The following is a 69,704-nucleotide window of genomic DNA, read 5'->3' as shown; positions in this document are numbered from 1 at the left end:
AGGGAAAGCATCAAGGAGTCCGGTGGCACCTTAAAGACTAACAGATTTATTTGGGCATAAGCTTTCGTGGGTAAAAAACCTACTTCTTCAGATGCATGGAGTGAAAGTTACAGATGCAGGCATTATATATTATAACAGGGAAAGCATGTGTGTGTGTGGGGATGGGAGACACTGAATCAAGATTTGGTTTATCACTGCTAAAAGAAAGTGTGGGAAGAAATTCCTGACTGGAGTAGGCCCCAGAAGGTCAGACTCTCTCATTAGCAATGTCACGCACGCACCTGCACCCACGCACGCACCAAGCTGGCGTGTGGTAAATAACCAGACCTGCAAAGCCCGGAGTTGGCTTGGATCCCAGCACAAAGAGCAGACGACCAGCTTCCCCTTTCCTCAATCAGCCCTGGGCGTCTGCTCCGAGTATTAATGAAACCAGCAGGAGCAATGTCGGTTCTTGGGCCACAAGGGTTTGACTTGAACTGGCTTCCTCAAGGAAGCACCAGCGGAACCCGACGTTTCCGGACAGCTCTGTCACAAGAGCGGCAGCGGCTCCTTTGTTGTTCCTGGCGGGCGGCTCAGTTGACCCTCTGCTGCTTCTAGCCTGACTCCGGTACCAGTCTATGGCTTGGGCCAAATTGTTCTACCTGCTTCTGCTCCTGGTGGGTGCCCTACCTGTCTCCACAGCCCCTCCAGCCCTCTTTGCCAGCACTGCGAGAAAGGGGCCAACTAGTTCCAGTGGGTTTTTTGTGGGCTGTTCCTGTCCTAGTAGGAAATCAGCTGAGACCCGTCAATTCATTCCACCAAACATTCCCCACTGCTGAGCCAGGCAGGAGAGGAAGCCGTCCCCGAGCGGTGAGAGGCCCCACATCCCAACCCCCGCTCCAGCCTGCCCGTGCCATGCCCCCTCTGCTTAGCAACTGACCTTCTTGCTGGGCGTGCGATGCGGCAGCCGGCTCATCATGGCGTCCAGCTCCTTGAACTTCTGCAGCGCCGCATGGACCTCGTGGTAGAGCTCCTTGTACTCCGCGTACTGGTCGTTGAAGACGGCCTTGTACTTCTCTCTCTCCTCGGGGCAGCAGATCCCCGGGTACTTCCTACCCAGCCCCAAGAGATTCACAGGGGGGGAAAAGGACTCTGAGATAGGTGGCAAGGGATGGATCCGCGAATGGTGGGAAAATGTTAACCCGTGAGGCGGCAGGAAACCAGGGACTTATTAGGAAGGAAAATACCTGCAGAGCTGGGTGGGTGCTCAGATATTATGTGTATTATAGTCGTCTCTAGAGGCTCAGGGCCCCACTGCGTCAGGTGCTGCCAGGAGAGACCCTGCCCCAAAGAGCTCAGAGTCTATGTAGACACAGGAAGGCCATTCTCCCACTGGGGAATTGAGGCCCAGAGAGATGCAGTGACTTGCTCAAGGTCACCTGGAGAGCCTGGGACAGAGGCAGGCATTGAACCCAGGTCACCTGGATCCCAGCCTTAGCTGCCGGGATGGAGAGTGCTGCATAAAGCCAGTGGAGGCTTTTCAGCCCCCCACCCTCCTGCTAATGACCCACCAGCACACAGCCCTGAGCCAGCCTTCGCCCGCTCCCGCAGCCGGGGACATGGACGGGGTGGGGACGGGTTGTTACTTACACAACATAGTCGGGGACGATGTGTGGCTTTGGGGTGTGCCCCGTTGGGATGGAGCAACTCAAGGCCCCCGACGCCTCGCCCTTCTCGGAGAACCCCAGCTGTTTGGTGACCTTCCCTGGGAGGCTCCCGGATGGCATCACCTCGTCCTGGAAGAAGATCCGCTTGGGTCTGGCTTGCAGGAGGATGGGATTGTGCTTAAAGAGACAGAGGGGCGTGAGGCTCAGCAGCAAAGCGACAACCCACATGGGCCTCGAAGAGTGAGCTCTGAGAGCCTGGGTTAACACCCCACCTCCTCGAGAGCAGCCTCCAATCTCTAGGCATGGCCTAGCCACTGGAGGGAGACACTGCCTCAGGGAGGGTTAGGCAAGCCCCAACCCCCCAGCCCCATGCAAAGGGAGAGGGCACACTGGGGGTGTGATTGTAGCACCTGTAGATACAGAGATCAGCGCTAGCTGGGTAACCATAGCAGCACGCCCAGGACCTTGGGTAGGTACCTGAGCTAGTACGTCTGCAGGAGCGGCAGTCACACGTCCTGACGGCTGGGCAGAAATACCCCGAGAGAGGGAGGTTACTGCCGCCCAGAGCCAGCGAGCTGTCAGCCGCACAGTCTGAGTGATGGCTGTCTCTGACGCAGCCCGGGCTGGAGACAGGCGGCTGGGCTGGATGGATGCTCCAGAAGGATGATTTGTGCATCTCTGGAAGGCTTCGGTTCGTGGGTCCCCACTGGGATCCCACTGCATGGAACCATTTCCTGTTCCTACGGAGTTAATCCCGGAGCCAATATAACCGCCTCTGTCTCCAGCTCGGGGTTTGCCCCAACCTTTGTAGGACTCTCCGCCACAGCCTCACCCCACACAATGCAACCGCGCATGGGGCTAGGGGCATAAGGCCAGGTTACTCCCTTTGATACCAGATAGCCAGGCATGAACCCCCCGGGGGAGCTCCCCAGCACAACGAACTCCCTGGCAGGCCTGGGTGGAGGGGGGAGCAGTGGGGAGGCTGCAGGAGGGAGGGGGCGTGTCAAAAGTAGGAGGGGGTGTGGCTTAGGTGGGCCTGCATTCTGCCTCCCGGCAATGCCCCATAAGAGCCTTTGACGCATGAGTGCAACCCGGCCCTGTAGCCCTGGAACTGAGGAGGTACCTGCATGGGGCAAATCCTTCCCAGAGCCAAGAGAAGGCGCTGGGCCTTGGGGACAGGGAAGGGGGCAGAAGCGCTAGGAAGCTGCCTCCTCCTGCTCTGGGGCACGCATCCCGGGGGAGGACTCACTAGCACTTCAAAGGCCTCCCGCTGTTTCCTCGCCATCTCGTGCCTCCACATCTTCAGACACACCAGCGCCCCGGCCAGGTAGAGCAGGGTGGTGATGAAGAGGAAGGCGAGAGCCGCCACCTGGCCCCCTTCCACTCGGCAGAAGGCGGCTACGAGTGGGTTGCTGGCGAACAGGGAGTAGCAGAGGCCGCCGCGGTTCACGTCGTTGACGTAGGCGATGGCCGCCCCCATGTAGAGGAGGAACATGATGATGTTGAGGGCAAACTCCGTCAGGGGCCACCAGTGGGAGTCTAGGAGGATGGTCCTATAGTACATGGTGACCCCCAGCCCCAAGAGGATCACCGTGACCAGCCACGCCAGGCTGGCCACCACCAGCACAAAGGGGGTCATGGGGCCGTAATAATTGTACCCATAGCCTCCCCCCAAAAGGCCGTCTGACAGCAGGTTCCCGCCGTACAGGTTGTACCACTGGTAGTCCTTCTGGATGTAGGCACAGACACAGGCAAAGACCATGCCGCCAAGGAGCAGCTCCAGCCCGGCCATCAGCCTGAGCAGGCCTGGCCAGGACTTCATGTAGGAGTACTTGAGGTTGTAGGCCTCCAGCTTCTCCTCGTAGCTCGGCAAGGCGGGTTGGCCCTGCTGGCTCTTGGGGGGAGACATCTCTGTCTCCTGGTGACACTCAGAGGGGCTGGACCAGGAGGGTTCCTGGAAACCGCTGCTGGAGCTGCCCTCGCGGGCTGGCCCGTGGCGATCTAACAACGGACTTACGGGTGGGGAGCACTGGGCGGCGGCATAGGCCAGCGGCAGGAACGGCTCGGGCTCTCGCCTCCATCTTTGGAAAAAGTTCTTCCACGACCGCGGGATAAAACGCCTGACGGGCTTCAAGGGAGAGGCCTCTTGGTTCTCCGAGCTGCGGGGAACGTCCCCGACGGGCGGCTGGGCAGGCAGGGGAGGCTCACGGGCGGAGGAATCGAAAGAATCAGACAAGTCGCTCTTGCTGGGGTAGGACCTGCCAGATGCCCTGGTCCAGGCTTGTGAGGACCACATTTGCCAGGAGGAGTTTAGCGGGTCTCCGTCCGACTCCACGATGGGCCGCCTCTTCTCCCTAGAGGAGGTAGAATTTGCCATGTGTCCAAGGAGTCACAGCATTTCAGTCTCTAGTCTCATCAGCACCACTGGGACTGGGGGGAGCTCTCCTCTCTGCGGTCTGGCCAGGCTCCTGTTGGAGCGGGAGGGAAGAAACAGGGACAGGTGAACGCTGAGGTTCATGGGCTCTTTGCTACAAGCCCATTCGTTTATTCATTACATCGGCAAATAAAATTCCCTTGGTGAGAGTTGGCATCCTGCTCTCTCGTCCCACTCTCCATTCCTGAGCAGCTGCAGTGGCCTCCTGGCCCTATGACGGGCAGTGTGGTCTAGTGACTAATGGCCAGGAGACCTGCGTTCATGTCCCAGCCCTGCCCATGGACCTTGGGTAAGTCACTGCCCATCTGTGTGCTTCGCTAGCCGCCTCGTCTGGTTAGACTGAGCCCTTCAAGGCAGGGACTGTCTCACGCTGGGTATGTACAACGCAATGGGGCTGTGGTCTTGGTGTGCACCTTAGAGGGGTTCCAGAGCAGGGCTTTGAACCCAGCAACGCCCACGCTCAGACCACGAATTCCTCTCCTATAGCGTTGCCTTGGGCCTGCGGCTCGTCCCCCATCGGTCACTGCTGATTGATAAATGTTCAGCACCAAGGGAACAATCTGAACATAAAGAATGTAAGAACGGCCACGCTGGGTCAGACTAATGGTCCATCTAGCCCAGTATCCTGTCTTCCGACAGAGGCCAGTGCCAGGTGCCCCAGAGGGAATGAACAGAACAGGGAATCACCAAGTGATCCATCCTCTGTCGCCCATTCCCAGCTTCTGGCAAACAGATACTAGAGACACCATCCCTGCCTATCCTGGCCAATAGCCACTGATGGATCTATCCTCCATGAACTTATCTAGTGCTTTTTTGATTGGCTTATGGTGACGTCACCACCACTCTTACACTCCAATTCTTCCCCATCCGTAGGAATCAGCACTGGTAACCAGCCCCTTCGGCTCGGGTGCCCCGGGCACCCACCCCATTAATGCCACTCGAGGCTGGGCTATAACGGGGCTGCCTGTCAGGCCTTATCGTTGACTAGAGAGAGAATTGCTTGGCTGTTTGGGATTGTTCTCAGCTCATCGCCCAAGCCTCAAGAGCCACACAATCTCTGTTGGACGTGAAAAGCAATTAGAGGAGTTCTGGGCTGGCACAGCCAGCTTTCTCCTGGGCCTTCTTCCCATGCAAACAGCCACGCCGACCAGCGGCTTTCACTGGCCATTTCGCTGCTCACCTGACACCGCCGAGCGCATCCGGTTCAGAAATAACAGCGGCAGCTAACAAAAGAAAGGCCGCCACGTCTAAGGAGAGTCCTCTCCCCTTCTCCAGACTGCTCGGGCTTTTTCATTTCTCACCCACCGTGAGCACCTGGCTCCGTAGCCCCTCCATAAAACCTGGGTTCTACTCAGGGGCATCCCCGGCTGGTTCTGGGGTGGGGATGTGGCTTTTCCCTTTGTACCAGAACAGCCACCCAGGCAAGGTGGGGTCCACAGAACCATGTTTACTAAGGACACACAACATGCAAGGACTGATTACATCACACTGCCGGCCCGGCTGCCTTCTAAAACATGGTGAGCACCACTAGGTGGCTCACGAATGAGTTAAAGGGATATAACTTAGAGAATTTTTTCACTTCAAGGTCCCAGAAACAAAGGCAAGGTTTTCATCTCGAGGCCAAAAGACCAAAAACATCAAGACACTTGATCACGGCCTTGGATAGACCAAGAGACTACCTACACTTGACCTGCTCAAGGTGCTTCTAATATCCTTCTGCACTCACCTGACTAATGCCACCTGCAGTGCAGGGCTAACATCACGGGGGGCCCGATCAGCACCCCATGGAAAAAGACGCTAACAAGTCACGTTCAATTGAAGTTAGTGTGTGTGTGTGTGTGAAATCTGGAGGGAACAACGCCTTTGGCTGGGTTGGGGGATTGACTTGGGAGAACTAACAGCGTGAGCAGCTGCTTGTTGAGCTGAAGGACGGGTCCATCTGCCCAGGGAGACTTTGTTCATCCGGAGGGCACAGCGAGACGGACCCCAGAAGAAGTTTGGAGCTCCTGTTTTCTATCTCTAGAGGGCCTGGGGGCGTTCACACTAGGGCTGGCTGGAAAACAAGTATTCTTGGGTTTTGTTCCAGATTGGAAAACCCCCCGCAAGAGCTTTGGAAATTTTTCATCCACCCCCCCCCAACCACCCCCACATACATGAGAGTGAGTGAGACAACCTCCCTCCACCCCCAGAATAGCCCAGTGGCCCAGGCCCTCACACGGGTGAGCCAGGTTCAAGTCCCCACTGTGCCTGATTTGGAGCAAGGACTTGAGCGTTCCCCTCTGTCATCCCAGGTGAGCCCCGGCCCCTTGGCTGTCCCAGACCTGAGACACCTTCCTGATGAACGGGCCGTCCGAGCCAACGCCTTCCCACCAGACGTTTCTGTTTTGATGAATTGGCATTTTTAAGTGGAAAAAAACATTTCATTGAAAAATTCCCACCCGGCCCTAACGAGCGGGGATCTCGTCAGTTTCTCTAGGCAAAGCCAGCCACAGCGAGGCCGCCGCCTAGGGTGACCAGACAGCAAATGTGAAAAATCAGGACAGGGGGTAGGGGGTAATAGGAGCCTATACAAGAAAAAGACCCAAAAATCAGGACTGTCCCTATAAAATCGGGACATCTGGTCACCCTACCGCCGCCCTGCCTTACCCTGGAGCACACAAAGTCCAGCAGAGAGCCGCACACCCCCTCCGGCCTGGGGCTCAGCTGCCCTGGGGATTCTCGCACTGGTGTGGCTGCGCTGTACCAGCGGAGAGCAGGGCTGGCGCCCGCGGGACCTACCCCGGCCGCACCACTGCAGGCCCCGTGTTACACTTCCAGCTCGAATCAGCAGCGGTGGCGCTGCAGTCAGCGGAGTCGGACCGGGGGAGACGGTTGGGAGCCAGGGCAGGACCGGTTTGTAGGATCTGCACCCAGCGGCAGGGTATCTTCAGCCACTCCAGCCTTCCCAGCCTGGCCACTAACTGCGCCTACGCTCAAGAGGGGAAATGCCCCAGGATTTCCATCAGAAAACGGCGTGAGCCATTACCTGCCCTTCCCTTGTGGGGACACGGGCTGCGGGGTACATAGGTTCATAGCTGATCCTCACCCTCCTGCTGTCATCCCGGCAAAGTCAGGGTGTTGTGAAGGCGTCCAGCCCAGCTGCTCCCCTTGGTGCATTATTAGCCTCCAATGTAAAACAACGAGTTAAACATTAACTGTGCCCAGCCGCCAGGCAGCCCCGTGTGCAGAGCCGGGGGCCCTTGTGTGGCCGGATGATAAGCTCCACCTCTGGGGGGGAGTTCCAATGGAGCCCCCCCCCCCTTCCCCGAAGGCGGGTGGCACTCTGCCCCCGGCTTTCCTGCCTATCAGCCAAGCCTTCCTGGTGGCAGGGACAGGGCTACTACCAGCAAAAATAAAATCTGTGAGAGCTCTGTGCCTGCCAACAGACACCGTGGATTCCTACTGACCCCCCGACGGTTGGGTTGCCAACAGGATTCGAGCCTTTGAGCTTCAGCAGCTCAGTACAGATCCCTCTTCCACTGGATCTAAAGGAGTAACTCCATGAACTGGCAGCAGCAGTAGGCTAGCACTGGGGAGGCCAATAGTATGGTTATGAACAGCATGAGGGTGATCACTGCCCCCTACTGGCTGGACTCAGCTGTGTACCATAGGCACTATATTGCTAGCAGATAATGAAGATTTTCCTTTAAATCAAATGGCTGAGACTGGGCCACTGGGCCAGAAGGATCGGCGTCCACACGGCCTGAGGCCCAGCTCTGTCTCAGCACACCCTGCTGCACTATGGCTGAAGTGTTTCTCCAATCAATTAGGAGGGGCAGGATCATTCACCTTCCTGGGGCTGCGGCACGACCAGCCCCCCCGCAGCTAATCAGATTTGGGCTGGGCCAACATAGAAAAACATTTCCCGTTTGCTGGGTTGTTTTAAGCATTACACGTAGCACCTTTCTGGCTCTTTATCCCCCCCCGAACTAATCAGGCACGCCTAACCCCTTCCTTGCCACTGCTCTATCCGCCCACCCCTTTGTTGCACTGAGTCTATAAACTTCTCTCTAGCCTGGGCGGGGTCCTAGCCTGGGGCTCACAGACAGATTTCAGGAGGCCATGACCACGCCCCGTTTCTTTAGATGAGGCAGAGGGGTGGGGTGCAGGACCCACTTTTTTTCTGTTGTAATAGGAGGTCACAGCCAGCTGACAGCTACTTAACTTACGACACTTCATGTACCCTAGGCTATCACCGTGTGGGTCTTTGTCCCCCTCTGTTGGCTGCTCCACATACAGTCAGGGGCTGGGGGGAGACCCATGAGTCCTTCTGGCTGAACTGGGCCGATGGGATTCTGGCCAAGCCCAGAAGCCACGGCAAAGCCACTCCGTGCCAGGGAGAGGGGTGCGTTAGCAAGAGAGACAGAGCAGCTTTCATCAGAGACACTGCAGGCACTGTGTCGGCATGAACCATTCACCCCCAGCCCCTTCTCTCGGGTCGGGTCAATTTTCCTCATTCCCCAGATAGGGAAACTGAAGCACAGAGCAGGGCTGTGACTTGATCGAGGTCCCAGCAGGAGGCAGTGGCAGAGCTGGGCCTGGAACGTAGGGGTCCTGACTCCAAGTCCTCCGGGTTCTAACCACTAGACCCACCCACCCCCACACTACGACACCACAAAGGACGATGGCAGAGGGTTTGCCGTACCCCGAAGCGGCCAACACAACAGCTAGAGACCAAATTAAGAGGACTGGTTGGGGAGGAGGGTGGGAAACTGAATTTTAAGAAGTCCGAGTCCTATTAAACATGGCGCATCCCAGGACAAGTAGCTCTGATGAGCCACAGCAGCTGATGGCTCTGGTCAAAGGGCATCTCTTTGCAGCAGCAGGCAGCAGGGGGCGCCCTCCCCCTACAGTTCACACTGGTCCCAAGTTATTTGTGAAGCAGAATAAAGGGGCGTCTTTGTCCATACAGCACCCCCTGCCAGCCTCAGCTGGTGCCTGCAGAGAGCAGGTCAGACCCAGGTAGGGCTGGGTCCGTCTTCCTCTCACAGGGCGGTGACACCGTCCACCCCCCCTCCACGGTGCTCCCAGCCTTGCTGGCCAGGTGAGCTCCGGACGAGTGGCGTTTTGTTTCCCGGTGCAGTTAGAGGTCAGGGGCTAAACGAGAAGACCGGGCGTGCCGCAGCCACCCAGCACCCGTCGTCCCTTGTTCCTAGCCCTGGCGCTTCAGGTCTGGATGGTCCAGAGATCGCAGCTCCCGGGTAGGGCCGGGTTTCAGGCTTATCATTATTACTGAGTCATTGTATTGCAATATCCCCGGGGCGCCCCAGTCACGGAGCAGCCCCCCAGTGCCCTAGGCGCTGAACAGACACGCCACAAAGAGACCGTCTCTGCCCCAAAGCACTTCCAGTCTAAACCGGATTAGCTCAACAGTGCTCCGCCCCCAGTGCTCCCATTCTGACGTCCCTCAGACCCACCCTTGCTCAGGAACAAGGCTCAGGCAGTGTGAGAGGAAGATGGGTGGGGGGTCCGACAAGAGCAGCAGGGAGCGTCTTGTAGACACCCCGATAAATCCCTGGTGGGGTGCAGGGCCCTGCACGTTCTTGTAGGGCTGCTCTTAGCCAGGCCGCCAATAAGTGCCCAGGAAACCCAGGTGCAGGTGGGGGGCGTTTGTGGGGTCCCCCAGTGGGGTTTGCACTAATTTCACAGCCCCCCCGTGGTTTGGCTCCTACAACCCCCAAATCTCAAAGCAGAAACCGTCATTGTGGCTGTGAGCCACCTGCTCTTGGGCAACAGAAAACCGAGCGAGCCGCACGCCGTTTCCATCCAGAAATCACAGTGCAGCCCCCCACTGCCTTGCACATCTGGACCCCAGGGCGGGAGGTGGTGTTCTCCCAACTTTACCAGTGGGGAAACCGAGGCACGGAGAGGGGGAAGGGAGTTGTTCAAGGTCACAAAGCGAATCTTGACTCCCAGTCCCTGCTCCTGGCTTCCCTGCTCTAACCACTAGGCTCCCCCTTTGTCTTCTGAGAGCCCAGACTAGAACCCCGGAGTCCTGATCCCCATCTGTCCCTGCTCTAGCCACCGGCCTAGACAGCCTCCCTGTTTCATTGCAAAGGTTCCAGGTCCCCATTAGTGGTGCCCTACCACAGCATTCCTGGGTCACCCTCTCCCCCAGTCCCTCCCACACAGACACCCCGGAGCTCTGCTATGCATTTCTGCTAATGAAAATACGCCCGACCCCCGCACGAATCCAGCTGCTTGTGTCCAGCCGGCCTGGCATGTTTCACTGCACTCCAGGGGCAGGCGGGCTCCGGCAGCGGCTGGCCTGTGGCTGGCTCTGGGCTCTCGCTGGCCTGCTCCCAGCAGGGGCCTCGGTGTCTCTGGCTGGCAGGCAATGACCTGCCCAGCTCGCTTCTCATGCAGAGGCCTCCCCTCTCCGGCTGGTAGAAGCGCTAAGCACTCGATCCGCTCCAAAGCTGCCCTGGGTGGCTTGGGGGACACTGGGAGCTAGAGAGCCCCAAAGGACCACAGGGTCTGTCTGCGTCCAGCAGCCTCCCCAGAGAATCCCCCTTTACCATCACTTCACCCGCCCAGCTGAGCCAGAGGGGTCGGTTCACAGCCTCTCCAGCGAAACCAGCTGTGCCCTGCCTCAGACAGCGCCCCCCGGGATAGGCTGAGCTGGTGAGGCTGGGGAGCCCCGTGGGTCAGAGTCGAGGAGACTGATCCAACTCCCTACCCCCACTTGGCGTCTGGGCTGATTGACACCAGCCGGGGATCTGGCCCGCTGACGCCAGTGTTAAATGCTGGGCCCGCCAGGGAACGCACGAGGTGCCAGTAGCTGACACTGACCCAAACCCAGCTGAGGGGGGGAGCCCTGTTCTGGGCTTGGCTCACTCAGATCATAAACACAGCCACGGCCTTGGACTCTCCCCCGCTCCCCCGCTGGTGCCCCCCAAGCCTGATCCACAGCCTGTCGCTATTCCAGCCCTGGGCTCCCCTCATACACACAGCTCCGCTGGTGCCCCTCAATCCCAACTTGCAGCCCCCCGTCTCTGTAGTCGGTTCACACTGGACTGTATTTCGTCAGGCGGAGGCGGGGAACCAGCTTGGCACGTACAGACGGGACCTGTGCAGCGCAGTGGAGACGATTCCTTCCCCGGCGCCGGCTCTCAGCGAAGCCGAGGTGGCAGGTTGATGGATGAGGCCGGGGCAGCTCGCAGGCTGGATCCATAATGGGAAGGGGAAGCGCTGCGGCTTATTGATGCGTTCCTGGCCAAGCGGCAGAGAGTGATGGACGGGCCGGGCTGGGCGTCCGTGGGCGAGGGGGATAGTTACCGAACAGCTGCCATTCCAGCCCTCAATTAGCAGCTGAAGTTCATTTCACGCCTCACAAGGCGCTTGGCAGGAGGATTTTTCAAAAATAAAATCAAATAAAACCAGCCACAATGAACATCTCTCCCCCCTGGCTCGCTGGGCACGGGGCAGGCATGGCCCTGGCTTAAAGGGGAAGGGTCGGAGCCTGAACTGCCTCTTGGCCTCCAGCCTCAGTCACCTGCTCTAGCATTAACCCCCCCGCCCCGCCCCGAGCCCTGTGCATGGTGCAGCAGCTGGCTCTGTGGGGAGGGGGCTATTCCGGGGGGTTTGGTAGCTGAGCTGCCACTGGGATTTTAGGGTATTTTGCCTTATCGTCTCTATGCAAAGGACAAGATCGGGGAGAGGAAGGTGAGTCTCATACAAGTCAGAGGGCTGGTTCAGATGGGAGTAGCCAACAGCTCAGGGGCAGATTCAGGGAGAGAACCCAAGGGTCCTGACTCCCTGCCCTCCCTACTCCAACCATGAGACCCCCTCAGCTTCACAGAGCTGAGGACAAAACCCAGGAGTCCTGGCTTTCAGCCACCCACAGCACTCAGCACTCCCCTCAAGCCCCTGGCTTGCTGGGTGTGAATCTAGTACCCCGGAAAGAGTCCATACTGATTCCCCTCGAACCAGACACGGCCAAGGGCAGATATTTGGGGCAAGGCTCTGGCTTGTTCTGCCCCCCCCCCCCCCCCCGGACTCTATGCCTGATGCTAATGGCCCAGATGCACCGGCCTGGCTCACAGCTCACCCTGCAGTGGTGCCAGGTCCCCTCCATACTCGTTGGTTGCCGAGTTCTGCGGAGGGCACGGCTACTTGCTGTGTGGTCCGATGTGATCCAGTCTCAGATCTCTGTGCTCCTTCCCCGCACTGCCCGGCGGGGCTCGGATTGCGGGGAGAGTCAGGCTGACACATGATCCCTTCCCAGCTCCGTTAGAGTCACTCACTCTGCATCAAAGCCCTTCGCTGGTTGTGATCCCACAGCCCTAAGGAATGCCAGCGAGAGGGGGCGAGCTCCTGCCTTTGCCAGCTGGAGCCGAGGGCACAATCTGCATCGCCATCCTCTGCCCGGTTGCAAAGTAAATGAGTTAATTAATCCATAAAGCCCCCTCAGGGAGGCAGGTGAGGCTTATCCCCGTGTTAGGGAGGGGGGAACTGGCACAGACAGGTGAAGTGACTTGCCCAGATTACAACAAGGAGAATGGAACCCAGGAGTCCTGATCCCTGCTCTACCTACTAGAGAATACTCCCTTCTAGAGCTGGGACCAGGAGTACAGATTCCCAGTCCCCCCCCTGCTCTAACCACTAGACCCCACTCCTCTCCCAGAGCCAGGGATAGAACCCAGGGGTCCTGGCTCCCCATTCCCCAGGGTGTTATGAACCAATCCTTCATCTCAGAGCCAGGACCAAGCCTGGCTGCTGCAGAATGCGATTGGACCAGTTGGAATTTGGCCGGGAGGCCAGAGGTCATGCCCCGACTCATTGTTAAAGTGCCAGGGGGTCTCTGGTGACTGCAAGAGCTCAGGAACTTGGTTTGGTGCCCCCAGCAGTGCTGGGGCCTGTGCTGGTCGGAGCTAACACAAGGGAAGAGCGCCCCTTACTGTATCACCAACACCATCCCAGACAAATATTTCCTCCGGCCCTGCTCAGCTCAAGGGTGAGCATCCCCTCCAGTGGAGCTGCTGGTACTGGCAGCTGGCCACTCAGCACGCTAAAGGAGAGCGACAGGCAGCAAGTCACCCCCACGGGACCTCAGCAGCTCCCGTGCTCCACAGAGCAGCAGGCCCTGGCCATGGAACCAGCCCAAGGACGCTGCCAATGCACTCAAGGCTGCTTGACTCCTCCGTGACCCAGGTCTGACGCTGGGCTCTTGGATCAACTCCAGCCCTGCTGCAGTCAGTCCCCAGAGATGTCTGCAGCTAAAGCAATTTGCACCAAGCTACAATCCAGCCCTGAGGTCTTCATGTGCCCCGTCCCTGCAGGTCACGGGACGATCAGTTTCCAAACCAAGGCCAAGACCCATGTGGGCGGCAGCCCCTAAATGCTGCTCCTACCAAAATCAACGGTAAAGCTCCTACTGGCTTCCACAGGATGTGTGATCTGGCCCAGCCACTGCTATCAAGCCTGCGGAATGAGCTGTAGGACCCTGACAACCGCAATCCCAGGGGATTGAGCTGGGCAGCTCCAGAGCTCAAAGCACAAGGCAGTTCACCAAGAGCCAAGGTGCCCCAGCTGGGGCTGCCCAGACTCCGCGCTGTAGCTCGGGCCCAGAACGACAGCTGGGTGACGTTGTTCCACCGAAACTTTTTGTAGCCAAAAATGCAGGTTCGGCAACACCAAAACCTCCCGTGAATTTGTGTCGCTTTCGCCGAACTGGCTCAGTCGGGAAAAACCCGCGACAAAAATCAAATCAAAACATTTTGTTGGACAGTTTCCATTTTTTAGCTCACTGTGTTTTCAAAAAAAGTACAAACTGCAGAAACGCTCAAACCGGAAACGAACCGTTTCCTTTGACCTGACACACATTTTTTCCCCCCAACTTGGATTTGCCCCACATTTCAAGAACGTTTGTTTTCGGTTCGACCCGGAACAATTTTTTCCCTCCGGAATTGACAGTGAACCGAAAAATCCGTTATTGCCCCAGCTCTCCCTTCTAGACACACTCACCGGTGAGTTACACACTAGCCAACCTTCTGGCTTTCCTTCAGCTCCGTAGCTGGCTCCCTCTGCACGTCGTCTTCTAATCCAGGAACCCCCAACCAAGACTTCCCCAGAGCCCCAGAGATAACATGAGTATCTCAGGACAAGCTGACATCGCAGGAGGAGAAAGAAGTAAACCGCTCTTCCAGTAAATATTACAGATCTCGCCACGCCGCATCCTGCGACAGTGCATACAAAACACTGGCCATACGCTGGACTCTTTCTTTCTTTATTTTTCCCTTAAAAAAAAAATTTCGATATTCCTAAGGAAAAGTCACAAAGGACCAGACCCCTCGCCCCCCGTCCCCCCGCCGCTCCTGCCAGGATCTGAAGTTTGGCTTCAAAGGAAAAGGGTTGATTTGAAAGTTCCCTGGATTCTGCCATCAGAACCCACATACTGGAGTGAAGCTGGAGGCCAGGGGACCGAGGCCCTGCACCACTGTGCAACCATTTGCACCAGTGCAAAGCGGGAGTGAAACGCTGCTACTCTGACTCGATAGCGTTTGACTTTGCACTGGTGTAAATGATGGTGCAAGGCGTGGAAATCTCTCCTTGCCAAACATTTAAAATTCCATTTACAATGGGGACCAGCCATGCCCCTCCCTTGGTAAATCACAATGGAACGGTCTGTTGCGCCAGGCACCCGCCTCAAAGAACGTTCAGTCACAGGCGGCCTGTGATTGGCTGAGCATCCCCTGTGTGTCTTAGGGTATTCAGTCAGCGCTGGGTTGAGACCATTCACAAAACCCAGGGAGGGGGTTGAGCAGCAGGATTGGGAGAACGGGGCCGTTGGTGTCACCCCATGATATTCCCTTGTGTCAATGACCCTCCCATACTAGAATTCGGATTAAAAACTCCACACCGTGCGCCTGATCTCTGGGAAGTCTGGCCTAGAGGATGAACTTGTCCACTGGGACAGAACCAGAACCCTGGCTTGGGCCTGTCCCTGCTCCCAGGCGGGTTCCTCCACCTGGGTTTTGATCCCCGTGACGGCGCCGTGTCCCCAGACCATGTCTCCCCTAAGGGACCAGGACAGGCACAGCTGGGAGCCTCCGGCTCAGCACCGAGAATGCCCCTGGTCCAGTCTCTCCTGGGCCCCAGCCTCCCTGCGCTTTGTGGATCGCGCTGAGTACGCTTGAGACGCAACCGTTACCCATCAGCCTGCAGCCTGTCCCCCAGGGGCAGGGACCTCGGGCATTCGTGGTGGGGCCACGGCTCAGCCTGGGGATCATAGAATCAGAGAATAGCAGGGTTGGAAGGGACCTCAGGAGGTATCTAGTCCCACCCCCTGCTCAAAGCAGGACCAACCCCAACTAAATCATCCCAGCCAAGGCTCTGTCAAGCCCTGGGATGTTTCACGGACACCTCCCCCCTTTCAGCACCCACCTCCCCTCCCCTTCCCCATCGCCCGGCACCCACCTCCATCCTCCTTCCCTGTCGCCCGGCACCCACCTCCATCCTCTTCCCTGTCACCCGGCACCCACCTCCCCTCCCTTCCCCGTCGCCCGGCACCCACCTCCCCTCCCTTCCCTTCCCTGTCGCCCGGCACCCACCTCCCCTCCCCTTCCCCATCACCCACCTCCCCTCCCTTCCCCTTCACCCACCTCCATCCTCCTTCCCCGTCGCCCGGCACCCACCTCCCCTCCCTTCCCCGTTGCCCGGCACCCACCTCCCCTCCCCTTCCCCATCACCCACCTCCCCTCCCCTTCCCCATCACCCGGCACCCACCTCCCCTCCCTTCCCCGTCTCCCCTCCCCTTCCCCGTCGCCCGGCACCCACCTCCCCTCCCTTCCCCGTCGCGTGGCACCCACCTCCATCCTCCTTCCCCGTCGCCCGGCACCCACCTCCCCTCCCTTCCCCGTCGCCCGGCACCCACCTCCCCTCCCCTTCCCCATCACCCGGCACCCACCTCCCCTCCCTTCCCCGTCTCCCCTCCCCTTCCCCGTCGCCCGGCACCCACCTCCCCTCCCTTCCCCGTCGCGTGGCACCCACCTCCATCCTCCTTCCCCATCGCCCGGCACCCACCTCCATCCTCCTTCCCTGTCGCCCGGCACCCACCTCCATCCTCTTCCCTGTCACCTGGCACCCACCTCCCCTCCCTTCCCCGTCGCCCGGCACCCACCTCCCCTCCCTTCCCTTCCCTGTCGCCCGGCACCCACCTCCCCTCCCCTTCCCCATCACCCACCTCCCCTCCCTTCCCCTTCACCCACCTCCATCCTCCTTCCCCGTTGCCCGGCACCCACCTCCCCTGCCTTCCCCGTCGCCCGGCACCCACCTCCCCTCCCCTTCCCCATCATCCGGCACCCACCTCCCCTCCCTTCCCCGTCGCCCACCTCCATCCTCCTTCCCCATCGCCCGGCACCCACCTCCCCTCCCCTTCCCCGTCTCCCCTCCCCTTCCCCGTCGCCTGGCACCCACCTCCCCTCCCTTCCCCGTCGCGTGGCACCCACCTCCATCCTCCTTCCCCGTCGCCCGGCACCCACCTCCATCCTCCTTCCCCGTCGCCTGGTACCTACCTCCATCCTCCTTCCCCATCGCTCGGCACCCACCTCCCCTCCCCTTCCCCATCACCCACCTCCCCTCCCTTCCCCTTCGCCCGGCAGCCACTCCCTTGCCATTTGTGATGATAGAAAATCTCGGTGGCTCACCTGGAAGATTGTAGTTCATATAACGTTTAGCTTTTAACATCATTCAAGGGGGGGAGCCAGCCCCGTGCCCATCCCTCCCTCCCCAGGGCAGAGCTCTAAGGGCTCATGGGGCAGGCAGCTCCGAGTGAAATCCGCACTCTGCTCACTTCCCCCCTCCCTGGAATGCCGGGGCATTGCTCTGCCCCCCCCCCCGGTGTTCGCTACACAGAGTTCCTTCCACAATCCGCAGCCGGATCCAGACCCATCCTGGGTCCCGGCTGCCGTGTGGCGCTGTGGTCAGGAGCCATCGTCAGCCAAGCTCTTCGGGCCAGGCGGGATCGGCTGCGCCTGCCCTGTTCACAGTCTGTATTGGCTTAATATTGCAGCCAGGAATCTCACAGCGCTTTACAATGGTCAGTATCGTTATCCCCCATTTTACAGATGGGGAAACTGAGGCACAGAGTGGTGAAGTGACTAAGCTGAGGTCACCTAGTGGAAGAGCCAGGCACAGAACCCCAAAGTCCTGATTCCTAGTCCCTGCCCTGCTCTAACCGTGAGACAGCACTCCCCTTCCTAGACCTGGGGAGAGAAGCTGGGAGTCCTGGCTCCTTGCCCCTCCAGCTCTAACCACTAGATCGCCACTGCTTTCCCAGAGCCAGCACTAGCCGCCAGGATTCCTGGCTCCCAACAGAACCCAGATCCCCTTCCTGTCACCACTCGACCCCTCCCCCACAGCCTCCTAAAGAACCCAGGGGTCCTGCCTCCCAGCCCTGTGCCCTAACCACTAAACCACGCTGCTTCTGTATGGCCCATTGTCATGACGACCTAGAGCGGTGCCCTGGCTCCACCCAACCTGTGCCCGTTCCGAGGGCGGCCAGGTTCCCTTGCCATGAGCCCTGGGGCACCTGCCCCCCGCCTCTATCCGCCCTGCCCCTCCTCCCCTGACTCCCCCCTGGGCCCATGCGGCAGCTCTAGCTTCACTCCAGCACGAGGAACTCCAGGAGTTTAACTGTACAGGGCTTTACAGAACAAAGCAAACAGGATCAGCCACACAATGGCCAGACATAAACGGGCCCGAGCGCCGGGCCCGCCCCCTGGTGTCACCCGCTCTCCGACGAGGTGTGGGGAGCGGTGGAAGGAGACTTCCGCCGGCGCGTGGGCGTCCACGAGGACCTCTCGGAGCTGTTGGAGATGGGGCAGAACCTGGGGGCGCAGCGCTTGGCCAGCTCTCGCTGCTGCTGGCTTATGGCTTGGCTGATGAGTCCGGGCAGGGCGTGCAGGCTGAGGCCCAGCGAGTCGATCTTGCTCTCCAGGGTGTTGATGCGTTTCTCCAGGTCCTCGTTGCGCTCTTGGAGCTCGGAGATCATGTCGTACATGACGTTCTGGGTCTGCCAGAGAGAAGGGGCGAGGCCAGGCGCTCAGACCCGACGCCATCTCAGCAGGCAGCCGCAGGGCTCCTGGCCTCGCAGCTCCCAAGGCCCTAGCCATTAAGGGCTCCTGATACCCATCCCCAAGGGCTAGGGCTCAGAGCCAGGGGACAGTGACATACTAAAGTGATTATTCCACCAAGGCTACACAGCGAGAGCCAGTGGAGAACTGGGAATAGCACCCAGGAGCCCTGACTCCCAGTCCCCTGCTCTAACCACTAGACTCCACTTCCCTCCCATAGCCAGGGATAGAACCCAGGAGCCCTGACTCCCAGCCCACCCCCATCCACTCTAATACAGCAGAGCCCACTTCCCTCCCATAGCCGGGATAGAACCCAGCAATCCTGATTCCCAGTCCCCTGCTCTAACCACTAGACCCTTTCCCTCTCCCATAACCCAGACCTCACTCCCCTCCCGGAGCTGGGAATAGAACCCAGGATTCCTGCCTACCAGCCCCCGGCTTGAACCACTAGCTCCTGCTCCCCTCCCAGAGCCAGGAACAGAACCCAAGAGTCCTGGCTCCCAGCCCCCTGCTCTAACCACTAGAGGAGGAGTGGGCAAACTACGACCCGGGGGCCACATCCGGCCCTTCATACATTTTAATCCAGCCCTTGAGCTCCTGCCGGGGAGCGGGGTCGGGGGCTTGCCCTGCTCCACACGTGCTGTGGCTCTGTGTGGCTCCCGGAAGCTGTGGCATGTCCCCCCTCTGGCTCCTATGCGCAGGGGCAGCCAAGGAGCTCCGCACGCTGCCCCGCCCCAAGTGCCACCCTGGCAGCTCCTATCGGCCAGGAACCACGGCCAACGGGAGCTGCAGGGGCAGCGCCTGCAGACGGGACAAGGTGCAGAGCCGCCTGGCCACGCCTCCGTGTAGGAGCTGGAGGGGGGACATGCCGCTGCTTCCGGGAGCTGCTTGAGGTAAGCGCCACCCGGAGCCTGCCTCGCGACCCCCTTCTGTGCCCCAATCACCTGCCCCAGCCCTGATCCCCCTCCTGCCCTCCAAACCCCTCAGTCGCAGCCTGGAGCACCCTCCTGCACCTCCAACCCCTCATCCCCAGCCCCACCCCAGAGCCCGCACCCCCAGCCGGAGCCCTCACCCCCCCCCCGCACCCCAACCCCCAATTTCGTGAGCATTCAGGGCCTGCCATGAATTTCCATACCCAGATGTGGCCCTCGGGCCAAAAAGTTTGCCCAGCCCTGCACTAGAGCCCAGCCCAGGTGCAGCACCCTGTGCTGAGGCCGGCCGTCTCCCGGTAGCTCACCTTTGCCAAATCCACCAGGGTGTTTGCCTGGTCATTCAGTTTCCGTTGCTCCATTTTCACACTCCTCAATCTAGAGCGAAAGAAGCGACACTGGGTCAGTGGCCCCCGTCCGGCAGCCGGAGACCGGGGCCTGGGGCGGCCCTTCCCGAGGACATGCACAGCGTTCCAGAGCCCGGCTGGCTGGCTCCAACGCACAGACATGCAGCTGTCGAATGAGGCGGCCCCTGTGGAATCGCAGGGCAGGGGGCCGATCCCCTTGCTCCTGGCACGCTTTTCGAGCCCTGAGCCGCCACGCCCTGCCGGAGAACAAATCTCTCCCTGAGACGGCAACGCCCCAGCTCCCTCCAGGAGCCGGTGCCAGGTCGGCAATCCGCCTTTGCGGGCACTTGGGAGCAAGGAGGCACCTTGGTGTCTGAGGCCCCGTGGGGCTCGGGTGAGTAAAGGGGGCTCCGGCCTCACTGGAGAGCACCCACACAACAACCAGACGGTGGCGCTATAGAGAACCACTACCATGCAGAGAGGCCTGGAAATGGGACTGAGATGCCCTGCAGACAGTGAATTTGGATGCAGAGGAGATGGGGCCGACTGGGGGATGCAACAAACGTCCCTTTGGGGCGGGGGCGGGGCCTGGGCTGGGCGGTTGAAAAGTGACCTCGGGGTGGCGCTGGGCTGATGCGGAGTGGGGAAGCCTTCGTATGAATGAGAGTCACCGGAGATGTCACAGCTTAGAAGGGCTTTCTCCACAGGCACTGTCCCCCCCTCCCCCCCGCTGCAGTCACTCCTGGCCTGGCTGCTGCCCAGACCCCCCCCCACACACCCTGTTCTGCAATTAACTCCCAGGGCAGCCCTCCCTCCCCTGCTCCTGGGCTGGGAAGCCTTGCATTCAACCCCTTGGGAAGGCACAGACGCAAAAGGATGGAGGCATCTCTGCCCCACTCTCTCTGCTGCCCCCATCAGCAGCTCCCTCCCTGTGCCCTAAATTGGCCTCCGCTCAGCCGCCCTGGGCAGTTCCCATCTCACTGCCTCAATCCCTCCTCTGCCGTGCCCTGAAATGCCATCCAAGGCTACGAGGGGGGAATTCGGGAGCCCTGCGAGTTCTAAGAGGTTCTAGATCATGTGTTCCAAGCCTGCCCCCTAGATCCAGCTGCCCCGGGCTATAGGATCCAGCCCTGCCTTTTCTAGCGTCAGGGTGGCAAAGAGCGACGGGGACACACGGAGCTCCGTTCACAACGAGCCCCTTGCTGGGATGCTGAGGCTAACGTGGGTGTCACTCCCCTGCCAGCTTGCCCGAGAGCAGGATCTGGCCCGCGCTCGCTCTGGGGACGTCTCCGCTGCCATCAGAGGGGTGATTGCAGCTCAGCCGAGCAGCCCCGCGCTAGTTTGAATGTGGCTAAAAATAGCCGTGAAGATGAGGCCACGCAGCCCCTGGGACGGGCTGGCTCTGTGAGGACAGACCCGGAGTCCCAGGCAGGCTGCCCGGCCCATGCTGCTGTGGCCTCACGGCTATTTTTCGCCGGGCGTAGATTGAAGCTAGTGCGGGTCTCCCTACCTGAGCGGCCGTCAGCCTCTGGCTGCAGCGGAGACACACCAAGTGACTCAAGCCCCCGGCAGGGAGAGAAGCCCTGGTAAGCTGCTACATGGCTGCTAGCCATGGTGTTCAGGCTGCTGAATGGATCAATGAGGGGGAGTCAGTTCGGCCGATGCCCCCCACCCCTGGGCAATGGACAGAACGTGGATTCACAGGGTAGATTTGGGGGTGTTTGAATGGCCAAAATGTTCCGTTTCAACAAAACCATGCACAACACAAGGCCACATTCGAGAGACTGGCAGCTCCACGGAGGCGACTTACTTCTGAGCTCTGGAGGGATCGGGCAAAACAAAGACAAAACACAGCACGTTTTAATAACCCGACAGACAACACGCACGGTCACGCCAGCCGGTGCCCTCCCCTGCCCCGCCCTGCTCCCCCCCAGAGCCCCGCGCCCCTTCACACACAAAGGCCCAGCCTGCTTGCACAGATCTGGAAACTGACAAAGCCAATTGCATTTAGCGCCTTGTCCCACTGGGGGGAAAAGTCTCCCCAGGTTCCTCTGCCCATTTCCCCAGGGCTTCGATCCCGGACTGTGGTGACTGCCCTTTAAAATTCCTCCTGTGCTGTGGGCTGAGGTCCGGGCTCCACCGCTGAGGTCACGGTGCTAGAGATTTCGAGAGGACAGAGCTGTATTTCTGGGGGGCGGGTGGAGAGTGAAACCCAGAACGTGTTGGTGAAATGAACCCGGGGGCAGGGAAAGGAACTCAGGAAAAGAACGGACGCTGATCAGCCAGGGGACTGGCGAGGAAGGACCCAGGCACCAGGAGTGGAAATGCTGCAACACTCACAAAATCTCCAGCTTCGCTCTTTCCCAGCCGAAGAGGCTTAGCAGGGGGCCAGGCGACTCCAGGCCTCCTGGGGTTCGTCCAGCCACATGGTTGCTTTGGGGTGACTCTCTGGAAAGGCAATCGGGTCACCCCCACTTTCTAGTGCTCTGGGGCCTTGTGGGAATAGCTCGCCAGGCCAGGGGTCTCAGGATTTCTGATGCCAAAGGGTGAGTCACTGGAACAGGACGGGGAGCGCTCGGAGCTCAAACCAGCCCGCCTGCCATGGCTATCTGTGGGAAAGACCATCTGCCAGCTGCCTTTGTGCCGGGACATCTGGTGCCAGTATCCAGCGTTATAGGGTGGAGACAGGGCACTCACCGCTGCCGTTACTATAAGGGGCTCTCTAGGTGCTTTATGCACAGTAACTGTTTAAACATGAGGCTTAGACAAGACTCACCCCTGTGTACAGCTGGGGAAAGAGAAGCACAGAGGGGGAAGGGACATGCCCAAGGCCACCCAGAGAATCTTTGGCAGAGCTGGGAAGAGAACCCAGGAGTCCTGCCACGTGGGGGGTGCCCCCAGCAAAATTTGAAGTGGTACGCACCATCAGTCTCCGTGGCTCCCTCCCCGGGGCAGGCCCCTGTGCCTCGCCCACGCCGACGGGCAGGGTCACTCCCAAGCCCTGAGAAGGGGGACAGGCTGCTGGTAGCAGGGTGGCCCAGGCAGGCCCCCAGCGGGGAGCCCTGGTGCATTCGGGTTTGGCCCCACTGCCCCACGACAGAGGGCTGGCGGGGCCAAACCTAAGTGGGCAGCGTGGCCGTCAGCGCTGCTGCTCCTCCCCCTGCCAAGGGAACGCCCCGGGCACAGCAGCCTAAACGCTCGGCTTGGCCAGAGACACCGTGAGCACAGCTGGGCTGCTGGCGGGGGGGGGGGGGGGGGGGAGGGGGGCCGTGCAGACACCAGCGATGGGTGGGGAGGGGAAAACTTCCTGGAGCAACAACTGCGGGCCAGACCTGCAGCTACTGGGGACTGCTGGTTGCAGTCGATTTATACCAGCTGAGTCTCCAGCTTTGGGGTCGCGCCTCGGGTGAAGGGGCGGGGGGGGAGGGGGGGGTTTGCTCCATCCACCCAAGTGCAGAGTGGCTGGGAAGTGCCGAAGAGTCTGCCAATCTCTCTCTTACACACACACACACACACACACACACACACACACACACACACACACACACACACAGAATAGCAGGGTTGGAAGGGACCTCAGGAGGTCATCTAGTCCAACCCCCTGCTCAAAGCAGGACCAATCCCCAGACAGATTTTTGCCCCAGATCCCTTCCCTCCCCTCCCCTCAAGTCCATGTGGGGTGGGTAAAACCCCAGGCCCCTCTTCCCTGAAATAGCTCCCTCTTGGTGCCTGGGCTTTGGTCCATCCATGCATCCCCATACACATCCCTCCCTCCCTCCCTCCATCCACATATACACCCATCCGTCCCTATACGCACCCATCCATCCGTCCCTCCACCCACCCAGCTCTTCCCAACGGTTTCCCTTTCGTTCAGTGTCGTGTTCCAGGTACATCCCGAATTCCCCCTCCCCCATCTCTGTGCAGCACGGGGGCCTTTGTGGGTGTGTTGCGGGGGAGGGGGACACGCGAGGTGCGTCACGATGGGGAAACAATGAAAAAAAGCCAAGCCAGTCTGCAGACCCAGCGACGTGCCCGACGTCGGGGTTTCATTCCCCCTCGCCCCTGCCAAAGAGAACAGACAGACCAACCGACCGACCCTGAGCGAGGGTTGAAGGGGTTTGTTTTTCAGAGCCGGAGTTTCAAAACTGGCCACCCAGGCGGGGGCGGGGGGCAAATCCCGTGCAAGCGTGTGCCCAGCCCATGGGCACCCAGACCCATGGGGACCCGCTCACATGGGGCACCTGGGCTCATGGGACCCGCTCTGAGTTCCTGCAGGCTGGATTTCCACCTACTGCCCTTCGAACGCCCTGTTTGCTCCCCATGCTCAGGTGGGTGAGAACTGAGCGTGGGCCCACAGTGCCCTGGGAGATGGAGCCCTCTATCCACACAGCAGGGACGCCAGGGGCAGCCACAGGCGCGCTGCCTCTGTCTTACGCTGCTCGGTTCTCTCAGCCCCGATGGAGACGATAGAGCCAGGGATGACACCGCGGCACTCCCTGGCTGCACCGCGCTGGCCCTAGCACTGCGCTCCTATGCTGGGGCTGGGGCTGGGGCTGGGGCTGGGGCTGGTTATTTAAAGGGCCCCTGCAGCCTGCATGCCCGATTCAGTAGGCCGGGCATGTTCTCCTGGAGCACTGGGCCTGGCACCCGGACTCTCCAGGCATTCCTGGGCACTAAAGGCTGCCTGGGTCCAGTGGGAACTTTGCACCCAACCGCAGGGGAACAAGCAGCACTAGCCAACGATAACACAGAGCCCCTGGCAACACCAGGGCAGAGCCCTGCCCAGGAGGATGGAAGCCGGTGGGCGCCAAGGGGCTGCTGGCAGGTTGGGGCTGCAATAGCAAGACAAGGCAAAGAGGGACCCTTTTGCCCGGCACCACGCCGGTGTCCTTGCTGCCGTCAGTCCGCGGAGCCCCTCCAGCTCCGGGAAAGCGAGTCGGCGCCTGTTCTGCTCTCTGCGTCGCTGGCGGAGTTCTGACGGCGGCCCGTCACGATGGCGCCGGGGCAGGGAGAGCACAGATGGCTCCTCTTACCGTGTCGGGGCCCCGTGACAGCAAAGCGTATAAGCACATGCTGCAGTGACTTGATGAATAGGGGCCTGGATGTGGGCACCACTGAAAGCTCGATTCAATGCACTGCTCGGGAGTCCACAGGCCCAGAGAGGATAAATCTGGTACCCTGTGGGGTAGTTTGCAGAGCGTCATCTTGGCTGTCATTGGGCTTTGAAGTGCTTTAGCGCTCCACAGCACGAAGGGGCAATCTGGACTCATCCGTGAGATTTCTAGAGGACCCAAAGGCTCGCAAATGAGTCCTGGGGGAACTATTCTAAGCTGAATTCCCCTTGAGTCAGGAGGGAGCGAGAGATTTTTATGGTGAAAAACTGAGATCCTAAGTTTGGCGATTGGAGTCGTTTTAAATGGAGCTGACGGAAAACCAAAAAAAAAAAAAATTGGTGGACAATGTTTAGAAATTGTTTTCTCCCTTTTTTGGGTCAAAAATCTCAAAATTTGAAAAGTTTCAGCCAGTCGGTTGGAAAAACAGGAGGGAAAAAAGGCAATTTGTAGGAATCTGTCAAAATTGCTGAAAATTTGACAAAATTGAAATGTTAACCATATTTGCCCCCATTTTTTCCTCAAAATTGAGATTAAATTTTCCATCAAAATTCAAAAGCTGGACAAGATTTTTTTGCTGAAATTTGAAAATTTCAACTTCCTGCAAAGTTGGTTGAAAAATGGAAATAAAGCAATTGGCAAACATTGTACTGTGTTTTCTTTTGGGTCAAAAATGTTGACCAAATTGCATGGGAAAGTTTTGGAATTTTGACATGAAATTTTGTCATGTCAAATTTTGACATAATTTTTTGGGGGGCAAAATTTGAAATTTTGATTAAATTTGATGTTAAAATTTGAAACCACAAGAAATTATTTTTCTCATTTTCTCAACACGATTTAAAAAAAAACCCTCAAAATTTCAACCTTTTTCATCCACATTTTGGAATGTTAAAAATGTGAATTGGCTTGTTTTCACTCCTGCCTCCCATCCCCTTCACTCCCCCAACCTCACGGCCTGGAAACTCCAGCGGGTACCAAATATGAAGCAGGTAAAGGTGTTGGACTTACTGATGGATGGCTTGGAGGAACTTACGCTGGTGTTTCCGAACTTTGGCATGATCGATCTTCTTCACCAGCTTGGTGTGTTTGTAGATGAGCCAAGTTTCCCTGAGTACGTTGGCAGCAGCATTTTTCACCTGGGGGAAACAGGAATAAATACGGTAGTCAACGGGCTGAGTAGATTGGGCATTGAGCATGTTTTGAGCCAACTTGCAGGGGGAAATTCACCCTGGGCGGGGCGGCTAACACAAAGCCTACATGCCACATAAAACTCCCTTCAGCCCCACCCCTGGGAATCCCAGAATCCTGTGTTTTCCAGGGCTGAATTTCACACACACCCCCGCCCCCCGAACGCGATGGCTGGGATTTGCGGGGCGGAAGGAGATCGGGGCAATGGGGGAAGGAACAGGCTTGGGGAGCGGGAGAGATTTCTTACCCGCTTCGTTAACTGTGTGTCCATCATAAAATTGTGCACGTGTTTTTCAGCTTTGGTGAGTTCCAGCTTCCGGGCCACCACAGCGACAACCAGGGCCGTACACCCAGCGCCCTGGGACCGAAATAAGAAGGGGCGCGGGTAAGGGAAAGCAGAACTTGGGCTACCAGGAGAGAGGCTGATAGGACCAGTGGGAGGCCAGACGTGTGCCTGCAAGGGAGCTGGAGAAGAGATGCCAGCACCCAGCTAGATTTTTCATAGGCGCACCGGGTGGTGATCACACTGAAACCCAAAACGTTTGCAGGGACCCTGGGAACACGCCATGGGAGCCTGCACTGTTCATGGCAGCAGGGAGTGAGCAATGGGGTATTTCACCCTCACTAGGAGACCATCTCTGTCTCTGTCTAGTGGCTCGTCTTTCTAAGAGGATAAGAGCCTACTACAGCTGCCAGCTAAGGGAGTCACCTGTTTAGCTCAAGCCATAGAGGTATATGCTTTTTTTGTGCTGTAGGTTGCAGGTTCAAACTCCAAGCAGGGGTGGTTAGAAAAGCAGAAATATGGCCTCTATGTCTGCAGAGCTGGTTTTCGGCTCAGCTCTCTCTATGCAGCCGGGATGCCCCCTTGGGCTTACCATGATTCCAGTGAGCAGGCACACCCCCTTCCCGCAATAGGTGTGCGGCACCATGTCGCCATAGCCGATGGAGAGAAACGTGATTGAAATTAACCACATCGCTCCCAGGAAATTGCTGGTCACTTCCTGTTTGTCGTGATACCTGCCGAGGGGCAATGAAACACAGGTCAAGGGTTATCCGGCCCCTCCGGCCCCCGGCACCAGTGCCAACGCACACCCCGACACGAGCATTTCAGAGTCGCTCATCAGATCTTAATCCAACACGGGCCACAGCTTGGGGCTGTCACAGGGCTCTTCATCGGGCCAAGAGGGCTTCTGTCTGATTGCAAAAGACCAGGACAGAATCTCTGCTCCACGACAACCCTACAACTCCGTATTTGGACTGGCAGCTCCCTCAGGGCAGGGGCTGGCCACTGCTTTGGGTCTGTGCAGCGCCTAGCGTAACAGGGCTCCTCCTCCTGGCTGGGCCTTAGGCACGACCGTAACACACACGGTTTATAAGAATAAAGCCAGTGGTGTAAAAGTAGTGCACAAGGGAGCGGAGCCCGGCTCATAATCCCCACCCTGCTGAGATTTATAGTTCTTGCGCTGCCTAGGCTCTGCTCCTGGCCGCCCGGACGCCAGGCTGTCTGGGGTTTCCCCGTGGAGCTGAGGAGGGGTGCGTCCGTCAAGCTGCGATCTGAGCTAGGGACCCCCTGGCACGCCCTCTCTGTGCGCGGCTGCTTCGCCGCTGTCGGGTTCCCTCTACTGTCTCTGCAGGCAATGGGGTGATGACACTCCGCCCTTATTGCTGCGATTGTCCAGGGAGCCAAAGGAGCGAGGGCTCTGATCCCACGGGCAGTCCATGACGCCTTTACATAGCCCAGCCTACAGCCTTTGCCAAAGTGTTTCACAAACACAAATGAATCCGTCCTCCCCAACCCTGGGGGACAGGAGTGTGTCAGGAGCCCCGCGTTGGACAAGGAAACTGAGGCACGGAGAGGTAATTTACCCCTGGGCAGAGGGACAGCACGGTGACTCTTCTGGTGGTGATTCCTCCTGCGCTGGCCCCTCTGCCCAGAGGTTCATTTCACTCTCATTGACTTGTCCAGAGGACACTGGCGACAGAACACCGGCCTCCTGGCTCCCAGCCCAATGCCTTGGCCACTAGGCCTTGCCTCTCTTTCCACGCAGTTCCATGGCGATGGCTGGACATCGCAGCGCTAGCGAATCAGGGCTTTGCATCGGAATCCCCTGCTTCAAGCCTGTGAGTGGGGTTCAAAATTCCACCCGGGGCTGCGGGGGGGGCCTCCCCTGGTCTCAGAGCCGCACGCGGGGTCAGATTTCAGAGGTCTCAGCTCAGGGGAGATGGAATCTGTTTAAAAACCCGGCGCCTCTTTGAAAAGAGAAACATCTGCAGCCATCACATCACGTCAAGGGGGGCGAAGTGTTTTCAGTGCGACGGAGGCATTTTGCCAAGAAACCTCCACTGGGGCCTGGAATGGGAAAGGCGAGCGGGGGACGCTGCCTGGAGCTATACAGGGTTCTCCTGCCTGGCCTTGGCACCCGCCTGGGATCGGGGTGTGAAATAGCTGCTAGTGGTCTGGGCAGCTGACCTAGCGGCCCAGAGAGTCCTCACACGACCCTGACACTGCACCCTACTGAGCTCTGCATCGCCTCTCCCCACTGCCTGCTCTCGGCACGTGTCCTGCTCCTGGACAGAGACAAGCCAAGAGCTTCTCCAACAGCATCCTGCTGTTGTCTAGCTTGCCACTGGCTTTGGTGCTGGTCTGATCTAAGGACTAGGTTGACCTAAGGACTTTTCCCTGCTCCTGTGAAGGGTGCAGATCCGGCGGGCTGGACTCCCCAGTGGCTATGTCAGCAGTACACAGTGGGATGAAAGCAGCTGGCAAAGGCCAGTGGAGGATGCTCCTGTGCAGGGGAATGATCTGCCAGGGAAGGTGACGCCCCAACCCCTGACACAGGGGGAGCATACCGGGAGACCGGATGGGGGTGGTGATGCAAGGACTGACCTGATCCTCCACAGGGGTCAGTTTAGAGCTGCCCCCCTACAGCTCCAGCTTGCGCTGGGGCCAGGTGGCTCAGCATCAGGAAGCTATAATCGTCTCCCTGAGGTATCGCCCCCCCTTAACTGAGCTGAGATTGACCCCAGAGAGCCCAGCGGGCACAGACAGAGCAGCTGGGCTACAGTGCTGGTCAGGATAGTTTGGAGCGATGAGATCTGTGAATGAGCATTCTCTCTCGATGTCATGGTGTGAGTGTGACACACGACTGCTCTCGCACACGTGTGCATGCCAAGCCACCCACCCACCCAGAGGCCTGATTCTCCACTGCAACCACACTCACTGCTATAAACGGCTGCACAAGACTCCTTCCCAGGGGCTCTCTCTTTCTCTGTCACTCACACATGCGGGTCCATCCCCTGGTCCTGCCTCAGCCAGAATTCCCACTCAGGTTATTAGAAGCTCTGATTGCTTAAGGCTCGCACGGTTGCGTGCGCCGGTATGTGAGACAGAGACAGGGTGCGTGTGCATGTGCACACACACGGATGTGTTCATTTACACGCACTCACCACCCATGGCCTGTGTTAGACACGAGGTCGGAGCGGATGATCACAGTGGTCTCACCTGGCCTTAGACTCTAGGGATTGGATCTGTTTAAAAGAAGGATGCTTTCGGAAAATTTCCCTGCAAACTTTAGATGGCACGAAAGAGCCATTCGGTGTCAATGTGACACACTCTGGCTACTGACGAGACTTTAGCACTATGGGAAATGCAAACAATGCTTCAAACAGAACCATCCGGGGGTTTGAGTTTTAAAACATGACAATCGGCACTAATGTCAGACAAAGAGGGGGCAGCTAAGGTCTTCCGCTGACTTGAGCTTCTCTTTGGAGGTGGCTGGAGCTGTGGTTTTGCATTAATAGCTGGCTGCTTCCTGATAAGGTTTGCTGGTGGGGTTCAGGCTGGTCACTGGGAATGGCCGCTCACCTCCCTCCATTTGTTGAAATTTCACTTGTAAGTGGCTGGTAGTGGCTGCTCTGCTCAGGAGTCCTGGCCCAGATTCTAGGCACAACAAAACTGTAGTAATTTCTCTGATGTCAGCTGGGGGTGCTCTGGGTTTAGACTCACGTCACTGAGATCAGAATTTGGCCCAGCGTAATTAAAAGGAAACAGAAGCCGCCCAAAATGCAACTCGACAGTTCAAATGTCAGATACGTACAGAGCCAGGCAATTCAAAAGGACGGCTCTGAGAGCAGAGCAAAATCCTCCCCGGGAAACCTGAAACATGACTCAATGCAGCCCGGGTTTGGGGAAAGTTACACGGCTCCTTCCCGCAAAGCTGGGGCGGAGTTATGCCTTTCAAAAGCCACGTGGGTAGAACTTTGAAACCGAAACTCAATTTCAAACCCTTGAAAACTCAAACCAATGAATACATCAGAGGGATAAATACCGGGGAGGGAGGGGAGTTATTTAAGTTAAGCACCAATGTGGACACAAGAAAAAAATGGAGATAAACTGGCCATCAAGTAGTTGAGGTTTGAAATTAGATGAAGGTTTCTAACCATCAAAGGAGTGAAGTTCTGGAGCAGTGGAGGCAAAAAATCTAATTGGCCTCAAGACTGAGCTTTATAAATGTATGGCGGGATGGTAGGATGGGACTGCCTACAAGGGCGTGTAGCTGATCAGCGACTGCTAGCAGCAAATATCTCCAAGAGTCGGTGATGGGACACTAGCTGGGGAGGGCTCTGAGTTACTACAGAGAATTCTTTCCCAGGTGTCTGGCTGGTGGGTCTTGACCCACATGCTCAGGGCCTAACTGATCCCCCTATATGGGGTTGGGAAGGAACTTCCCCCCGGGGCAGAGACCCTGGAGGTTTTTCGCCTTCCTCTGCAGCACGGGGCAGGGGTCACTTGCAGGTTTAAACCAGTGTAAATGGTGGATTCTCTGTAACTTGAAGTCTTTCAACCGTGATTTGAGGACGTCAGTGACTCAGCCAGAGGTCAGGGGTCTATTACAGCAGTGGGTGGGTGAGGTTCTGGGGCCTGTGATGTGCAGGTCAGACCAGATGATGACGATGGTCCCTTCTGACCTTAACGTCTCTGAGTCTATAATTAGGCACAGCTCTCTAGACTCAGCTCTCTGGCGACATGCAGTACTTTCTAGTGTTACTGTACCCAGTCACTTTCTGTTCCATTCTTCCTGACACTACGTGGTAAATTAAACTACATTTATGCCCACTGCAAGGCCCCTTTAGACCTCCAGACAGGTCTAAAGGGGCCTTGGTCTCAATCTCCGAATTGCTCAGCTAAGATCAAGGCCTTAGCCTTGTGTAGAGGGGTGAATTCCCCCATAAGCACAGCAGATGGGGAAGGGCCTCTTTCCCCTCTTCGTTTGCAGGGTAACAATCCCTCTGCAATTTAACATCGCAAGGCCAAAATCACTCCTGGAACCTGCCCTTTTACCTTGCAGGTGAGTTTGACAGAGGCTATTGTTCAGACATCGACACAGAGTGACCAGCTGTGTTCGCTCAGCCAGCCCGCACTGCAGCTCCCGGGTGTGGCTGACTCGTTGGATGAAGATAAATGGCAACTTAGAGCATCGGTTTACAGACACCCCCCCCTCATGACCATGTGGGGCTCACATTGGGAACAGGAGATCTACACAGTGACTGCAGTGGAACAATCCATCGAGGTGTGAGGGGGGAAGCCGGGTGTGTTAGAAATCAACCTGACGACGTGTGCAGAACACAGATGTGGCATGTAAGTGAGATGCCAGGCACATGTATGACACAGCTGGCCAACCACATGCCTCTGTCATAGGGGACATTCTATTCCAGCATTTGCAGAGGGGGGAGAAACTCGCACCTGATACAACCTCTTAGCGGTTTAGCCATGACATTTTGCGGATGGGTCTGAACCGGGGACAACAGAAATCTGCAGAGGGGGGAGAGCAAAACATCTGAAAGGTGGTATGAAGGTGAAGGAAAGTGCTTCGCGTATTACCTGTGCCCTCTGCGAAGTTCAGTAGAGAATTAAGTCTCCCAAGGACCTTGAGGGATCAATTAATAATAATTCGGCCTTTCTGCATCTTTTCTTCAAGGATCTCAAAGCACGTGAAATTAATTTCACCTCCCAACAGCCCCATCAGGTAGGCAACATCCCCCGTTTTACAGGTGGGGAAACTGAGGCACACAGGTGGGGAAGCCCGGATCAAAGAGTGAGTTGATGGCAATCTGGGAATAGAACCCAGGAGTCCTCAAACTCTAGCCAATCAAAACGGTCAGATACTGAGTCAGCCAATCCACACAAACCAGTTGAAGCTACAGAATTGGGTAGATCTACCTAGCTAAGTTTGTAATCAGGCCGCCCGTCACCATGGTATCTGGGTACCTGAGGTCTCAGGAGAACACACTCTTGTACATAATTTCCTGAGATTCTTGCTTCTGGAAGGAAACGTCACAAGAAGCGGTCATTTCTGGCGGGATTGGCGCTCTTTGCATCCCAGCAGGAAGCATAAAGGCAGCGCAAAACCAAACATTTCAGAGCCACGCGGAGAAAACAGAAACCACGTTCAAATTTGGACAAAGATTCCGAACTTTGGCTTCTCCTCACTTCAGCACCTGAGAGCCACCCACTCGGTATCCGAAGGCTACGAGCCAGCCCTGAGGGGATAGCTACTTTCAAGCCACGGCTGATTTGCTTGGGTTTAAACTAACAACCTAGAGTTTTAAAGCGTTTTGTGAGCCACCAGGTCAAAGCTCTGCAGTGGAGGTGCAGGAAAACCTCCCCCACCACTGATTTCTGTTGCCCTTGGCCCACTAGTTCTCAACTGACTTCCATGAGTCACTTTTGTTGGGGCTGATGTCTTTGGATCGCAATCATTTTTGCCAAAGCTGGAATTGGAGTGGGAGGAAGTGGGGGTGAGAATGGACAGTGGGGTGAAATTCACTCCTGTGCAGAGAGCCAGCACAAGACGTAGACATGACTTAAGCCATGTTTTTAAGGGCTTAAGTGGGACTTAAGTGGTTCATGGGACTCACACAGGCTTCTGCACCAGGCTGAATTTCATCCGTAGTGAAATGAACGTCTTCCCGTCTTTGGCTACTTGAGCCTGGTGTAGAGGAGCCAGTGACCAGAAATAGCACCGGGGACTGGCAGGGTGGCTTTCTCCACCTCAGCAGGGCTCTGAAGCTCTCTCCTGCCCAACTGTATCTCAGCACTGAGAGACAATTCCAGGGCTGTGTTCTTTTGAAACCAGCATCTAATGAGTTAACACCAAATGCTTCTGTCTGAGATGTCCGCCCGGCCTTGAAACCCTGAGCGCAAAATTTCACCGGGGAAAAAAAGTGAACCCAGAAAATGAAGAGGAAAAAAACCCAGGGCTCCCAAGGGAAAAAGAGGCTGGGTAGGGGTGGTAAAAACCCAATCCAAAATAACGGGCATTGAGCAGTGTTGCAGATCTTGCCAGACTTGTCAAAGTTCTGCAGCAGGGCTCCAGAGGCATGCAGGGGAGGGGAAAAGGAGAGAAGAGAATGTAAAACTCAAAACAAAAATAAAGGAAAAAGAATGAGAGAGAGAAAGAGAGAGCCCCAAACCAGTCAGAAATCAGATTCAAGCAACAGGAGACTTGGAATTTAGGATTGCTGCGTTCCTCAGACAGACCCCCCTACCCCATTCAGATCCCTACTGTCAGACATGCCCCGGCCTTCCCAGCCCCTGCCCCACCCCGTCTCATGCATTCGCTCTCAAAAGGGGGTTTTGCAGAAAGGGTCGAGTGAACCTTTGAAAGTTTGGCTTGGAACCTCAGTGGGGAAGGGAACTGCAGCAGTGAAGCACTATGGGAAAAATACTGCTCATCTGTTGGCGGAAAGGAGATGATGTGGTGAAGCATTATGGGTAAAAAAAAAATCCTTGGTGTGACAGGTTCGTCTCCTGTAGGTGCCTGGATCGATGAACGGATGCAGGAGAAGCTGGAATGAAGACACTGAGCTGTTAACTTCACCCTCTCTCCCCAGCTGGCTAACTTGGTGACAGTGGAGTGGGGCTAAGTTAAGACCTTACGTTCTTTTAAAAGAATAATTCCTGAGCTGACCCCCGCTGGAGACAACTGCAGGAGGAAGCAGCCACTGTGAGAGGGCATTACATGACAGCGTTTGCTATGGGGAAAAATTCAGGCCTGGCCAGAGATCCGGCCAAAACCTAGGTACCACTTAAGTCCCGCTTACACCCCTTGGCACAAGTGGGACTTAAGCGGTGCCCAGGCCTCATGCTGAGCCTCTGCCCAGAGATGAAGGTCACCCTTGTGGGGCAAAGGATTCCAGAAGTGCCCACTCACTGACTTGGTTTGAATGTGCCTGAGTCGGTTTCTAAGGGGCCCCCTGCACTACGCACAGCAGGTGAAAACCTGGCCCTAATGCAGAGTCTTCCTCCATCTCTGCCTTTCACCTTCCCTCTAGCCCTCATTCTCCTCCTGATTGCAGGGATCGCTCCTGGGACATTTGACTTGCGCTGCTAAAGATGGAGAAATGCTGAGCAGGAAAAAACACCCCGAGCTGAGAGAAAGGCCTTCGGAGACATTTTAGCCAAATCCTCATTCATTCTATAAATAACGAGGAGTGAATGTTTCCTTTCCAGCTGCTGTTGATTGTCTGGATTCTTTTCCAGGTTTTATTGCTGCATCCACATAGTAAGAAATGGAACCACCTGTGGCTTGACTCGTTTTGCTTTATGGAAACCACAGCCGCAGCCTGTGAACCATAGCTTGAGCGTCATGTAATAAATTGGCACCGTGTGAATGATTTGTAATGAATCATTTATGCAACAAATTTTACCTTTTTTTTTGGGTTCCCTTCCATTTATGACTCAATAGGAGAGCGTGAGATTCTGACCCGTGTTCATCGTTCGTAAATTTCATCTGTGGATCAGCGAGAATGCTTCAGAGAGTCACCTGGTATCCTCTCTGGCCTGTGATTGGACAGCTTGTGTCACTGACCTACGCTTCCCGCCTTGACAGATCTCCCGCTAATTGTTCAACGAATTGTTCACCGGTGCAGAATGTTACCACCTTGTATTGGGAGCCTTGTACACCCCTCCTTTGCCCTAGGGCAGTAATTTCCCACCTTCTTTCATTTGCGGCAGACCCCCTAAAACATTTCGAAGGGAGGGGCAGACCCCTTTGGAAATCTTAGACATAGTCTGCAGAGCCCCAGGGGTGCACAGACCACAGGTAAGGGACTGCACAAGAGATGGATTAATGGTGAACTGAGCCCCTCATTGGGAATTCACTCTTGGCTAATATTCCGCCTTAATGTTCCATTTCACGAGGATCCGGGCTAGTAAAGCCAAAGAGGTCAGACCTTCGGGGAAGGCAAACAGCAAAAGGGCATAGCTCAAAATTTGCTTTGGAATCTGAGTAAGAATTTTTTTTTTCACTAATTTCCTCAGCTCTAATTATTCCTGGACACTTCTCTGGAGCCCATCACCCTAATATCTAGCCTGGACGTGAGGAGCTAGGCAGGGGGTATTGATGAGCTTCAAATTCAATCACTATTGGTGTGAGCGAGGGGAATGTTAGGAATCTGTCAGTAGGATAAATGCTCCATTATATTTTGCATAATAACCACTCAAGGGTTGGTGGAGTAATTGACTATGGAGCACCATAAGTGTGTATGGAGCCTTAAAGGGGCGCAACTGAGGCAGAGAGAGAGAGAGAGAGGAAGTGACTTGCCCTCCGGGTCATATGGCAGGCCAGGGCCAGAGCTGAAAACAGAATCCAGCCATCCTGGCTCCCCCTCCCCCGCTCTACCTGCTAGACTGCCCTGCTCACTCACTGAAACGCCGATTGTGTCCTAGGTGCAATGCACTAAATTCAGCTGCAATGGCATTTCCCTCTGGCACCCTGGTGCAGCCCAAGGTAACGTCACACAACATTACAAGAGAGGCAGCTGACAAGCAGGGCTGGGAGAGGCGGGGGAGAGGGACACTTCTCTGACATGGTGGAACTGGACCCTGAGCAGCCTCCGAGCGGGGCTCAAAAGAGAAAAGGTTACACTGCTCCATTCTCTGCCATGCTTGCTCCTGTCTTCCTCGGGGCCTTCTCCAAAGAGCTGCCAGCCTGTCCCTAGTGAGAAATATAGTTTAGAGACAAGCCACCCAGAGGATCACCTGCATCTTATTTCCAGAATCTGGAACCCCTTGGATCCAGCTCTTCTAGAACCTCTTGGATCCAGAATCTGGAACCCCTTGGATCCAGCTCTTCTAGAACCAATTGGGTCCAGCTCCTTTAGAATCTTGCCCATCCGGGTTTTCTAGAATGCCATCTTTGCAGAATTTGGAACCTTTTTGAACTTCGATCTTCCACTTAGTGATGCTGGAGAGGGATTGCCCGAGGGAGGAGAAAGAGGAAAACGGAGGCTGCAGGGGGGTAGAGAAAGAGGTGAAACGGGACAGGGAAGAGGAGGAGAACAGAAACAGAAGGGATAGAGCAGAGGATGGAGAGGACGACTAGAAGGATTTCCCAGTGGTGGGAGTGAGGTGATTTTTCACCCAAGTTGAATCAGTTCTGTCTGTTTGATAGAAAAAACCCAAGTGAAATGTTGGGGTGAGCGCCCCCGGTTTTCCCAGTGCCCTGCCGGTCAGAGCATCGCCTGGAGTTGCTGTTCACACGCTGGGCTGTTCGAAGCAGTAGGGGAGCAGGGTCATTATCTTGCTGGTGGATGATTGTTTTAATGGCCTTTTGGCCAGGGAGGCCGGGTGGCTCAGTGCGCCTTGCAGCACGGCAGGGCTTTGAGGTTTCCTCTAGGATGCCACGTCAAATCCAGTTGATACACATCCAGGTGGAAGATGGTTGGGACTCAGTCCAGTTCCCCGTGGACAGGCAGCCCTGACTGGCATCAATTAGCCACTTGGTTGGTTGCCTTGGCCCAGAACCCAAGAGTCATGGAGACAACTCCCCTCTGGGTCAGGGCTGAGATGCAGCGGCAGGGCAACGTGGATGGGTCTCTCTCTGCCAAAGCTGGCTCCGCTCTGCTCCGGTCTCCAGGGCTGGCACAGCAGGAGTTTCCACTGGTACCAAACTTGCTTTTGAGAGGCACAGAATAGTAGAGCAGCGCTGCAACCCCCCCCTTTACTAAAGGGAACCCCGGGGTCCGGGAGCCTCCTTAAGGCCTGAGTGGCGCTCACACCCCACTGCTGCTGCTCCTCACTGACACCAGGCTAATAACCAGACACTAATAGCCATTTCGCCTCCGCCATGAGCACAGCTGCTGCAGCTGACCCCACCCTACCCTGTGGTCTCGGTGCTGGCCCCCCTGCGTGGGCAGCTCCAGCGGGACAGGGCTGAGGGAGGGAATTCTCCACCTCCCTGACGCCTCGCACCGGCCCCTCGTTGTTTTCTTTTATCCTGCAAAAAGCATTTTAAATCCAACTTGAGCGACTGGTGAGAGAGGCAGGACTGGCATCCTTCAGGGCCGGGGTCCTCCACCAAGGTGGCACAGCATGGGTGACTGGAGGGCAGATCTCCGCTACGCTGCACCATGTAGGTAATCGCCTCACCTCCATGGGGCGAGAAGGGAGTTCAGTCTGTGGGTCTTTTGGTCCCTGGCCTCAGTGCCAACTCAGGGTTCTCTCACTTAAAAACGTCATCCTGCCCGCTGAGCTCTGACAACTCATCACACCTGCCCGAGCAGTGAAATGCAGCTCAGCAGAGAGGCTGGTGCAGACTGGCATCCAGAACTTCTGGGCTCTATTCCTGGCACTGCCACTGACTCCCTGTGTGGTCTCAGGCAAGTCACTGCCTCGTTCTATGCCTCCGTTTCCCCATCTGTACAATGGGTATGATGCTCACAACCTGTTTCCCAGGGAGGGGTTGTGAGGAGTCACCCACGAGAGTCTGGAAAGCACATTGAGCTCCCTCGGTGGAAGGCACTAGAGAAAGGAACTGGATTGTTGTGTAAACGTGGATTCTCCATGCTGGGTGTCATCTGGATTTTTGCAGTCAGGGCTGGAACCAAACACAGCAACCAAGAATCCCCGTTGCAAATCGGAGCCGATGCAAAGCCCAGCAGAGCTAGGGAATTACCAGCCTCAGAAGGTCTGGAACGGCGTTTGCTGCCCTGTGTTTGTGCCTGCCCTTCCCCGGAGTGGGGAGGGTGCAGGAGTCTATGGTCCTGATGCATATATCGCAGCGACTCCTGCACGGAAGGGGGCGTGGGCCGGTGGACACAGGGCTACCCCCAGCTCAGACGCTCGTTCCAGCGACAGAAGTGGGTTTTCCATTGCGGCAGGAACTCCATCTCCCCAAGTGGCGCTAGCGAATTCAATGGAAGCATCCGTCCACTGACCCAGCCGCGTCTACACCAGGGGCGAGGTCAGCGCTCAGGGGAATGCCGTTTTTCACACCCCCGAGCGACGTTTTAACTGTAGACCAGGCCACAGAGAGGGGCCACCACCGCGGAGGGGAGCTGGGTGAGACGCCTGCGTCCCTTGCGGCTGGCTCTGATGAGAACTGGCTGCCCAGCCCCGGCGCTTAGAGCCCTGTTGGCCCCGGGGCCTGGAGCTTGGCTCCATCTGAGCCAGCGGGCAGAGCGCCTGTGGGGATGCTGCAGTTCCGATCCTAGGGGTACGGCTCTACAGGGCCTGTGATGAAAAACTCCCCCCTGCCCCAAGGCCGGGGACTCTGACGCACAGAAGGATCACGCTGCTGGCGGTGGAGGCCTGGCGATAATGAATGCCGAGGTGAGACCACCCCCAGCGGAGGGGGGCTCCTCCCTCCAGAGCGTGGCTGTTCCTCCCACCTGGCCATGCCAAGGAAAGCAGACTCCTGCCACTAAAGGGTTAACGGCCCAGCTCCTGGCCCGAGGTTGGCAGGGATGGAATGGGAGCCCACGGCAAAGCATGAGGAATCCACGCCTGGAAACGGCAAGCTCTTCCCAAGGGAGAAGTCGAGGGAAGAAGTGGCACTGGATTCCTGGGCGCACCTGGAATGGACTAGCGGGGGGGGGGGGGAGGGAGAATGTCGGAGGCACCTGCCCCCATCACAATGAAATGCAGAGGTTCCAAGTGGAATGGCTCCAGCCTGCTTTCAAGGTTCACGGCCCCTTTGCTACGAACTGGATCCCCGCCTCCCCCGCCTCCGCCCACCCTGCCAGCTGCAGCTAATCTTAAATTCTTGGCAGGCGCAAGGCTCGGCAGTAGGAGGCAGCTCCCCATGCAGGATTGGGGCTAGTGGTTTCTAGGAACGAAGACTCACAGTTTGTCCCTATGAGCAGCATAGCAATTAGAGAGGGAAAACAAGAGCAGATTAATGAGCAGTCCCGGTGCAGAGGAGAAGTGGCAGACAGGAGAGGAGAGGAGAGCAGAGGAGAGGAGAGGAGAGAGCACACGCACACCCCCAGGCACACCGTTCGGGTCCCTTCCGACCTGCAGCTGAAGGAGCACGCGTCGGGCACGAGGCGCCCGCTCCCTTAAATGCCAGAGCTCGGGACCTGCTCCCTGTTTGATGGGATCCGCCCAAGTTAAAGAGGAGGCAAAGGGCCAGATCCCCAGCTGGTATCAATTGGCCCAGCTCTGCTGGAGTCAATGGGATCAGAGCCCCAGCCGGTGTAAATCAACCTGGCCTTGGCCTCTAGGATCCCAGCTCTGCTGATTTCACTGACTCCATTGACTGAGGCTGTGGCCCACGGGTGTGCCTGAGATGGCCGAGGTGGGTTACTGTAATCCCCACCCCCCAGTCACCCTGAGAGCTCTCGGCCTGGGCAGGAGCTTACCCCTGGTTGTAGGGAAAAGAGGGAGCCCTCGGGTGCAGCAGGTGCCCCCTTGCGTCTGGCAGTGGCACCGCGACACGCCAGGCTGGGGGCAAAGAGGCCTGGTGGCGAAGGGGAGACCAGAGGTGGAAGGGGGAGGAGTGGGGAGGACAGGAAGGGAAGCGGGGAGGAATCCTAGGACAGGGCGACGGCTCCAACCGGCTTTGGGGCTCAGAGGCTCATCTTAGTGGAAAGCAAAGCATGAGGGGGGCCCCCCTCCGCGCCGCCTGAAGGGGGGGCCGTGGGGAGGGAGCGGTGCACCTTCAGTGGCTTTTACTTCCGAAACAGCAAAGAAAGGAAGAGCTAATTTAGGCCAAGAGCACCTGGCGTGTTTAACTCGCTCTGGATCGGCTCCCAGCCCTGCCCCCTCCCCAGCACGCGCTCAGGAAGGCCCCTGCCCCTCACAGCCGCTGGGGCGCCGAGGTGCCACCTCCGTTCGAATAACAGATCATGTCGGCGGAACGCCAGGTACGACAGAGTCACGCCCACCTGGCAGACTCAGTCTGACCCCGAGGCTGACCACCCGCTAGATGGCTGGGCTGAGCGGGCGAACAAGCCCCGGAGGGGAACGGCTGGTGACACCGCATTGCTCCCCACATCTGCGGAGACGCTCGGGGACGAGAGAGAGGAGGAGCTCGGCTCCAGGGCCGCCCAGGGGGGGGGGCAAGTGGGGCAATTTGCCCCAGGCCCCGGGCCCCACAGGGGGCCCCACGAAAATAGAATATTCTATAGTATTACAACATTTTTTATGTAAGGGGCCCCCGAAATTGCTTTGCCCCAGGCCCCCTGAATCCTCTGGGCAGCCCTGCTCGGCTCACGTAACAGAGTGGGGCAGTCAGCTGCCAATGACCAGACCGTGCCCAGCGGCCTATGAGTCAGCTACCGCTGGCGCTTTAGCCCAGGCAGGAGGTTGCTTTCCCACCCAGAGGCTGTGGGTTCGCTCCCTGCTGGTGACCCTTGTTACATACGGCTGAAGCTGGTAACAGCCAACCAAAGGGCCCTTTCCCTCTACTGGTGGGGGGATCACATACGCAGGGGTCCCCAGCTCTGGTCTATTTAAGGGAGCCCGGCGTGTCTCCAGCTGCATCTCAGCGCCATGCCCCGGAGGGCCCGAGCCCCTCCAAAGGGCCCGTGTGCAGAGCCTGCCCCGCCCTCCGCCCGAGGAGCCCTTACCTCTCGCACACGCGGACCGTCCAGGCGGCAATGATCCAGGAGGAGATGCTGAAGACCAGCAACACGGTGCCGGGGCAGATGGTCATGAGGGTTTTCATGATGAAGCGGGTGTTGAAGTTGATCTTGTTGAGGGCGCCGATGCTGCGGGAGGAGGCGTCGGTGAACAGTTTGCTGTGTAGCAGCATGACGCGCCCAATCAGGTAGAGCCGCAGGAACATGGGGATGGAGAGGATGATGTCCACGTCGGCGTCGGCCACCGAGGTGGTGTAGGTGAAGGCCAGCCGGGCCGTCCAGGTGAAGAGGTACTGGCCCGGGATGGGGTGGATGGCGCACACGATCAGCTCCAGGCTGATGAAAAAGATCCGCTTGTAGGTCATGGCTATTCTCCAGTCGTCCGCCCCGTTGTCCACCATGAAGAGCTGGGCAGGGAGAGGGGAGGGGGGTTAGAGGCCAGGGGTTGCTGTAGGATGGGTCGAAAGGCCCAGCAGCAGCTAGCAAGGAGCTGGCAGGTGGTGTGGGGTAGCGCCCGTGGGCTTTATGCCCAGCCCCGCTGGCTGACCTGGGGCAAGCCCCTTCCCCGCTCTCACACTGCAGCGCCTGGCACAAGGGGCCCAGGGCTCAGGTGGGTTTCCCCGGCGCTGCTACAATACAAGCGGTGGCGAGAGGCTCTAGCCAAGGAGTAGGTGGTTAGCCCCAGCTGAGCTCAGCGCCTGGCCAGGAACAGTTCCTGTCCTAAATAGAGCAGGCAGCTAAAGGAAGGTTTGTTCTCCCCCTTTTACAGGAACTGATGCACTAGGTCAGGCAGCGAGTCACTGCAGAGGTGGGAACTGAACTCACCCCTCCTGGCGCCGCTCCCTACCCACCAGACCAGGCATCCAGTCCTGTAGTGACACCCGCCTGGACCGGTGATAAATAATAACAAGGGCCTTCCTGTCTGCCCCTCACGCCCCCGGGGCCAGCTTTGCAGGGCAGAAGGGGAGAGACGGGTAACTGAACGAACCCTGCTCTAAATGCAATAGGATTTATAGAGGGCTCGTATTGCCCATTGAACAAGGGATGTTTTTCTCCTGTGCCCCGTCACCGGCAGCAGGTCGCATGTGGCTCTCGGCAATAATTGCAGCCAATAATAAAGTTGGAATGGGAAGTCTCGGAGCAATTTAGCCCTGCATTATTCTTCTGGGACTCTGCCAGGCTTCTCCGGGGCCCACTCGGCACTGGAAACGGCCAGGCAGAAGCCCTGCCCGAAGATGCATTCCCCATGTGCCGCCTGCAACAGCCGGAGCTGTTCGGCTGAGTAATGACTGCACGCATCACCCAGCCCAAAGCCACTGCTCGCACATCTGCTTCTGCGTCAGCTTGGCTCGCAGGCTCTCATCCCAGGGCCTGCTGTGGGGATTTTCCATCTTCCCCTGCACTCACACAGGCTGCACAGAGCTTGCTGGCTTTCTCTGCACTCACACAGGGTGGGGCGGCCCCTGCTCAGGCCCCTCTCTCTGCTTGTCTATCCCGCCAGTAACCATGTCTCAGTGCTACTACAGCTAAACAACTTTCCCACGGACCTCAGGCCAGAGCTTTGGGTGTAGGTTAGAGGCAGCACCGGAGTCAGAGCCTGCAGTGAAACAGACGCAGGAATGTATAAAATTCCCCTAACAGGGTAGGCACCTCACTCGCTTACGTACTTCTGGAAACCCCCCTAAGCTCCTGTCAGCGTCTTTAGCTGCCCAAATACCTGTGTAAATCTGGCATTTATAGATTTGTAAAATGCTACCAGATCAGAGGGGTTGTGGTTTGGTCTCTGGACAAGCATAAAAGACTGTATAGGCCCCGGTGTCCAGTGGCACCCCGTTTATCCGATCTAATTGGGATCGGGGCCAAATCGGATGATCAAAAATTCGGCGAATCAGGAGGGCCGCGCGACACTAAGCTACGTGCTTCAGCCCCAGGTGGTGGGGTTCTGGCTGTCAGTGCTCCGCACATCTTGCTGTCAATGAGCTCAGATATTCAGTGTTGCCAGTTTTCATGGTTTGAACATGAGTTTCGTAGTATTTGGTGTCCCGGCTTCTGGAATTTGGTGATTTTGTCAGAATCTTTTTTTTTTTTTTTTTTTTTTAAAGCAAGTCAATTTCTAACCCTCGTGGCTGCAAAGAAAACCTTGAAAATGTGACTAGTGCGTAACCCCAAAGGCTGAAGACCCAAAAGGCAAACGAACGGCACGCCCACAGCATTGTTAGTTGAAGCCAATCTCAATATTTTGGGGCGCTGGACTCATGAGGTTTGAACGTTTGGGGTTGGCCATCCTGCGGATTTTGAGCGCTACTGAGTCTTCTTGCCAATTTTTAGGATTTTCCAGCCACAATTTCCTAGGTTGATCAGTATTTCCCTGTGTTGCCGCGCGAAAAGTCCCCGCAAAGTGAAATTAAATACACAGCAGGTGAGGAAATAGCAGCTGTACAAATCCACAGAGCGGCGTCCCAGGCGGCAGGACTCATCTGAGACCGGCCTCTCTCTTCCTGCTGTGCAGAACGGGAGAGCTCACTTTCCTTCAATTAAGGCATTAAAATCCACCTCCCTAAGCTCTTAACGCATTACTATCGACTTTCTCCTGGCGATGCTGTGGCTGCAGGATGAATGCTGTGACTTCTCCTAACGGCTGCTTGGGGGCACAGAGCTCAGCCTCTGCAGAATGGATGGTGCTTTGCCGTAAGGGGACACGATCAAAGTCACATCGGGTGTAGCTGATACGGTGGGCATTAATGGTAGGAAGATGGTTTACTGCCCAAAGGGGCTAGATTGCAAACCAGAGGCAGCACAGATAGGAGAGAGGTTGCCGTGGTGAACTTCCAATGGACCAGGCGCCAGGGTCAGAAAGTCCCTGGATAAAAAAAATTCCTGATTTTTGCTGTATCTGCTCCTTCAACTCATCTCTCCGCGGCACCAGGTGCCTTCTCTGAACACTGGAGACTTTTGTTTTCCTCTCAAACCCCAGCTAGAAAATCCTGTTATCAAGTACAATTCCAGCTCCAATTGTGCAACCTGTTCTGGGTGGATGGAACGCTGGGTCTCCGCAGAGCTCTGCTGGGTCTGGTTCTCCTTTGCTCTGCACCTTGTGCAGTCACTGGCCCCAGGGCAGCATGTACATCACTGACATGCCAGGGCACGGGGTGGGAGTGCAGCTTGTGTAGACGGACCTGAGTTAATGTTCATCTAGCTGGCTCGTGTACTGGAGCAGCCAAAAGGGGTCCCCAGTTTGAGAGGGCCCCCAAGTTGAGTGGTGTTGTGACCTTGTGCGTGGGATCGCAGTGCCATTCAGGTTTGGCCTGGCAGTCCCCCCCATCATGGCAGAGGGACGGCTGGGCCATACCTGAGTGGCGCTGCGACCCTGCGTACCAGCTCGCAATGCCTGGGGCGGAGATCTGGGCTCAGCCCCGCAGGATAGAAGCTGAGCCCCTGTTGTGGGGTAAGTGCAGTGGGAGCTTGTTCTCGGATTCCCCCCCTCCCCCAAGCAGGAATTTTTTTGGAAGGGTGAGGGTTCTAGATTCAGATTTTGCCCCGGGTCCCCTAAAAATCACAGAAGGAATGCACCAGTGCTAAAGCCTTCAAACATTATGAGATTTAAAAAAAAAAATAATACATTTTGGGTTGTTCTCTTTTTACAAAAGCTGAGCTTCTCAGGTAATCACCTGACTCCAGCACCTTGTACTTTAAGGTAAAACATCACATATTCCGAGACTCAATAAAAACCACCAGAGTTGGCAACACTGTCAGTATCTGCAACCCACACATCAGGGTTTCTTGCTAGAACGTGAAACTGATGAGATGTTTTCTTTGTCCCAGGCTAGTGAAATGCAACAAGTAAATAAAGAACAAAAGGTGACAGGCATATACAGCTTATAATTTAATAGTAACAAGCCAATACAGCTTGTTTTAATGTTAATAACCTACTGGCTAATTTGTCATACAGGGAAGGACGTGTTTTAGGATGTGATGTTGCACCTTTATAATGAATGTTGTCATGCCAACCTCAAGCAGCAAGCCGCCCCCTCAGTGTATGTGCAGGAGGGAGTGGCATGTGCTAAACATGTTAGTAGAGTCCCTCTTAAGCCTTCAGAATAGATCTTAAGTGGGACATGGGTCTCCTGTACCAGGGAGGATTTCACCTGTTGATCAGCGCTGTCTCAGATGAACGGCGCCACCTACTGACTCCCCAGCACTGCTTCCTGCAGCACCTACCTGTTCCTTGGAGGTCTCCCGACTGCTAGGATCTCCTAAGGAGCTGAGCTGGGTCAGGTTAGGTCTGTGGGCACCAGATTCTTTTAAAAGAGCTCTGGGCCAGATTTCCAGCCCTTTAGGTGCTGGGTGCTTGGGAAAACTTGCCGGTAAATGTCACAATGGGAACCCGCTGACCCCACTTGAAAATCTGACCCTTATGCAGGGGCCTAAATGGGAGCTGAGTTCTTGTGAAAATCCGAGCCCAGCGGTAGGTGCTGAGCCCTTGGAAATCTAGCCCGCAGCTCTTCTGAAAAATTCTGGCCCGTCCTGACCCTGCTCCTCTTAGATCTGACACAGTTGCAGGGCTCAGAGACAGCCCCAAACCACCCCTGCTCCAAACCCCTTTGAACTTTGCGGGGGAGGAAGCGGTTGAAAAATTGGGATCCAGGTGTGAAATTTGCAGCTCGGGGCCACCTCCAGGAAAGCTACAGCTAATCAATGTCTCCTGTATTGCAGCGGTTCTCAACCCGGGGTACACATACCCCTGGGGTTCACACAGGTCTTCCAGGGGCACTCAACTCATCTAGATCAGTATTTCTCAATGTGGGGGATGCAACTCCCAGGGGGTCATGGGATGGGTTTGGGGGGGGTCACAAGTGCAGGGCCGGCGTTAGAGGGTGGCAAGCAGGGCAGTTGCCCGGGGCCTTATGCCACGGGGACTCTGCGAAGCTAGGTTACATGCTTCAGCCCTGCCGTCCGGGGCTCCGGCTTCAGAGAAGGCTCAGAAGTGAAAAACAGGCTCAAGTATCACACTGAAATGTAAGTACAATATTTATATTCCGGTTGATTCATAATGATATGGTAAAAATGAGAAAGTGAAGTGTGCTGTGATACTTGTGTATTTTCACGTCTGATTTGGTAAGCAAGTAATTTTTAAGTGAGGCGAAACTTGGGGACACGCAAGACAAATCCGACTCCTGAATGGGGGACAGTCCACTGGAAAGGTTGAGAACCACAGTTTGGACAAACTCAGGTTCCCACGAGGACCGCCGGCTCCGTGTCTCAGGAGGGGCGAGGGTTTGGTTTGAGCACATGCAATGGGATTCCCAGAAGAACGTTCCTGTCTGATTTCACACTCCCATCAGCTGTGCCTGGTGCCGGCACAAACTCCACCCCCCCCCCCCACCGTGAAATAGGGAAGGGGCCATGCGCTGGGGTGGGCAGCTCACCTGGATTTCTCTGGCATGGTACATGATGATGAGGCCCAGAAGTATCATGGTTGAAAGGCTGATAAGGCATTTCAGTGCAAATGAATATGAAGACTCCTGAAAGGGAGACAGAGAGGAGCAGCGTCAGGCATGGTTCCCCCTTCGGTCCCGAGGAGACCCGTGGCAGGGAGGCTCTGGACTCGGCTCGTTCGATAGGCACACACAGATCTTTATGGAAAGGCGCATACCGAGCTGGTGGGAGGGACTCACCGTCTTCGCCTGGACGAACCTGGCATGCCGCAGGGATCCCGACTCCAGGAGAGAGCCGATCCCGTGGGCAGGCCATCAGCCACTCGCCGGCCCAACCTGCACTGAACTCCAGGCTGGGTTGCTGGCCTCTCAGGGCAAATCTCCGCAGCGGCTGAGAGGGGAATCTCCAGGGCAGGTGGACATACCCGGGGTAGCCCTGATCAAGCTTGTGCGCTGCAAAGAGCAGCGTGACCATGGTCTGGTGCTGGCAGCGGCTTGGGCCGGCCGCCCTGCTACATATCTAGGACCTCGGAGGGGGTTGTCCTCAAGCGACTAGCTCATGCCGCCATGGCCATGTTGCTATTCTTAGCGCACGAGCTCCCCCAGAGCTGGTGAGCGTATGTCTACCCGAGCTGGGAATCACACCCCCAGCTGCTGCCTGGACGTACCCCCTGGCCCCAGAGGCTGGCCGGGAAGCCTTCAGTACAGGACACCCCAATGCAGGGGTTAATCCTAACCCTGTTCCCCTCCCTACTGACAGTCAGCCAGCGTTTGGCAGTGATCCGCTAAGCCTCCCAGCTCCCCCCATTAGGATCCACATTTATGTCACAGACAGGGAAAATGAGGCACAGAGATGCTGAGACACGCCCAAGGATACCCAGGAGGTTGGGGCGGAGCCAGGAATGGAACCCAGCTTTCCAGAATCCAACCCTGAGCGTTAGCCCCTGAACCAGCTTCCTCTCTTGAGATCCCAACCGATTCTGGGGGGTTACACTTGCCCCTAAGAGGCAGCCTCCAGTGTGGCTGAGGGGGGGCAGACGCCACATGACCAGTTCCATCCAGGGATGCATTTGACACATGGATGTTAGCAGCCCGGGGCCCTGTTCTGATCCCCGGGGCCTTCTGTAGCGGCAAGCTCTGGGGCTCTGCAGTCACAGACATGTGGACAATGTGCAGTTGACGGGGGAGCGCGGGACAGGTGAGCTGCATGGCAGCATGCAGGGGACAGGCGGGTGTTTGCATGAACGATTCGATCTGGCCCCACACCCCTGCCGTTCGGGGGAAGATTCATCAGCCCTGGAGAGAAGCCAGCTGACCAAGAATGATAAAGCATCTCGCTGAGCCAGGACTATTCACACTGTCAGCACAAAGCGCCCATTGGCATCAAACATCGCAGCGAAGGGCAGGGTCCATTAATCCTCAGGGCAGCTCGGGGGAGGAGAGCCATCGCTGGGTCAGTGCAAACACAGACCCACGGGGAGGGGGAGAACAGGTACACACGCACAGAGATGGGTCCGTGCACGTATCCCTGCATCGGTGCACGCACACATACATAGACTCTGGGACACACGTTTAAACGCATCCTCCTTTCCCCAGACGCACCCACACCACCCCCTGGCACACCCGCGTGTGCACACCCCCACAGCAAGCCGACGTTCAAACATGCGGGCAGTCCCGCTCTCTCTGTCTCTCTCACACACGTTCCTTATCCCTTATGTGTGTTACGGTGGCACTCGGACGCCTGGTGTGCCAGGCACTGTACACATACAGCTGTCTTGCACTCACACGGCCTCCAGCCTCCCGCCTGCGTGAGACCTAGGTACCAGCTAAAAGTTCCACTTATGCTCCAGGGCTGGGACTCCCAGGATCCTTTGCTTCCCAAGGGCAACATACAGGCCTGGACCCCCACAGGGCGTGAGTGGGACTTATGCGGTACCCAGGACTTGCGCCAGCCTCTTCTCTGAGCCAGGCAGGTCTGTCCCCTGGGTCCCCGGCCTTTCGGCTTCAAGACAGGCCGCGGTCCCTACCTTGGTGTAGACTCCCCAGGACAGCTCCGTCTCCGTCACCATGACGACGATGCCGAACATCCCGAAGATCAAGGCGTAGTCGCTCAGGCGTTTGCGCTTCTCGAAGAGCGCCCGCCGGTGGCCCAGCCGGTACCCAACGTTCTGGTTCTTCTTCTGGCTCCGGGAGCGCGCCGCCGCCGCCGCCTCTTCCGCCTGCAAGCTTGTATCCTTGGCCTGCTCGGTTTTGGAGACCACCACCTCCAGGCCCGAGCTGTGGAGGGTCTGCAGGGGCTGGGTCTCGGCTCCCAGTTCATGGAGGTTGCGCTGGGAGGCGCTCAGGCTGCTCAGGGGTCGGACCACGCCTCCATTGTACTTGCAGCTGTTCATGGCTATCTCGGTGAAGGGGTTGGGCTCGCTGAACGCTGTCTTGGATCCAGCATGATTCAGAACCTGGGCGTCCGCATTTACCTGGGAGGAGACGGAGATGGGGTTAGAGAGATGCACACCCGGGGGCAGAGAGACGAGGGGGGGAAGGGGAGAGCTCGCCCCCTTCTCAGTCCAAGTCCCCCGGGGACTGCAGCTTCCATTCTACAAAGCAGAATTTGAGCTAAAGGGGGTGCGGGGGGCTAGTTATTATTAGTCTGTGTTACTTCTCTAGCATCACAGACGCGCGGCAGGGACAGCGAAGGGAGGGCAGGCCCTGGGCTGGTCTCAAACCCCAGACCATGACTACTAAGAGCCAGCATCGGGAGGTGGCCCATGGGGTCCGCCTGCGCAGCGGTGTGTGGCTCTAAACCGCACCACCTGAGCCGCTCTTGAACCCCGGTCCCCTGGCAGCTACGAGAAGGCAGGCCGTGGCACCCACCCATAAGGCAGAGAGACCCCCGACATTACCAAGACACAGAGCTGTGGACGGCGACCAAGCATGAGGATAAAAAGGCTCCATTAGCAAATGGACGGGGAGGCCCAGAGGCAGGGACCATGCTGGGAGAGAGGGCTGCAAGGGCCTACACAGAGGTGAGGGGCTTGTCTGCCCGGCCCTGCCCACCCTTGGGACCATTGCAGGGTGAAATTCACCCCCGGGGCAGTAGGCCAGGAGGAGAGGACAATGCAGGCATGGGCAGGGGGGTAATGCAGCTCAGATGCTGTGGTGATGGGCACTCTATAAAAAGTAGGTAGAGAAGGAAGAAAGAAAGAAAAATCAGCAGTCCCTTGGGATACAGGTGCACATGCTAGGGGGCACGGTTACCTGATCTACTCACTGGGCAACACTCCCTTCCCAGAGCTGGGAATAGAACCCAGGCGTCCTGACTGCCAGTCCCCGCTCTCACCTCTGAACATGCCCAGAGATGCCCACAAAAAAATCAACAAACAAACAACTCAGCTGGTTAAAATAGTTTGATCCCAAAGGTTCCCAAAAGGATTTTACGAACTTCAGCTCCACACAGGGATCCCTTCGACCAGCGTGGAAATGCGGCCACCTCTGTTGCAAAGTGCACTAACCGCATAACAACTCACAGCAACAGGAAGTGAAGAATTCCACGTACAGCTGCAACGACCCCCGGGTGGGGATTGGACAGAGGTGGGTTATATCGCACTCCCAGTCAGTACCCGGGCCGGGCCGGGGACACTAATGATCCAACCAGCGGACCAAATTCGGTCACGAATCTTGGCCATGTGCCACCCGAGGCATGCTGTGAAGACGCTAAGAAGACCTTGGGACTTGAATGATCAGTTTCAAATCTCATCTAAAAGCCAGTGCCCACTAGTAGAGTCCTGGGCAGTTACCAAATGTGTATCCGCATCCGATCTGTGATCCACGAACATGGTCCGTGGATATAAAGCAGATATCTGCAGATCCACAAGAGCTGGGCCACTCGTGTGCGCCCCCTCATGACTCGCCTTGGTGACAGGGTCATAAACAGCTGTCAGGGGTTACGGACCGACACAACATCCCAAAGCTCGGTAGCTCTTGCTGGTCTCCCATTCGACCCCTGCCTAGCACTGAGCACTGGCAGAATCCCAGCGTGAGGAACAGGCTACCCTCCCTCACACCCCTTCATTGGCCCACCCCTTCCTTGCTTGGGTGTCCAGGGACCCAGCACTTCAGAGGCTGCTGCCTCGCGGGAAGGGAACGGCTGCAGCAGCAGTGGGGGGTGGACAGGTCTGTCTGGGCCTCTCTAATGAGACTTTGATTTTTCCTGAGCTGTGTGGAGCCATCTCGCTGGCTGGCGAACAGGCCTTTCCCCGGTGCTGATTAATGGCCTGCATCTGGCACGGGGCACGGGTTGGGGAATGAATCTCCTGTCTGTTAGCCAAGTGCCTGCACGTCAAAACAGAGCGCCCGCAGCAGATCTGGAATAACGCCTCAGGAACATAGGAACTACAACACTTAGTTGGACCGTGGGCCCGTCTAGCTAGTGTAGAGCAGGAAATTATTTCCCCAACCCAGGAGAATTTTTGAGATTTTGAAAATTTTTCCCATCCTGAATCAGGACAAAGTCAAAATCTCAAACATTTTCACAAACTGATAATAAAAAAAAAAAAAAAAAAAAAAAAAATCAGAGCAGGCCAATCAAAATGTTTTGTTTTGATAGTTTCTACACATTTCATTTTGATTTTGACTTTTTTTTTTAATTCTTTTAAGTATAAATTAAGTAAAATTTTGAAACAAAAAGCCATTATGAACCAAAACCCAAAATGGTTCACTTAGAAAATGGCCAAACATCCCCTTTCAACTATTTTGAAACTTTTCCCCCCAATGAGATTAGTCTAAACTCCCCCTTTCCCGTGAACAGTTTTGGTTTTGACAAATCAGCTTTTTTGGATGTAAAAACGTTCCCGGCCAGTTCTATATCTAGCCTGTCCCCTACATTAGCCAGCGGCAACTGGTGTCAGAGAGAAAAATCCTGCAGGAGGCACTGTTGGGATAACCGTCTCCCAGGGAAATTTCCCTCCTGACCCCTATTAGAGATTGGGGCTCATGCCCTGAAGCATGAAGGTTTCTAGCCCTTCCAAAGCAATAAGATATTTATTTTTCATAATTTGCTGGCTGTAATGCTGACTAGTCTCACTACACGTTTCTTTGCTGCTAAGCTATTAGCCTCAATGCTGCCATGTCCACTGGCTCACTGCGCCCTGGGTGGAAAAACACCTTGTTTTGCCAGACGTCAATTTGTCATCTTCCAGCTTTGTGGAATGGCCCCTCTCGTTCTTGGAGTCACATGAAAAGCCTTTTGATCGGGCTCGAAGCAGCCTGCACTGCCACTAGCCCAAAGCACTGAAGCTGAGCTCCAAAATCAAAGCCCTCTTTCTAAAAAGCTGTCGGATTCTAAATGCAGCAGGGCCGGGGGGCTCTCCCAGGCAGACAGAGAGAGGGGACAGACATGGTGCTGAGCACTATCATCCATCCCCTGCTTGACCCACGTGCAGCGGGGAAAGGTCCCGCAAGGGATGGTTTCTCATCGCATTTCCAAGCACGTGGGCAAGTGGGAAGCCCCATCCTCTAAAGCAGTCGCTGAGGTCTCCAACGGCAGCATTGGGCTCTGCTCTGCTCCTGAGACAGGCCATTATGATCCACTGCACAGAATTCCTGGTCGGTGCAGAGAAATAGCCCCCCATGAAAAAGAAACGGCAAGGCCAGCCCCACCCTTGGTGGCTGGGAGCTCAGATACCACGGGGATGGGCGTGGGTGAAAGGTGGCCTTGTGGCCAAGGGGCTAGGTTGGAACTTTGATGGGGGCTCAGTATCCAGCTCTGCCATTGACTCTCCAGTCAGTCACTTCATCTCTCGGGCCCTTGGCTCCCCACTGATCAAGTTATCATTTCCCATCCCATGGGGAGGGGGGAGGTTTAGGGGCAATCCAAGGGAGGGTCCCAGGTCCCAATCCCCGGAGGCTCTACGTGCTCCATGCCGCAAAGCTCCCTGCACAGAACTAGGGTTACCATCCGTCCGGGTTTCCCCAGACATGTCCGGCTTTTTCAGCTTTAAATGGCCGTCCAGGGAGGATTTCTAATAAAGTAGAAATGTCCGGGATTTCCCCCTTCCCCTCATGCAGAGTGTGGCGCGGCTGATTGGACGGCTGGGCCTGATTGAAAGCCACTCGCAGCCACTGGGGCCTCTAGCAGCCAGAGTCCCTCCCCCTCCCTCGCAGAGCAGCGCGGCACCGTGTTTGGCTCCACGTGGAGCCCGCAGCTCTCCCTCTGCCGGGGGAGCTGGGCAGGCGGGGGGGTGCAGGGGCTGCAGGGCGAGGAGGAGCAGGGCAGGCAGGGGCATAGAGGCTGCAGGGGCAGGGAGGCGCAGGGGTCACAGAGGCTGCAGGGGCGGGGGGATGCAGGGGCTGCAGGGCGAGTGGGGAGCAGGGAAGCACTTAGCAACCCCCAACCAAGATCAGAGCGGGAGGGAGGAGGGGGAATGCGGGGTGCTCAGAGGAGAGGGCAGAGTTGGGGCAGGGACTTTGGGGAAGGGGTTGGAATGGGGGCGGGGAAGGGGTGGGGTGGGGCCGGGGGCGGGAAGGGGCAGAGTTGGGGCGGGGCCCCGTGGGGAGTGTCCTCTTTTTTAAATGTTTGAATATGGTAACCCTACACAGAACTCTTTCCCATACCTCGTCTATCTGAAGAGCCACACAGCTCCTGAGAGACCTCCTCAGCCCAGTTCTAAATGCAGTGAGATACAGGTGTGGACGTGTATACAAAAGATACAGTACTGCGGGTCGGACTGTCTCTTAGTGTCTGGGCAGCTGGCCAATTCCAAGTGTAGCACTTAACGGCCGTGCATACTGGAAAATAGAGACCAGGTGTACAGTGTTCTCCAACTTTCTTTTATATCTGGTCTCTATTTTCTACTGTGCCTTGCAGCTACGTGTTAAACTCAGGTATTGATAGAAAAAAGCATATCCCTCTCTGGCTAAGGTGATATGATAAGCACCTACACATAATCTGGATACGCTGATTGGCTAGACAGACAGACCTGGTAGGGGCTAATGTAGGTTTTGCACCAACATGTAAATGCCATCTCCGAAGGCAGCTCTCTGCAGAGCATGCACACAGCTCAGCTGGCCCACTGCAGAGCTGAGAGTTACAAAGATCTGCACAAAGCACCTGCAAGCAAGTCGGCCACCAAACTCCTTACTACATGGAAAAGCTGCAGGCTAGTTAAAAAGAAAAAGGGGGGGTGTGTGATTTCCCAGGACCACAGGCAACAAGGCCTTTTAAAAGCATCCAGCTGGCGTGAACTCACCTGCCGACACCCAGCCACACTTGTAAAATCCACCGGAGTGGCTGGGAGCAGGGAGGGGTTAGAGGGCAGGCTGGCACCGCCTGGCTGTTGACTCTGGAGCGGGTGAGTATTGGCACAGAGAGAGCTGGATCTGGTCACCCGTGGATCTGTGCGTGGGCACTGGCTGGGGCATCAGAGGCAGCCCCAGCTCCTGGAGGGTGACTGATATAGCGAGAGAAGAAGCAATCTAAGTCTGAGTAAGTAATAATATTTAGCCCTTCTATAGCACTTTGCTTCTTTCAAGCTCTGCACAAAACACTGCGCGGAGGAACTCATCTCCAGAGAATAACCCCACAGTAGGAGCAGCCCTCACCCCAAAGCAGACATACAGGGATCCCACCACCGACCACTGAAATGCAGCCACCTCTAGGGTGCAGCGCACCACCTGCTTAAAGAGAGCAACAGGAATCCTTCGTGACAACGGATTGGCTGCACAGTTCATCTGAAAGGCACCATCTGAAGCTGCATAGCAACCAGTCAGGAGCGATCCTTCAACACCAGGAGCTCCTGCACCACTTGCATTTTCCGTGTTGGTCTCCCATCCAACTACTGACCGGGCCTGGCTCGGCTTAGCAGAGAAGACCCAGCAGTGTGACAGGAGGGCTCAGAGAGCATCCCCACTTCACTCCTGCCTGGCATGGGATTACTCCAGCCAAGAACTCCCTGGTAAATTGGCTCTCCCCAGTTTCTTGCCACCAGGTGGCAGATGGAACAAAATCTCCTCTCTATCCAGAGCTTGGAGACTCATTTCTCCAGGGCCCTTGAGAGCTACACTGCTTATCTGAACAGAAAATAATGAACAAGGATCACAAGAACAAAGACAAGGGAGGCAGCAGGAGTGGAAATGTTTTGTTCTGGCCCAGGGTTTGGGGGCTGAGGGGGACGGACCTAAGACTTGTCTCCGAAGGATCTGGGATGAGACAAACACAGGGTGCCAGTTACGGGGAAGTTCATTAAAACCCAGGAGGTGGGTTCAGAGACAGCAAAGCAGGCCCAAAAGGGTGGGGTAGATCAGATTTTCCCTGGGCCAAAAACTCCTACCCCAGGAGAATGGGGTAATACCGCAGTGTCGTTCCCACTAGCGCTGTGTGCCTGACGGAGACTTGCTTCGCTGGCAACGCTGAAAAAAATTGGGGGGAAAAATCATTTGGGGTCAAACTGCAAATGAAAAGTTTCACATTTTTTGACAAATCGAAAGTAAAAGGGTCATTGCTTTGGGTTGAACGAAATGTTTTGCTTTGATTTTGAGCATTTTAAAATGGTTTCGATTTTTTAACAACAGCAAAGGAAACTTCAAAACGGAAAGTCATTTTGAATTATCGAATTGCAGCATTTGGAGTTTTGCAGATTTTTTTAAGGTTTCTTTTCCACTGAAACCATTTGGCAAATTCACAAAACATTCTGGCGTTGCCGAACCTGCATTTTGCACTGAAAAAAAAAAATAAAAGTTGCGGTCGAAAAAAGTTGCCCGGCTCTAGTTTCCAGCGTAGAGGCGCACACACGCCATCTGACACAATGCAGACAACACACACACTCAAAAGCATACACACATGCTCTCTCTCTCACACACATACACAACTTGTAATCACATGCATTCTCACACACAGACACTGCTGTAGATGCACACAGTAACACACACAGAGATAGGTGCAAACAACCACACACACACACACACACACGTTAGGCAAATGTAGGTTCTCTCTTTCTCTCATTCCCACTTGCAACTCAACCAGCACTTAGCCCTAGTGGGCAGGCAGCAAGGAGCCAAGGTACCACTCAGCTATGCCAGCACCTCCCTGCACGCTGCTGTCTGTCTGCACCCACCCGGACCTGCTGAGTGCTGCCCCAGGATTTGGCTCCCCCCAGAGCCCTCTGGAGGCACTGAGCTCCTTCCAGCCAAGTGGGAGTGACATGGCTGCCTGAGATAATTACAACCCCGGCATTCACGCCCCCGGCACGCCGCTCTCCCCCCGCCCGCCGCCAGAACGCTGCCAGTGGAACCCCACCCTCCATGCAGCACTGTCGGGGTAATTACAGGGCTGGGGAGCGGAGTCGCTTTAAACGGGGGGAAGGAGGAAATCAAGCAAAAATTACCCTGTCATGCTGCCTTGGAATCTGACACTGGGAGAGACCGCGGGGGAATCGATGCTCCTGCATACGCAGCCCCTAGACATGCTGAATTACAGAGCACAGGAAATTTGGGACGTTCTGTGGCGTGCTTGCCAGTGACAAAGGGCAGGCTGCCTGCGATCCGGGGGCAGACGACCGAAATAACTATGGGAGCAGTTTAAAAAAACAACCACCCCCCTCCCCATATTTTGCCCCCGATCCCACCCAAATTTGGGACCTAGACACGTGCCTAGTTTATCTATGTGTTGATCCAGCCCTGTGCATACACGGTCCCAGAGACCGAGCGGTGGTCACGCACCCCGGCCTGGTGCTGATGTCACACACATTCTGGTCACACATGGGCACACATGAGCCTGGGGCCAATCTCACACACATTTGTGTGTACACTCCCCTACACCCCCCCTGCTGAACCTCAGCATGCCCAGGTATCCTCTCTGTCTTCTCCGCTTATGGCCTCTTTAGTCTCCGGGAGATGCAAAGACACCTCACTTCGGCTGTTAATGGAAGAAACCCATTTGATGTTCAAACCCAGTTCACGTCACCTCCCGCGCAGTCCATCAGAGGCACCCGCTGCCCCTGCGGAACGGCCAGTGTAAAAGCAAATACTCCAAAATCCACACGCTATGAGACAGAGCAGAGAGCAAACCGTGGCCAGGGAGAGGCCGAGCAATACTCTCATCAGCATTCACAGGCCATGAGGAGTGCGCGGAAGGCGCGCGAGAAAGCCTCTGCCCTCCACATGGAAAGGAGAGAGAGACAGGCAGAAAAGAAAGAGACGGTGTTTTGTTGGTGCCATGGGGACGGGGGTTCGGATACAGCCGGCGGCTCCGTGCCCATGAGGAATCAGTGCCAGGAAACCTCTCTTGCTTTCTGTCTCCCCGGGCCCAGTTGTCCTCCCCAGCACATGAGTCAGCAGAACACGCTTGCTCAGGAGAGGTGTCTTTTCCAGTGACCCCATCTCCAGCTGTGATCTCCGGCAGACCTCCCAAGCTAAGCAGGGTCAAGCCAGGGTGCGAAACAGCCACAGGTGACGCAGGCTGTGTGCTGGTGACTCAGCATTGACCCCACTGGTCCTGCGCGGTGGGGACTCGGTAGATCTCACTTCTAAGCTGGTGCGGACCCCGATGCCCCAGCGTGGTGGTAGGGGGTGCTGTGGGTGACAGCGGGGCGCTCTCCCTTCGGAATCGGCATTGGCCTCCGTTCCCCAGATGAAAGCCAGTGTAGGAGCAGAAGGCCGTGCTGCTCCAAATGAGATCCCCACTCTTCTCCTGCTCAGAGGGAGTTAGCCGGCCCTTACCCTAATCCACCTGCTGCATCACATGCTCCTCGCTTGCCTCGACCCACAGTGTCTCCCCCTCCCCAACCCCTTTCCCAGAGCCCTAGTTCAAAGCAGCCTCTACCCTTTCTTTTCAGCAATCACTTGGGTCCAACCTGCCTGGCCGATGCTCGTAGCCCTTCGCCAGCTCTCGCTCCGTCCGCTGGGTTACCCCCAGTGGATGAAGAGGTGGCAGCCGCACTAGCCCCCTGGAGCTGGGACGAGGTGCCAGATGGACATCCCGGCTTCTGTTCAGCCACAGGAGTGCGTGGCATGGATCACAAGCTCCCCCTGCAAACCGGCCCCTGGCGTGATCCTCCCTCGTCCCTAGGATAGAGGGACCGCTGCAGGGGCAGAAGTGAGCCCAGCCTGACCTCTTCAACCCTGCCCGCAGCTTTCCAGAACGTCAGCAGCACTCCCTGACTCGTGGGCTGAGTCCCGCCAAACTCACTGCACCCAGGGGCTGCCCAAAGAGGTTTTAGCTGGAGATGGCTTTTGCCCCCTACCAGCCCGGCCGGGATTTGAACCCGCGACGTCGCAGCGAAAGGCTCCGTAGCGCATTGCCGACCCCTGAGTCGTCCAGCCCCCAAGCTGGTGCAAAGCAGCAAAGCTCCGCGGACTTCAGTGGCGAAGCTGAGTCCTCGTCCCCCAGCTCCGTGCCAACCACTCACCACAGCAGTACACCCTGCACACTGGCCCCCGGAAAGGCCCTGCGCCAAGTGCCCCCTCCTTCTTCTTAAAGGGGCAGTTCGCATTTCACTCACTACGTAGTTTGGTTAATATTGCTGTTATTTATTTGTCACAGCCCAGAATCCAATCGCGCTCGGTGCTGTACAAACAAAACTGAAAGACAGCCCCTGCCCAAAGCACAGAGCCTGAGTCGCTATAGAAATGAACCAGCAATGAAATACACAAACGGAATTATTACTAATTAGAAAACCATTTTCTAAAAGGATCAAGAGCTGGGGTCTCTTACAAAACCCAGATTTGATATGGTCTGATGCCAGCTGTGGGTGTGGTGAGAATTACTTGGAGGGGTTGGTTTTTCTTAACTGTTTGGCGGCATTCCTCATTATTCCCTGCATGGCACACACCAAGAGCAGGCATTAAAAATAGATTGCTCTCGTCCAGGGTCATCGCCGTAATTGTGCACATGATTTAGTGGACAAATATTTGGGCTGAAATAATATTGTCAGCAGCCTCTGGGCACCAAAGGCAGCGACAGAGCTCGGGGAGTAAGCACGGGATGGAACTTTGGCTAAATATAAAAGTCAAACTTTCCAACATGCCAGTTTTAAAAATAGGGCTTGGGATTGGGGAAAAAAAAATAGACACAAGATGTGAAATGTTACAACCCACAGGCAAAGCTGGGACCACAGACTCAGACAGCATCCCTGAAAAGGGTCCCTCATGCCCATGGATATCAAAGCAGAAAGTCTCCCCCCCCCCCCCCCCCCGTCATGATACTGCTTAGAGCTCAAGTGAAAGAGGACTCCTGGGTTCTGTCCCCAACGTTTGGCGGGAGGGTGGCCTAGTGGTTAGTAAAGGACGGGGGGGATCAGGACTCCTGGGTTCTATTTCCAGCTCTGCCACTGACTTCCCCTGTGACTTTGGGCAAGTCACCTCCCCTACCCCTCCTTGCCTCAGTTTCCCCTTATGTAACGTGGGCCTCTCTCCTGGCAGAGTGCCAGTTCCATAATCACTGGATCCATTCCCAGGCAAACCGCTCCAGCTCCCCGTGACTCAGAGGAGCAGGAGCAGGCTCTGACAGAGCATGAATTTCACTAGCAGAGGCCTGTTATTTCTGAGGACTGTAACCCCCCCCCCCATCCCCATTTCTCCTGCCACAGCTAAGTGCTCTCTGTGCTAGGACGTGACAAGGTTGGGGAGGTGGCATTAGCATCCGCAGGGATTTCTCTGCAGCAGAGACCAGAGAAAGGTTCAGAGACGGTGCCCAGGCTAAACTGGGGGAGAGGAGAAAATCTGATAAACTGTGGAGCAGAGAGGGTGTGATGGGCCATTTAACTGCTTCAGTTGTGAGGACAGGAAGGAGCAGGCCCTGTCCAGGGCAGTCAGGTAAGAGGTTGGGTTCACATTAGTATGAGCGTCAGGGTGGTACCTCCCTGACACCCCCCTTCCCCCGCAATAATGTGCAAACTCTCCCATGAGAGCTGAAAATGAGAAACTGCAAATTTGGGGTCCTGGGCGGCTGGGGCGGCTCTCTGACCCCAGGATTCCCCATCCCAGGATGGAGCTTTGGAACTAACTTCTCTGCTCAGAGTCAGAGCTGGCAGGAATTAGCTGCATGAACATTTTTCCAAAAGGAAACATTTTGGGTTTTGTTAAAACCGAAATGGTCTGCGGGGAAAATGTCCGCTCAGTTTTGTGAGGGTCCAGGCCAGACCTGGCCTCACAAACGCTACTTCAACCTCTTGAATCGTTCAGTTTCAACAGAAAACGTCAGTAATACAATAAATAAAGAATGATAATAAACAACTCCTCCGTCCTGCTGATCCTTTCTGTCCTCCATCAAAGGAGAAAGGACGGTCTCGTTTGCAGGACCTCCGTATTATTCTTCCTTCGTGCTAGGTGCAATTTAAGGCTCTGTGACAGTAGATAAGTATTTTTATCACTTACTGCTGCACGAATAATGGATTTTTTGGCTCGCTAGGAGTCCTGGGGAAAAAAATCATTTTGGGCCGACCCCAAACCAAAATTTTGGGGAAGTTTTGGCAAATCAAAAAGTCGAAAAAATGTCATTCGGTTTCCAGCTTCTTTTCCCTTTACTTTTATTTTGAAAATGTTTTTAAAGAAAATGTTGAATCCAAAAGTCCCTTTTTTTGTTAAGAAAATGTTCAAACAAAACGTTTTGACTTTTTTTTAAACCAAAACGGTTCGCCAAACTCAATGCAAATTTGTGAAATGTTTCAGCTGATCCAAATCTTCATCTTTCACCAAAAAAAGAAAGTTTGGGTCAAAAATTCTCAGCCAGCTCTATTTCCCCCACTTTACAGATGACAAAGCAGAGACTCAGAGACACGCAGGCCTTGTCTACACTAGAAAATAGCACTGCATGCAGTATAGTTAAAACGGTACAAAGACCCTAGTGTGAATGCACACATAGCACATAACTTTTTGCATACAGGACGGGGAATAAGCTGTATCCGTATAAGGTACCTTTACACTAATATAACTATGTCCACACGAGGCCCCTCACCTGTATAATTATTTCAGGTTAAAAAAAAAAAAAAATCAACCCTTCCTAACCAATATAGTTATACAAATAAAACTTGTAAAGTGTAACCAAGGCCTTACTTACTAGGACTGCAGCTGGGGGATAAAACCTTCGCCAGAAGCGACCTTCTCAAGGTCACATGTTGTTTGCAGGGTTGGTGTGGCCGTGTTGGTCCCAGGATACGAGAGAGACAAGGTTGGGGGAGGGAATATCTTGTATTGGACCAGCTTCTGCTAGTGAGTGAGGTTGGAATCATTTGATTTTCTCCCCTGTTCTTCTGAGTTGAAGAATCGCTCTGGGGTAAGTTTGAACAGGTGAGAAAAATCAACCATATCACCCTCTTCCACCAAGAGAAGATCGGCCAATCCAAGCTATTCCCTCACCCACCTTTTCTCTCCATGTCACCCAGCGAATCCTGCTTGGGAGTAGAACCTAGGTGCCTTCCCCCTCTGCTCTAACACATTAGCCTCCCCTCCCCGGGCCAGGGATAGAACCCAGGAGTCCTATCTCCCAATCCCCTGTTCTAACCACTACAAGCCACTCCCCTCCCGGTGGCTGGAACAGAATGCAGGCGTCCCGCTACCCGCACTTGTGCTAAAGGAATACAGGGGGCCGGCAGGATCGCTGGTAGAGGACAGTCTCAAATGCAACATTTTCCTCCGCTGATCATTCTTTTTGCCTTTTGGTTTGCTTTCTCGAAGCGCGATGGGCCTGCAATTTGTCTTCTGGATGGGTGTGCTCCGTGCCTGCGCCGTCAGCCACGACCCGAAGGCAGCCGCTGGACTATTTCTTCCTGAACGTTTCCGAAATGAGGGGGAGATTAATTGGCTGTCTGCTTCTATTGGGCACCTTTCGCACACGGCCTCTTAGGAAACAATTTCCGAGCGACGGCCATTTGCCCCAGCTCCGGCCTCTCTCCAGGGCTGCGGGCTCCCGGCCATCCCAATGCCACGCCACACAGGATGGTCGCCGGCCACTGCATTCGGTAAGGGCCTTTCCAAACGGTTCTGGTGGGCCGCCTGCTTCGGGCCATAGGTGCTGGAACTCGGGGTGCTGCCGTACCCCCTGGCTGGAAGTAGTAATAACAACTCAAACACATGGTTTCCACCTTCAGCGCCCCCACTTAAAAAACTGTTCCATCGCCACTGGTGCCGGGGGTTTCGAAAGCCGGCTAGATCCACACGCTTCGCCCCCATCGGCATGACCTCACGCCCTGAGATCACCCATCCATCAAGCTAGGATCTGGCTGGGATCCAGTCTGGGGGTGGGGGGGGGCTGTGACCCCCAAGCTGGGAACCTCTGTGAGGTGGAAAATCCCCCGCAGCCTCTCTTCTTCCTGCTGTCTGCTCCCCTCACCACGGACTTTGGGCTGGATTTGGCTGTTGGTTGTTGAACTCATGGGAGCCACTCGACACCGGGGTATGTGACGGCAGAGGTCAGGCCTTGGGCTCTTGGCTCAGCTCCGGCCCTGCCACAGCAGGGGCCAGAGGGGAGCGTTGAGATTCTGCTCTTTAATCCCGGCACGGCCAAGCTCAGCAGGGCGTGATGTTACCTGTCCTGCGCGAGGGGCCTATGGAGCCGGTGTCATGTCGGGTCATGGCGGGTGGATGGGGGACGGGGCTGGTTGGAGGGCGCCTGATCTTTCAGGGATGTGTCTGTAGGGTGGGGATTGATGGCAAACAGAGGGGAGAAACCCCTGCACCATACAGTGGTGAACCACAGCCCCAGCCCTCAGGATGTGCAAGGGTATGATCCATTCTCTTGCCTTCTCAGCATAAATCACCAGGCAAACTGCAAAGCAGGGGGAACCTTCCTATGCAACTGCTGGTATGCAGCATCGGGCATTTAAGCCATCACTTGTAACAACACCCCAGCTTGTGCGGATTGCACCTGGGAGCTCAAATCACCAGCCCCTGCTGCCCGCACTAAAGGGCCAGGTGCAGTCCCTTTAATACTGTAACTGACTCAAACTGCTCTATATGGTCCAGTCCCTAGAGGGAGACAAAGAGCCACACTGTGTTACCGTAAGTCACACGTTGTCTGGCATTGGCACCGAGTTCCCGCCTCAGGATTGGCTTTTATTAAATGCTATTTGACGGATGTGCTACAATAGCTGATTATCCCCTCAGCGAAGGGCTTCGGGTCCAGAGCGCTGCATGGAACAAGACAGCATTCGCAACAAGGCAACCACTCCGGAGTTATTCATAGTAGACGATCATTGTGCTCAGCAGTGATTTGGTGCCGGTCACCACAGGAGCTAGGCAGAACTCACTAGCTGCATTTTACAGGTGGGGAAACTGAGGCACAGAGTAGGGAAGCGACTTGCCCAAGTATTGAGCTGAGGCTAGAAGCCAAGAGTCCTGACTGACATCCCTGTGCCTTAATCTCTAGGCCACACACCCTCCTTAAGCCAAGAAGAGAACCCAGGAGTCCTGATGCCCAGTTGTGTGCTCTCCCTAGCATACAGCACTCCCTCCGTACGCTTGTTCTAGCTTTGTATTACAGTAGCACCTAGAAGGCCCAACTGAGATCAGGACACTTAGTGAGAGACAGTCCCCACCCCAAAGATTTATACCGCAGGCAACACACACAAAGGTGGGAACGGAAACTGAGGCACAGAGAAGGGAAGTGACTTGCCCAAGGTCACCCAGCAGACCAGTGGCAGAGCTGGGACTAGAACCCAGGTTTCCTGAGTCTCAGTCCAGGGCCTCTGACCCTTTGCACAGCATTGCCTTCCACCACTGAAATGCCCGTGCAACGACAGCCGGTTAAATGCATCTGCTGTGGGTCCTGCAGATGCTGGGTCACGTTATATAATAAACTCTGCACCTTAGAGGCAATTCTTGGCTCCTCTGCAATCAAGTTAATTGGAAAAGCCCCCACTGGGCGAAGGCGCTGCCCCTGGTTTCCTGCCCTGTATAAACGCGGCCCCAGCTTGGCTCAGCGCGTTTCTGTTCTCTGTCTCCAGACACAAATTGCACGCGGGCCACTGTACTCATTACAAAGCGCTTAGAGCAAAGGGAGGTCGGCGCTGGGGGCTGTGTCCCCAGACATATGGGAGGAGCCCCTCCCCCCCCGAGCTGCTGACGCAGGCCCACAGGCTGGGCCGTGGTGCCTGGTCCCTTCAGGCCCCATTCAAACCAAGGGAGGATCCGGCCCATTGCTCAGCACCTCGTTAACGATCCTTTAAATGGAGACTGAGGACATGCAATGGACTGAGACGGCGGCTGCTCTGTGCTGCCTCTTGGTTTTAGCGGGTGCCCTTCTGCACCAGCTTCCCACCAAGGAGCTGGGAGCGCCTTTTGGGCATGGGCTAGGCAGGGATTATCTTGCATCGTACCGATGGGGAAACTGAGGCCCAAAGAGGGAAGTGGCTTGGCCAAGGTCACGCAACAACTGGTAAGAGCAGAGCAGCCCTGACCCTGAAAGCGAAAGACCCCTCACCCTTTCCTTTCATTGGCTATGGGAGGCGGTACAGCTGTGCTTTTAGCTTCTGTATCATTCCAAACCTAGCTTTAGTGGAGGGCAGGCGGAGTCAGGACTCCTGGGTTAGGGGGAATAACAGAGGCGATTTGGAATCTCGCTGCCTCGGGTCTGTTCGCAGGTCTGTCCCTGACTCACTGCGCGACCCTCAGCCACGCGTCCCCTGCCCTCGTTCCCCTGTTTGCTCACCTGATGCTAATGGGCGCTGCCACCCCCTGACCAGGCCTGGGCTTTTTATTGTTTATTGAGTCAGGGGAAGGGGGTCATTACGTTGTCTTTGGGATGCGCTTTGCCATCCTCGGTGAAATTCACAGAACTGCAAAGCATCAGGCTGTCGTTCTAGACATTCCCCTTCCTGCTTCCATGGAGATCAGAGGATCCAGGCAGCCGTTCTGATCCTGAAAACCCTTTTCCCCTCTGCCAGGAGCCTTCCCTAACACAAGCACCCTGCCAGAGCCAGCCAGCTGAGAAAAGAAAGGCCTGCAGGATCGGGCCCATACATCAGCGCTCCTCCATTGTAGCTACAGACACAACTCACTAGGAGAGGGGTGTCTATGAGAGAGAGACACACAAACACACACATCCCGCCCCTTCTGAAGGGCAGATTGCAAAGCCTCTTCCTAGTTTACCAACTTCCCCGGGGCTGTGATTGGCAGGAGTGGGGGGGAAGAGTGGGCCAGGGATGCTTATTTGAGGGCAAGAGTGTCTTTTTATAGACCCCGTCGCTTTGAGATCCAGGTGCAACGTTGAGATGCATTTCGGACTTGACTTTGGCGTGGATGCATTTTATTGCGGGAAATACTCAAATTACATCAAATCAGGAGCTGCACATGCGTCGGTGTCGCGGGACTCGCCTCCGTAGTGGTGAACCCCATGACTGTCACTGGATGGGCAGTTCCCTTCCCTAGGATCCCAGCTTTCTTGTTCAATGCGGCCTGCCTCCATTTGCATGGTTGTAGCCTCCCTTCGCACCCCAGGTGACAGACTAGTCCCCCAGTTGTAATAGATTAGAAGGCCTTTCTCGGCAAACCAATGCTGCTGAGGACAAGTCACGAAGCCTGGATCTGCAGCCATACAAAGGTTACTTATTACAGTTTTTTAAAACCTCCCACAATCCCCATATAAGAGGCAGTTATCAAATATTCTCAGGCCGCGACCGGTCCCTTAGCTGAACAAACTCAAAAAGGGTAGATTTTGATCTCTTCACTGATCCATTACCATTGCAACAGTCTGGGCCAGATCCGCAGCTGGTTTAAATCAGGAGAGCATCACTGACAGCAAGAGAGGGACGCTGATTTATAACAGGGAAGAATCCGGCCCATTGGCTTCAATGGAGCGGTGCCAATTTACCCCAGTTGGGGACCAGGCCCCACTGATTTAGTCAGAACTAGGGCTGATTTACCCCAGCTGATCTGGACCATTTATGGAAAGACACCATCACTTTTTGGGGGGGGGGGGGGGGCAGTAGGAAGGGTATTAAAAGTAAAGGGTGTCATTCAAAGGTCTTGCAAAACAGCGCGGGATTTCCCTTGCTCTAAAAAGACAATTTCCTGCATTGGGTGGCACTGGCCGATACTGATAAAAGGCCACATTTAATCAAGCAGTTTTCAAAAAATTGATTCTCCCCCTTCCTGGACCTATTTCGGAGTCCACTTCCCCAGCGCTGCTCTGCTTCATCTCCCAGCCTGTGATGGAGGCAGTGAGGACATGAGTGTGACATTTCTATTTTCCTTTCCCTTCATCCCAAGTCCCCACCAGCACTCCTCCCTCCAGTCGCTGAGATCTACAGCTGCTGGCGACAGACAATTTTAAATGCACATTGCTGCTAATTCTATAAACTCAGTGGGTGCAGAGAGAGAGAGAGGCCCCTTCCTTTCATATCCATATAAATCGACTTTGCAATAGCAATTCAATGGCTTTCACACACCTCTGTCTGCAAGCCAGGTTTGGGAGATACTGTCAAGTTACTGCAGTGTTCTAGGGTTGGATGGCTGGACTTCACTGCAGAAACCCTGAACTGCTAAGCTAGCCAAGTCAATACCTATATGGAGATGCAGCTGTTTGCAGACACTAAACTTGCTAACCCATCTTTACATGGCTAACGCTACCCGGCCACACTCCCACTCCATTAGGAAGTGACATTATGTTAAAAAACCAAACCAGTTGTTACTTTGGAAAAGCTCCAAACTCCTTCTAATCCAAGACATTACTCGCAACTCATGACTTTTAATATTAAAGTCTTGGATCCCTTTTGAGAAGTTACAAAAGGCAAAAGCACAAAGATAATGCATTTTGTTTTTTCAGTCTCTCTGATGAATTATCAGGGATCTCTTATCCTCTGTAGAAAACCTTGCAATCAATCAATAGGTTAATTAAAAAAGAGAAAATTCCGATGGTCCAGCTGAGATCAAACAAGACATGAACACCTTCGTTAGATGTAAAGGCCTGATTTAAACTCACTGAACTCAATGGGCTTTGGATCAAGCCCAAATATATTGAGTGAGATTTTCAAAGGAGCGAGTTCCATTGGAATTCCATGGAACGGATGCACCTAAATCACTTAGGTTCTGATTGAAAACTCCAGCCTTTACTTTGGGCAGTTCTCTGAGCCTCTGCACAGATAGATACACACACGCACACACACAAGCTATCCTCACCTCTATCTGCCACAGCTACGAATTCCCTTGGATTGAATGGGTCTCTGCCCAATGCCAAGGATATCAGAAAGTTCCGTTTGAAGAACGCTCCCCTCATTCCAAGCCCTCTGCTCCTTCAAGGTTTACTGAACGCCAACGGGAGGAGGATCAAAGTCATGTTCAGGTGCCATAAGTCAGCAGACCCAAGACAGGTGAGGCTACCACCCGTTTATTTCCATTTCCCCTACCCCAGAGTGTGAGCGTTTGGGACTCGTCTGGAGATGGACTCAAACAGCACGTTAGCTACAACTGACAGGAAAACAACCAGCCAACCAGAAAACAGAATGGGGTGAAACTCAAGGTTAAGGGGAGTGACAAGGACAGAGATTCTTAACCATCTCCAAACCAAGGCCCCTTTCCCCACCCAGAGATCACCCTCCTCCCAGCCACCTGGGGCCTAGCCAGGACCCTGCCCCCCATTTAGCCCTGCAGGAAGAGCAGGGTGGGCGTGGCCCCCTCACACCTGTGGGATTGTGACCCCCAGGTTGAGAGCTGCTGGGTAAGGCCACAGTAACATTTGGTGAGCAAACAGAGAGCATTTCACACCCTTACAAACCAAATTATCCCTGAATCATTCCTCGGGCCCAGTCTCACAGACCCCCGCAGACCCGTCAGTCTCAGAGAAGGACAAAGTCCAGCACTGAATTTTCAGCCACTTTCAAGAAACCCCCTCCCCCCCCAATTCAGCGTCACATCCTTCAGCTCAGAAAGAAGCAGGGCTCAGCACCCAGACCTGACAGACAAGCCCACCCCCAACCCCCAACCCACTCTGCAGGGCCAGGACTTCACTCCCACAGCATGATGCGGGGAGGGAAGAAGGCAAAGTTTGAGCCTGTCACCAAAATGTTCCAAAACCCAGCGGTTCAGGCCAGGGGGGACCCGGACAGTGGGAAAGAAATATATCCAGGTTTCCATCCCCCCTTCCTAACCACACAGAAAGGAAGCAGGTTTTTAACACAACCCCGGTACCTACATTTTCCTTGGTAAGTCCCGGGCTCTTCAGACAAAGATCTGCCTGCAGCCAAGCATCATTAAACACCCCCCCCCCCTCCCCCCGCGCCCCGATTGGGTCTATCGGGTTCTCTCTCTCCCCCACTTCACTGATCTCTCCTCTGCCGGCTGCAGTGAGCTGGACTCAGAGAGCAGGGCTGCTAGCAGATCCCCCCCCCCCCTCCAGTGGTGCATTGTGTGAGCTTTACAATCCAAACACACACACACAACAGGGGGACCAAACTGCACCGCACAATGACACTGGGCGAGGAGGCGCTAGGAAGAGCGCGGGGGGGGGGGGGGGGGAGTGCACAGTCCCCAGAGAACACACACACACACACACACACACACACACCCCTACCTGCTGTTCCGGGGGGCTCTGGGACCCGCAGCGCTGCGAGGCGCAGGAGACGCTGGGGCTAGAGAAGTTTGCGAGCCGCAGGCTCGGAGCTCGCCGCCCCGCCTCGCCCCCGGCTCGCTGCTGACAGCGGCAGCGCTGCGGTAACCGCTCGAGCCGGTGCGGTGGTTCGCTCTCTCCCGGCGGCTCGCCGCGGCTCGCCGGCGGCAGGTGCGGCAAAGGCTGGCGGGGGCAGCGCTGCTCGGGGCCCCCCGACGGAGACGGGGGCTGGTGCCAGCGAGCCCGCTCCTCTGCTCCGCAGCCTGGCTGCGGACCCCGCGGGAGGCGGCAGCCGCCCGGGGCAGGGGGCGGCTCCGATGCGCAGCAGCAGCAGCAGCGGGGGGGGCCGGGCCCCCCCGGGTGCAGCGCGGGGGGGCTCCCGCGGGGAAGCGCTGCCGGCGGCGGGTGCCCCGCGGCGGGCTGGTGGCGCAGGGCGGCGGGCGAGCGCTGGACGGATCCCGGCCGCCGCGGGGGCTGGCGGGGCTGGCGCTGCGGGTGGTGCTGAGGGACAGCTCCCTGCGAGCGCCGCGGCATGGCCGGCCCGGCCCAGCTCGCGCTGCCGCGGCTCCCCGGGGTGCTGGGGGAGCCCGGGCGGGCCGCCGGATTGGTGGGCTCGGCCAGAACTACCCTCATGACGCACCCCATCCCCCCGCTCCCTCCTCCCCTCCTTAGGCTCAGGGCCACGCCCTCATCGACAGAGGGAAATGTTCCCTGCCCACCTGGCCGGGAGGGGTAAGGGGGGGGGGGTCTGAGCTGCCCCCCCTCCGCCCCCCCACAGCCCTGCAGCAGCAAGGACAAGGCAGCTCAGATGGAACCAGCCCAGTCCCAGAGGGGAGCCCTTCCTGTCCCCCTCACCCCACCCATCATCTCACTCCCTGGGCAGGTGAAGCAGGCAGGGACCTCCTGGCCTGCCCTATGGGCAGGAAAAGGGAGCCCCTCTATTGAAACCAAAACGCACCCCAGGGGAGATCACCGGATCTGAAGGAGCCCCAACCTCCAGGCACCAGGGCCTGGCTTTGCCGTCCTGCGCCTTACCTGCTCCGCCAAGGGCGCCCGGCTGGAATCGGCCCCTGGCTTTTAGAGCACCCAGGGCGTGTCTGCGTGGGGATGGGGAGCAGCCGTTCTAGCGAGGGCTCTTGCTCTGTCTGGCTCCTGGGGACCAGGTGCCATTGGGTTCCCTAAACACCTGGGCGGGAGAGCAAACAGAAGTCATCAGCATGGAAGAGCTACAACAGACTCACGCAAACAGCCAGCCCAGAGCTACCCACAACGTCACACTGAAGATATGACTTGATACCAGTGTAGGTAAACTGATGCAACTTTGGGGCCTTGTCTACACTAGAAAGTTGAACCACTTTAACTTTCCCTGTATACGTAAAGCGGTACAGCCTGCCCTAGTGTGGATCCAGTTATACTGAGATGTATTAGCAGAGCTATTCCCACATGGCAAGGGGCACCTTTATACCAATATAACTGCGTCCACATTAGGGATCAGACTGGTATAAATCAATAAAAATCACTCCCAACCTCCCATAGGTCTGGTACAGAAGCCACTGTATGCAGCATTATAGGGTTAGACACATCCTTTAAGGCTAGTGTTCGGTGGGACTTTGTAGCCCAGGTGTTCTCTGGAATAATTATTAGCAGATGGAGAAACTGAAAAACTTTTTACGTGACAAGACTAGAGTTTAAGATTTTTCCCCCCTCTTGCAATAATTAATGACTCAAATTTAAAGGCCAGATGGACCATTATGATCAGCTAATCTGACCTCTTGCGTAACACAGGGCACAGAATTTCAACCGGTCATTCCTGCACCATGTCTGAGCAGAGCAGGTAGCTGAGCTAATGTCTTTTAGAAAGATCCAATCTTCATTTAAAAGGCTATAAGGGATGGAAGTCCCCCACTTATGGGGTAAGGAGAGCTAATTATGGGTGAGATCCAGCAGGCGGAGATGTTTAATGTGAATGTTGCTTCAGATGTCACTGAAAAGGTTAATGGTGACCAGATACCCAACACAAATAATATGAACAAGGAAGAAGTGGAAATGGGTTAAAGAATATAGAGAAGTGAGATGTATTCAAGTCAGCAGGGCCAGATGAATTTC

The 69,704-nt window shown here is 56.0% G+C and overlaps 2 protein-coding genes across 3 annotated transcripts in view; both read right to left on the bottom strand.

Moving 5' to 3' along the window:
- The window catches only part of OCEL1 (occludin/ELL domain containing 1), a 5,269-nt gene extending 1,246 nt beyond the window's left edge, over positions 1–4,023 (bottom strand). The window contains exons 1-3 of the mRNA XM_065422274.1: positions 2,896–4,023; positions 1,630–1,823; positions 920–1,091 (exon numbers count right to left, since the gene is read on the bottom strand). Of these exons, the coding sequence (XP_065278346.1) occupies positions 920–1,091; positions 1,630–1,823; positions 2,896–4,023 (1,494 nt within the window). The remainder of the gene's footprint in view (positions 1–919; positions 1,092–1,629; positions 1,824–2,895) is intronic.
- Positions 4,024–17,845: 13,822 nt separating this feature from the next.
- Positions 17,846–48,483, bottom strand: KCNN1 (potassium calcium-activated channel subfamily N member 1). 2 transcript variants are annotated; one of them, XM_065422157.1, is made up of 9 exons: positions 48,097–48,462; positions 46,061–46,156; positions 40,623–41,041; positions 31,513–31,581; positions 26,645–26,786; positions 26,017–26,127; positions 25,590–25,717; positions 19,432–19,501; positions 17,846–18,133 (listed from the first exon to the last, which is right to left on the bottom strand). In XM_065422157.1, the coding sequence occupies exons 1-9, from the start codon at positions 48,460–48,462 to the stop codon at positions 17,846–17,848; spliced, it is 1,689 nt and encodes a 562-aa protein (XP_065278229.1). The 2 variants fall into 2 exon arrangements, with proteins under 2 accessions (XP_065278229.1, XP_065278230.1); XM_065422158.1 differs by lacking the exon at positions 31,513–31,581 and having other exon boundaries at positions 48,097–48,483.
- Positions 48,484–69,704: the final 21,221 nt, after the last annotated feature.

This window comes from Emys orbicularis, chromosome 24 (genome assembly GCF_028017835.1).
Source record: "Emys orbicularis isolate rEmyOrb1 chromosome 24, rEmyOrb1.hap1, whole genome shotgun sequence".
Classification (NCBI taxonomy): domain Eukaryota; kingdom Metazoa; phylum Chordata; order Testudines; family Emydidae; genus Emys; species Emys orbicularis.
This window is presented reverse-complemented; position numbering and strand designations above follow the sequence as displayed.

Bases quoted from the DNA above. Each gene is read 5' to 3' on its own strand.
- KCNN1 (XM_065422157.1), bottom strand. From the start codon at position 48,462: ATGAACAGCTGCAAGTACAATGGAGGCGTGGTCCGACCCCTGAGCAGC. The intron at 19,502-25,589 runs GTAAGTCCAACA...CTTTCGCTCTAG, and splicing joins TTCCTCCAAGCCATCCATCA to ATTGAGGAGTGTGAAAATGG. The intron at 18,134-19,431 runs GTGAGCTACCGG...TCTCTCTGGCAG, and splicing joins CCCTGGTGGATTTGGCAAAG to ACCCAGAACGTCATGTACGA.